Genomic DNA, 60,948 nt, shown 5'->3' with positions numbered 1-60,948 from the left:
GCAGTACCGCTTTTTACACGCACGATCATCCTTAATCTGTGTTATAAGGCCACTTAAAAAAAATTGGTTCTCGTCCTTTTTTTTTGGAGGGGGTGGGTCTGGGGGGGGGGGGATTTATTATTATTATTATTATTATTTATTTATTTTTTTTTACAAATTTTGATTGACTGTTTGGACTTTCAAATATGTAAGAAAATACATATTTGAAAATACATACCGAAGAGAGCAGACCTACTTAGTACGCCTCCTCAGTTCTTCCAGTTTGTTGCGTTTCAAATATATTAAATGTAAGAAAATACAAGAATGTAAATTCCTTGATCCATGTGTATCTCATAAATGCCTTCCCAACTATTGATTTGGATACTTTATGCTGATGTTTCATTCGTGAATATAAAAATGATACTATTTGAAACCAATATTCTGTTTGTCATTCCCATTCTAAATGAACAACCAAGATTTTAAAATATATATCTAGAAAGAAAGTGTATTAGAACATGTTAAAACATGAGGAATTTACAAAATACAGGAACCTGAATGGTTGAACAAGGAAATGCAACTCTACAAACAAGTACTTAAGAACATGTACCACATCACTTCCCCAGATTTAAATCTTTGCACCAGCCCATCTCAGGTAGAGACAAATTTAGGTTCATGAAACCATTCCAAGACTAGGATTACACAATGTGGATCAATCGTCGATGTGGAATGCGCGGGAAATTCAAATTTCGTCATTCTTGGGCATTTTCCATGCGATTTTTACGAAATTAAAAAAATTCTGGTCAGAGGCATTTCGGCGGGTCGGGAGGGAACGAGAACCATTTTTTTAAGTGGCCTAACCGAATTACGGTTATTGTTACTAATAGATGTGGACCCCTTGTTAGTTTCCCATATGATAAATATTGTGTTCAATGTTATTATTTTGCACTGTTATTTGCATTGTTCATATCTTGTGATGAACATCTCTTGTGTTCATCTCTAGTGCAATGTACTGCGTGGCTGATGGGTTTAAGGCAGGGACAACTGTGGTGCGATTCAGGCAGGCAGGGTAACAGGAGCGGAGCACACACAGGCACTTTGGCCAGCTCGCGGGAGGGTCCACTGAGTGGAGTGCAAAGAGCGCATGCGTCATGCAGAGCACTCGACAAGGATCGCCGCATACAGTCCTGTTTAACAAGCGGGTTTTTGTGCTTGTGTTTCAGGTGAGCGAAACTGTTCAAAAGAAGGGGCAAAGTCAAACTTACTGTGTGATACTCACGTAACTGTTTTAGGATAAATGTAAATCGATCAGAACAGTTACGAATGAGTAATACAGAAATATTAATGAATATCAGTAAGGGAAAACCTGTAGCTACTCAGACCATACAGTTGTACGAGCTCGCCCGAACATTATCAGTGTGCGTATTGAGGAAAGTAAATTGTGGGATTATTGATTGTTTATATGTATAAGAACGAATGTGTTTATCTGTGTGTTAAGTTGTTTCGAAGCGAATGTAAATCGACATAAATGTTTAAAAGTAATTGTATGTGTAAAAATGGAATGAGCGCGAGTGGAGTGCAAAGAACGCATGCGTCATGCAGAACACTCGACAAGGATCGCCGCATACAGTCCTGTTTAACAAGCGGGTTTTTGTGCTTGTGTTTCAGTGTTTTTCCGGTGAAGTAAAAATCATCACATCATTGAAAAAGAACCCCATGCATGCCTGGAATTTATTCACCTTGTCCAATTGTGCAACATAGACACATAGATAATATCCCCCCAAAACCCTACGAAGTGCCGCTGAGTCCGTGTCCATTTTTTGCATGAGACGGAGCTGATCATTTCCTGCCTGTAAACGAAAGTGAAATTAAGTGTCGGGATTTTAAAGGCAGAGTCGCCATTTTATCAAGAAACATTTTATCAAGATTCTGGAATAATGTAAAGATATTCTATGTTTCAAGGTAAGATTAAATTAATAATAATAAAATTGATATGTTTAACACGGCCTACATATACAGCGGAATTTAAAAATTTCAATATAATTGAACATTAAATAAACGTCCGTACAGCACAGTAGGTTACTGTACGTGTATCAGAAGAGTTTTCAAATTAACATCAATAATATTTAATTACTTACGCTCAGCCATGAGTTGGCCTAATATGCTGTGCTGCGTAATTATGGACCGGGACGTAGGCTGTAATATTTTGAAGCTATATTAAGTTTTTCTTTTATTAAGTGTTGGGGATTAATGCCAGTGTGCCGAAACATCCGGGTTAAACTCAATGTTTAACATTTTATTAAATCAAAGGTTTTACTACGGATCTGTTCTGTGTTGTCCAATCTGAAATGTGCTGATCTTAATTGTAGTCATACTTTGCAGTCGTATTTAAACTCTTTAATGCAAATAGTACGCAAGTCTGATTTTAATAATCGGTAAAGAATAAGTCAAACGCAACCCACAGCGCAGCTGAATGACAGAAGGTGGTGTCACTTACTCCGCCAAACCGTGAGTAGTGGAGCCGACCAATCACAACAAATCATTAACAGTAATAAGATAGAAAGAGATCTCTCAATGGAGGAAATTGATGATTTTATATCGTCCAAGGTGTTTAGAGATTTTTCAATACCATCGATACGAGCCAAAATCCGGTCAGCACAGAATCGGCACCGCCCACGATAGAATGGGAGTCATCGTCTGCCTGACCAGCGGATACTTGTCGAGCTGATTAATTAATTTTTTTTCTTGTCAGTGTGAGAACGAGTTAAGGAAAAAATGGGAAAATCTTTGTGACTTCGACATGGTTAAAGTATATTCGGAACTATTGTAATAGCGATTTGGATTTGTCATACTTTTAGGTCCCTTGGAAATCAGTCTCAGAATCAGAATCGGGTTTATTGGCCAAGTATGTGAGCGAACACATACAAGGAATTAGATTCCGGTCGATGGTCTCAAGCACAACAGTGTAAAACCAACAACAATCTACAATATGAATATGTATTATGGATTTATATTTATACATATAAAGGTAAATGTAAAAAAATGTATAAAAGTGTTATTTGTATGTATATGTTTATACTGTTTATAAATGTAAATATATTTATGGATACTGTATATATATATATACATGTGTACATATATACATATATATATACACACACACACACATATACACAAAGTGTGTAAATGAACAATACGATATAGTAAGCAACGTAAATTTTATATACAGAAAAGATTACAGAAATATATATCACAGACTGTACATAAAGCGCAGTTGCAGTGCTGTAGGTGTTTAGCAGTGTGACAGATCAGCTGTTTAGGAGGGAGATGGCGAGGGGAGAGAAGCTGTTCCTGTGTCGGGTGTCCTGGTCTGCAGGCTTCTATATCGTCTGCCAGAGGGCAGCAGCTCAGAAAGTCTGTGTCCAGGGTGTGTGGGATCTGTGATGATTTTCCTGCCATTTTCCTGGATATTGAGAGAGACAGGTCCTGGATGGAGGGCAGGGGGGCACCAATGATCTTTCTGCTGTCCGTACGGTCCGCTGCAGTCTCTTCCTGTCCTGTTTGGTGGCTGCTCCATACCAGACTGTGATGGAGGGCAGGGGGCACCGATGATCTTTCTGCTGTCCGTACGGTCCGCTGCAATCTCTTCCTGTCCTGTTTGGTGGCTGCTCCATACCAGACTGTGATGGAGGGCAGGGGGCGCCGATGATCTTTTCTGCTGTCTGTACGGTCCGCTGCAGTCTCTTCCTGTCCTGTTTGGTGGCTGCTCCATACCAGACTGTGATGGAGGGCAGGGGGGCACCGATGATCTTTCTGCTGTCCGTACGGTCCGCTGCAGTCTCTTCCTGTCCTGTTTGGTGGCTGCTCCATACCAGACTGTGATGGAGGAGCAGAGGACAGACTCAGTGACTGCAGTGTAGAACTGGATCAGCAGCTCCTGTGGAAGACTGTACTTCCTCAGTTGTCTCAGGAAGTACATCCTCTGCTGGGCCTTTTTGAGGATGGAGGAGATGTTGGTCTCCCACTTCAGGTCCTGGGAGATGGTGGTAACCAGGAACTTGAAGAACTCCACAGTAGACACTGGGCTGTCTGATATGGTGAGGGGGAGCAGTGATGACGGACGTCTCCTGAAGTCCACTGTCATCTCTACAGTCTTGTGCGTGTTCAGCTCCAGGTTGTGCTGACTGCACCAGAGTACCAGCCGCTCAACTTCCTGCCGGTATGCAGACTCATCACCATCCTGAATGAGTCCAATGATGGTGTCGTCTGCAAACTCCAGGAGTTTTACAGCTGAGTTCCTGGAGGTGCAGTCATTGGTGTAGAGGGAAAAGCGCAGTGGGGAGAGGACACATCCTTCAGGGGCACCAATACTGAGGGACCGTGTTTCAGAAGTGACCCCCCCAGCCTTACTTGCTGCTTCCTGTCTGTCAGGAAGCTGGTGATCCACTGGCAGGTAGCTGGTGACACGTTGAGCTGGGAGAGTTTGGAGGAGAGGAGATTAGGCACAATGGTGTTGAAAGCCGAACTAAAGTCCACAAACAGGATCCTGGCATAAGTTCCTGGACCGTTGAGATGTTGCAGGATATAATGCCGCCCCATATTCACTGCATCATCCAGCGACCTGTTTGCCCGGTAGGCAAACTGCAGGGGATCCAGCTGGTGTCCTGTAATGTCCTTCAGATGGGCTAAAACCAGGCGTTCAAAGGATTCCATGACCACAGACGTCAAGGCGACAGGTCTGTAGTCATTCAGTCCTGTGATGGTGGGTTTCTTGGGGACCGGGATAATGGTGGAGCGTTTGAAGCAGGAGGGAACTTCACACAGCTCCAGGGATCTATTGAAGATGCGGGTGAAGATGGGAGCCAGCTGATCAGCACAGGTTCTGAGGCAGGAGGGGGAGACACCGTCTGGTCTGGGGGCTTCTTGGATTTCTGTTTCTGGAACAGCCGGCTCACATCCGCTTTGTGTATTCTGAGTTCCGGGGTGGGGGGGAGCGTAGGGGGGTGATATGTGTGATGGAGGTCGTGGTTTTTGTACTGTACTGTGTAGATGTAGTTTGTTTAAGTACATCTGCCCTCCCCTGGTCTGCTGGAATATCACTGCTGTATACATGCACCCACTGCAGTCACCGATCCGCCTGTCGATCTCCCGCTCCATCCTTCCCTCACTCATGAAGAAGACCTTGAGATACTTAAACTCCTCCACTTGGGGAAAGACCCCCTCCCTGACCCGGAGAGAACACTCCACCCTTTTCCGGCTGAGGACCATGGTCTCGGATTTGGAGGTGCTGATTCTCATCTCAGCCGCCTCACACTCGGCTGCGAACTGCTCCAGTGAGAGCCGAAGGTCACGGTCTGATGAGCCCAACAGAACCACATCATCTGCAAAAAGCAGAGACCCAATCCTGAGGTCACCAAACTGGACGCCCTCAATGCCCCGGCTGTGCCTAGAAATTCCATCCATAAAAGTCTAGTGACCCGCGTCCAGGGGAAGGAGAACGTGAATCCATGTTTTTACTCATCATAAGGGGTCAAATGAGCCGCAGTTCGTCTGGTTCCTCACCCAGGACCTGTTTGCCTTGGGTGACCCTACCAATGGCATAAAGCCCCGGGCAGCTTAGCTCCTGGGATCACTGGAACACGCAAACCCCTCCACCACGATAAGGTGTCATCTCCAGGAGAGGATGTTTATACATGTATTTATAAAAAATGTGGCAGTGAAATTTTGCACTAAACCTCTTTACTATGTGTAATTCTACACATGGAACATAACAGAATGGAGACACAATTCATCAGTTTGATGTAAAAATGCTGAGTCCTAGATATTGTGTATTTATCTATATATCTACTTACCCTTCATGTTCACAGAGGCCCCAGCAGGAATCATCTGGTCTGGATCAGCATAGAAATGGATGGATCTGCTTCTGAAATGTGCCCCCCTGTGGGGTGTAACAGAAAGAGCGCTGAGAGGTAACAGTGTTACAGCCCACTAGCATGCATGTCTCTCTGGGTCTATAGTCAGGCCATAACATAAAAGTAAACTGGGCTCCTAGCCAGGGCTGGTCAGTGGGCAGCACTTTAATATGTGTAGCTTAATAAAAAGACCTCGCCATCTTCTGTCTTCACCGTCTTCTTCCACAATTCTTCAGCCAGTTCTTTTATACTAGAGACGAGCAACAGACCATCCCTCCTATACAAAATGGCCACATAACAAAACTAAACAAACAAACAAAAACATATATAAACAGGTAAAAAGGAACATCAGTCAAGTCTAGTTGTGGAGGTTTTTAACAGTGATACTAAAAGTTTCATATAATATCTAAATTTTAGATGAGACAATTTCCTTAAACGCTGACAGTAAATAAGTCTGTTTACATCAAGAGCTACACAGCATATCAAAGTACATGAAGGCAGAGCAGAAGGCTAAACAGCAGTGTGATGTCGTCCCCATTGTATGAATTATATTTATACCATGAGGGTTTGTTTCCTCTCGCTGCCCACAGTGTCCTGATGAAGAGAGCAGACTCCCCTGTACCCAGCTGTGTTTCCCTGAAGAGTGACTGGTCAATGGACCCCCCACTCAACTTCAGAGAGGAACCTTTTCCTACAGATCAAAGGTAAATGTACATTTAAACAAACACTGTTAATGACATTCAGACTCTCAGTCAAATGGCACAGAGACACATACAAGCTATGAGGAAATAACATATTTATAATGGATGCACCAATTTGTACCTTTAACACATTCCATCACCTTGAGAATTTAAACAAAAGTTTTGTCTGTATTCTATATAAATAACATCTGAGGTAAATGGATGAGGATTACTGTAAAACCTGACTTTCTGCGAGCCGGAATTGGAAGTTATTTAATCGCAAAGTGGATTTTAAATTTCAGTCCTCAGCACAGAGCTGGAAAAAACTGGTTTGCCTGTTACCCCCCTGCATGTCCATTAAAGAATGACTCGACAATAGATTGTCGTCTCATGAGATGGATGTTTCTGTTTTGATAACAAATAATTTCACTCTCATGAATGCATTAGATCATACTCAGACTAAGGCTTCAGTTTAACATGTTTAATAAAACTGTGTGGCTTAAACAATAAACTACTATCATCAGACAAAAAAAAGTGAAAGACTATTGGTTTCTTTGCCAAAGGTGACGTTTAAATACTTGCTGATTCAGATCATAATTAATGTGACACTGTAGTGGTTCTCATCCCCTGAGTATAAAATAAGATGATTTGTTGATCCAAGAGGGGAAATTCTCTTGTGTTCAGCAGCAAAGTGTTATGTTATTTATATGATTAAAAACAGAGAGCAGCTTTTACCACATTAAAAATGGGACGTTAAGGCTGGCTGTGGGGGCTGCACATCGACAGCAGGCATTGTGGTGTCTAACGGCAGCAGGCAGGAAAGATCCCCAGTAGCGCTTCTTAGCTCACGGTGGGGGAATGAGCCGGTCGCTGAAGGTGCTCCAAGATAGCGCCCCCTGGAGCCTCGGCTGGGTTATGAACTGGGCCAGTGGGACCAGTTCCCTGGGGCCTCAGGACATTAGAAGCTGTGAGTCGCAACATTTATAGAGTAAGCCATGAAATGCGCCCCCCTGTGGGGTGTAAGAGAAAGAGTCCTGAGAGGTAACAGTGTTACAGCCCACTAGCATGCATGTCTCTCTGGGTCTATAGTCAGACCATAGGGCACTTGGGACACGCCAGCCACCTGGGGCACTTGGCAGACGCCACTTGGCACACGCCAGCCGCCTGGGGCATTTGGTACACGCCAGCCGCCTGGGGCATTTGGTACACGCCAGCCGCCTGGGGCACTTGGTACACGCCAGCCGCCTGGGGCACTTGGCACACGCCGACTGCCTGGGGCATTTGGTACACGCCAGCCGCCTGGGGCACTTGGTACACGCCAGCCGCCTGGGGCATTTGGTACACGCCAGCCGCCTGGGGCATTTGGTACACGCCAGCCGCCTGGGGCACTTGGTACACGCCAGCCGCCTGGGGCACTTGGCACACGCCGACTGCCTGGGGCATTTGGTACACGCCAGCCGCCTGGGACACTTGGCACATGCCAGCTGCCTGGGGCACTTCGCACGGTTTTTAGAAAGTCTTGCTGGATGTGTTGTCATAGCAGCACATCCAAATCCTCAAACCTGCACGGAGCCGGTTTGTTCTGCGTAAACTAGGATTAGCTCACAGACTTAATCAGTGTCCGTGCATGGAAATGGGTTCAGTCATGGCCTCGCCATTCATATACGTAAAATCAACAAACACATACATACACACACAAACTCATACATACAAACATATATATATATATATATATATATATGAATGAAATGTTGTGTTTGTACTTCACTTTAACTTGTTCCCATGTCCTGCATGATTGTGCGTGTATTTTATCTGTAATTATGACAATAAAATAATAATGAAACACTGGAAACGTAATACTACATTCAAGTGATAAATACAATAACTAAAAATGACATTTAATTTGTCGGACACTTTTTGCCAGCCATCTTTTCTGGTTTGGATTGCTTTTGATGTGTTTCCTTTAGTAGATACTAAATCTTTGAATCCATCATACTCCTCTGTAGCATTCCCCTCGGATTGATGGCCGAAAGACTTGACTGATGGTTCACGATTTATTTAAAATAAATTAATTACCAAAAAAAAAACGCTTCGCTTAGCTTAACAATGTTCTGGTAACCAAAAAAAATGGAAGTCCCTCAAAAAAAGGGGTCCCACTAAATAAAACTACATAAGCATAAATGAATGTATACAAATGAATACAGAATACAAACGTATATTAAAAAATATGCAATACGCAACTCAATAAGTTTTGTAACATTAATTAGTCTCATGTCAAACCTTGGGGTTATTTACACTCCCACCAAAATTACATGTGTTCCAAACACTAATTAATTTTCAAATCTGTATCATTTGGAAAATAAAGCATAAACATCAGTGAAATGTACTTAAGTAGCTTCTCATAACAAGACTAACCTCTGCACTGGACGTTCTAGCACTGACAGCTTACCAAGGCGTTCCCCTTTCTCGCTAAGTCTCTTATCTCCTATACATATTTTACCCTTTCTTACCAGTCCATCTTCATCAGTGACAGTCTCTAAAATCCGTCCCAGTTTCCATTCACATCTGGGTAACAAGTCATCCACAAGCATCACTGTATCTCCCGCTTGTACATTTCTCTTCGGTGTGTGCCAACGCTGTCTTGCAATAATAATGTGGAGATACTCCCTTTCCAGCGACTCCAAAATTGTTCCGGCAGATACTGTACTCTGCACCATCTCCTTTGTCCATAATCGTCCTCCCTAACACACTTCCCTGGTGGAGGTAGAGCCATGTTGGACTTCATTGTAAGTAGATGATTGGCTGTGAGTGGTTCCATACTATCAGGGTTGCACAGGTTGTCCACAGTAAGTGGGAGACTGTTGACTATAGCCATGACTTCATAAAACAACGTTCGCAGAGAAGTATCATTGAGTCTGCAAGAGGCCAATGATAATGTGGAGTTCAACACACTCCTTATGGTCCTTGTCTGGCACTCCCACACACCTCCGACGTGACAGGAGTGAGGTGCGTTGAAAACAAAATCACAATGGTTTTCGGATAGAAAGGTGGTGAGTCCGGGAGTGTCAAGTTCTTGTAAAGCTTTGTTCAATTCGTTCTTTGCCCCCACAAAGTTGGTGCCTTGATCACATTAGATTTGTCGAACAGCACCACGAACTGCAATGAAACATCTCAGACCATTTATAAAGGCATCAGTGGACACATCCTCTAACATTTCACTATGGATCGCTCGTGAGCAGAAGCAAGTGAAAAGCAAACCATATCTTTTATGCTGCTTTCATCCCTCTTTAGTGGTAAAGGGACCAAACAGTCCATGCCACACTATGAGGAAGGTCACTCATCCTTTGACCTTCTGGAGGTCTTCTGAGTCTCTGGCAAGTGACACACTGCCGGATAAAAGATGCAACTGCTCTGCTTATTCCAGGAGTCCAATAGCCATTGGATCTGATTTCATTGATGGTAAAGCCCTCGCCTTGATGTTTTACTCTTTCATGATAATGACTAATTATCAGCTTAGTCAGATGATGGTTTTTTGATAAGATCACTGGGTGTCTGAGTAAGTTGGAGAAGGATGATCGACTGAGCCTTCCTCCCCCCCTGATTCTGCCATCTGCATCTAAAAAGGCATCTACTGTAGGTGCTGCACCTTGGGATGATCTGGCAGCCGACCTCCCTTCTTCAGTAACTTTATTTCTTGTTTGTACACCTGCTTTTGGAGGTGTTTGACCATGACACGCCCTGCACTTTCCAATGCACTTACATTAGCGGGGCCATTTATTTTTCCTTTAACTCCTCGCAAAAGGCATGAAATGGCCTTAGTAGCCTGCAACCATGATGAGAACTCGGACAAGCGGTCAGCAGCACTACACCCCTGTATGCAGTGTTCCAGTTCTTCTCACCTCTGGATCACCTATGAGAGGTTCCAATACTACATCTGTTATTATCGGTGTTTCCTGTTTCCAGAGGAACACAGAAGCACTAAACCAATTTGAGGAAAACAACTCATTTATGGTTTTCCCTCTAGAGGCAGTGTCTAATGGATTCTCTTCTGTTGAGACATAAAGCCATTGTTGAGGATTTGTACTGTGGCGAATTGTCTGAACCCTATTGGCTACAAACGTGTGAAAGAGTCATGCATCATTATTTATATTGCCCAGAACTACTTTTGAGTAGTTTGGAGTCTGCCACATTCGAATAGCTAAGCTCTTCTCTAAGCATATTGCTGACTGTAACCGAGACTACTGCCGCTGATAATGCTAGCCTTGGTATGGTGGCCGCCTTTGTGGGAGCTACATATGAATTTGGCAAAGTCTTGGAAAGATGGGAATTCGCCACCTTCCATGAGGGCTACCGTAACCCGACGATTCCAGCGCAATGCTACCCAGTCAGGTAGCTTCTGAATTAATGTTTGATTTTCCTCACAGTCACTCAGTATGTCTAGGCCCTTTACATGAGGCATAGCTTGCAAACAGGCATTTAAAAAAATCTGAAAATGTTCGTAGAACCTTCAGCATCTTTGGACCGTATTTGTGGCCATTTTGAGAGCCTCTCCAGAAATGCCCTTTGGATGATGAATGGCTGACCGTGTGGCTGACCTTGTGGCTGACCGTATCACTGACCGTATGGCTGACCGTATCACTGACCGTATCACTGACCGTGTGGCTGACCGTATGGCTGACCGTATCGCTGACCGTATGGCTGACCGTATCACTGACCGTATGGCTGACCGTGTGGCTGACCTTATCGCTGACCGTATGGCTGACCGTATCGCTGACCATATGGCTGACCATATCGCTGACCGTATTACTGACCGTATGGCTGACCGTATCGCTGACCATATGGCTGACCGTATGGCTGACCGTATCACTGACCGTATGGCTGACCGTATCACTGACCGTATGGCTGACTGTATGGCTGACCATATGGCTGACCGTATGGCTGACCGTATCACTGACCATATGGCTGACCGTATCGCTGACCGTATGGCTGACCGTATCACTGACCGTATGGCTGACCGTATGGCTGACCGTATCACTGACCGTATGGCTGACCGTATCGCTGACCGTATGGCTGACCGTATCACTGACCATATGGCTGACCGTATCGCTGACCGTATCGCTGACCGTATGGCTGACCATATCACTGACCGTATGGCTGACCGTATGGCTGACCGTATCACTGACCGTATCGCTGACCAAGCTTATTCCAAGCATCTTTTTATGCCTCATCATCACTTCCGTAGAATGTGCCCTCAAGACATTTATGAACATTTATTACGACCACTGATATATTTCTTAAGGTAATACAGCTTATCTGCTGAAGAGATACCTGTACTCTGAATGAGTACATAAAGGATGCCTTCCATTCAATAAAATGAATTGGATCCCCGTTAAACACAGCAGGCTCTGGCATTGGGAGCCTGTTAACGGCTTTGCTGTTCTGAATAGCTTGAGCCAGGTAAGACACATCAGTGAGGGATGGTGTTGTGACATCATGTGAAGGTTAACGTCTATTATAGGTGCTTTGTGTGTTGCAGTCAAACTTAAAGGTCTGGCCATCCATTTCATGTTTAATTTCTCTGTCATAGGCTTGTAATCTGGCACGAGCAACCTCTATATGCCTTTCAGCATGCAGATTTTCTAATTCAGATCTCTGGCCTTCTAATTCTTTTCTGTGTTGCTCCTCTAGTATTCTTATCTTTTCTTGTTGCTTTCTTTCTGCTTGGGCTATTTTATACTCTGCCTCCTTTGCTGCAAGCTCTGCAGCTGCTTCTGCCCTTATCGCAGATATACTAGAGTACTCTGAGTGGTGACTGGCGACTGACTGGGAGGCAGCGCCATATACTGAGTGAGCATAGTCAGACACTGACAGTTGATGCAGACGACGACCTTCAAGATCGGCCTCAAAATCTCCATCTACTGCAGTCAACCTTTCGTACACAATTTTAATTATGTCATTAGTTACAGCTTCACATGCGTGAATCTTGATAATTCATTAGTCGGTGTGATACATTCCCTTATTTCTCCATAAACTTTCATAAGATCATTCTTTTCCCTTTCAAGGATATCTGCTATATTGGCCAGATTAGTTTCTGATATGTTTTCTTTTAATTCTTCCCTTGATTTACGTAACAGAATTTTCCAATGTTTATATAAGCTAAGCAACTTTTTTTTCTTTTTTACACAATTCCTCCCTTTGCTAAGCATGCATTTTCTCCATTATAACCTTTGGACGTTCAGAATGCCGAGGCAATTCCTCAGCTTCCCTTTTTTTACACGTAAATTCAGCCATTATTTTCTCTTTACTTTTAATTCTTTTTATTAATTCCAGTCTTGCAGTACCTTCTACTTCCTTTTCGAGTAATAAGCTTTTACATTCCTGGATTTCCTTCCCTATATTTTGTATTTGTTCTTGAATATTTTCCATATTAATATGATTTTATTCCTTACCGAATTCTCTGACCATCACGCCGTCCGCATCTCACTGCTCCTTAAGCAGTCACCCCGTGAAATCCGTCAGCAGCGCACTGTGGCGGGCGAAGGTAAAGCTCTTACTGCAGCATTCCCCTCCGGATTTATGGCCGAAAGACATGACTGATGTATTTAAAATAAATTAATTACCAAAAAAAAACGTAGCCAACGTAAGAGCTTGTGCCTTTACCAGGGGGGGGGGGTGGGGCTTAAACCATTTACAAAATATCATAAAGCAAAAGACAAACACGTTCTCCGCTTAGCTTAGCTTAACGATGTTCTGGTAACCGAAAAAAACGGAAGTCCCTCAAAAAAAGGGGTCCCACTAAATAAAACTACATAAGTATAAATGAATGCATACAAATGAATACAGAATACAAACGTATATAAAAAAATATGCAATACGCACCTCGATATGTTTTGTAACATTAATTAGTCTTGTGTCAAACCTTGGGGTTATTTACATCCTCTAATAAAAGGTCCTGCTCGGATTGCATGAAAAATTGCGGCCTGTTTTTTGATGTTTTGCAGAACCCAATGAGAGACTTGCCGATGAAGGTGTCTATTCTCGATGTATATGGGTTTTTCAAGCAGCGCAGGCGCGCAGAATCATCTCGGACGAATGGATCCAGCGAGACTAATCTACTACACAGCGTTTGAAAAACTGACTTATCCCAGATGAGTCTCACTGGCATTAACTCATCCAGGATGAGGCATCTGATCTCGGATGATTTAAGCGACGTACGGAAAATACCCCATGGGCCTCAAGGGGGTATTTCATGAAAGTAGCTAAATAAAGCCAGACTTTCCCGAAAAAGTCAGACTCAAACTAGCTCCATCTCTAAATGTAGCCTCATGTCGTTCCACTAACGCAGTTCAGCTTTAATTAATCAAAGCTCATACAAGACAGACTTGCATAGTCTCACTTAGTGCATATACCCGAGATATTTAAGAAACTGAATGAATGGATGAACCAATTCAGTTGGAAAGTGTGTAAAACGAGAGCGGTGTTTCTTTCCGCTGCAGAACAAATGCTGCTGATGGAGCTGTATGAAAAATACAACGATGTAGTCGCTAAAAAAGGCAATACTGTGGCCATAAACACAGCCAGGGAGTTGGCTTGGCAATGAATTGCAGACAGACTAAATGTGTAAGTTATGTAAATGTTACAAGTGTCCAGTACAGTGGCATGGTGGTACAGTGGTTTATCCTGTCGCCTTACTCCGCGAAAGTTCCTGGCTCGATCCCCATAGTCAACGGGGAACCTTCTGGGTTGAGTTCATGTGTCATTCTTACTTGATAATGTTATTCTGCATTTTTTAATCTCCATAAAATACTTTCAGTCGCATAAGTGTGAAATGTTGTGTACAAATAACCGTATATTGTCTTTGCTATTTTACTAATAAACTTTCAAATCAGACAGTGACTAAACAAAATATAAAAATATCTTCCTGTTCATATTATTTTAACATTTTTTTTCAGTTTGAGTTATTGCATTTCATGTTTGACCTTTCTAACATGGGTACGCTTTTACTTGAATTATTTTGGAATTAATTGGAATGTTGAGTTTTGGAATGTGATTTTTTTAATAGGCTTTATTATATTTGTTACACAACATTAGTAGTGAGATCGCGGAATTTCGCCCGACGGTACAATGTTTTGGGAATCTGGTCCTACACGTTGGACATTCTTTGAGACAACGCTTAACTAAGCAGTCAGTTAACCTGGTCTGGATCAACCTTGTTCACTCACCTACTATAAGTTGCCATGGTAGCTCAGCAGGGATTAATTTAAGACACGTTGATGGAAAGGAATTCCCACTTAAATGAGCCAGACTTGTCGAAATAAGTCAGATTTTCCCTTAATCCTGCTTCGTGTGACACCCCCCAGAAGGCTTGGCCCACAGCGTTATGGCCAGGGAGAGTGACCCAGAGTGTTCCGGCTTAGGCTGTGCTGACGTTCACTACCATCCGGTCCGATTAAGCAGATGGAGGGGGCTGCATGAGTCGGAACTCCTAAAGCACGTAGCCCCACCAGGCCCTGTCAGCTCTCAAGCTGCCTGCCCTGCATGCACAGCTGGGCCAGTTAAGGTTTGAGGCAGCATCACCAGCACTTGAGTTCATGGACAGCTGGGTGGTGTAAGCTGAGAGGCCTGCCTCCACTCATACTGCTCGCTCCCCTTCCCACCCACTCTCACGCTTCCCCCTGTCCCCGGTCAGCACATCCCCATCACATCCTAATGGGATAAGAACGTTCTGAAGGTTTGAGGCAGCATCACCAGCACTTGAGTTCATGGACAGCTGTGTGTATGTTTTCCCTCACTGCTGCTGGCTGACAGACAAACGATGATCCCTGAAGCGGTTAGTATTCTGTAATACAGTAGGGCATTGTAAAGGGAGTGGCGCACGCTGATGACATCATTCACATTATGTCCACTGGGATGGAGAACAGATGCAGGATGATGATGTTTAATTTTTCATCATAATTAGGCAACAATATCGCCGCAGCTAGTGGGGATTCACTGTTTGCTGGTTGCATAGGAAGAAGTGTGCTCACTCTGGGGGGGGGGGGGGGGGGGGTGGTAACCCTGTAGGTGCTGAAGGACAGATTCGGCCCAGTAGCCCTGTAGGTGCTGAATTTAACCAACAAGCTATTTAACCAGTTTCTTGACTGAGGATTGTGAATCAAATGCTGGTATTTAGCTCTGCTAATCAAGTGAATCACTCTAAATGTCACTGGGCACAAAGGGCTGCATAGAAAACTGTCCTTCCTGCCTGCTGTGTCTCTGTGTGCTGGAGCCTGATGTCACTGGTTCTCTTCTGCTGTCATGAGAGAATCAGGAAGCCGCCCCAGTGAATAAAGCTTAACATGGCAGATACATCTTTCCAAACTACAACCCCAATTCCAAAAATGGTGGGACGTTCTGCAAATTGTAAATAAAAACATAATGCAGTGATATGGAAATCTGATGAACCTGTATTTTATTCATAACAGAACAGAAAACACATCAAATGTTCAAACTGAGAAAATGCATCATCGTAAGGAAAAATTTTGAATGTCGCAGCAGCAACACATCTCACAAAAGTTGGGACAAGGCCATGTTTACCACTGTGTGGCATCTCCTCTTCTTTTAACAACAGTCTGTAAATGTCTGAGGACTGAGGAGATCAGTTGTCTGAGTTTTGGGAGAGGAATGTTGTCTCATTCTTGTCTGATACAGGATTCTAGTTGCTCAACTGTCCTAGATCTTCTGTGTCATATTTTTAATTTTATGATGCACCAAATGTTCTCAATGGCTGGAAGATCTGGACCGCTGGCAGGCCAGTTCAGTACCCGGACCCTTCTTCTACGAATCCATCATGTTGTAATTGATGCAGTGTGTGGTTTGGCATTGTCATGTGGGAAAATGCAAGGTCTTCACTGAAAGAGACGTCGTCTGGATGGGAGCATCTGTTGCTCTAGGACCTGGATATACCTTTCAGCATTGATGGTGCCTTTCCAGATATGCAGGCTGCCCCTGCCATATGTACTAATGCACCCCCACACCATCAGAGATGCTGGCTGCCCCTGCCATATGTACTAATGCACCCCCACACCATCAGAGATGCTGGCTTTTGAACTGAGTGCTGATAACACGCTGGGTGGTCCTTCTCCTCTTTAGTCCGGATGACATGGTGTCCCTGGTTTCCAAAAAGAATTTAAAATTTAGATTCGACTGACCACAGAACAGTTTTCCACTCAGCCGCAGTCCATTTTAAATGAGCTTTGGCCCAGAGACGACGTCGTGATTCTGGATCATCTTCATATACGGCTTCTTCTTTGGATGATAGAGTTTTAACTGGCATCTGTGCATGGCAGCGCGAATTGTGTTCACTGACAATGTTTGTGGGAAATATTCCTGAGCCTATTTAGTGATTCCATTACAGAATCATGCCTGTTTGTGATGCAGTGCTGCCTAAGGGCCAAAATATCACAGGCATCTAGTCTGGTTTTTCACAGAGATTTCTCCAGATTCTCAGAATCATTTGATTGCATTATGTGCTGTAGATGATGAAATATTCAACCTCTTTGCAGTTTTATACTGAGGAACTTCTTTCTGAAATTGCTCCACTATTTGTCAGTGCAGTATTAGGGATATTGTGACCCTCTGCCCATCTTTACTTCAGAGAGACACTGCAACTCTAAGATGCTCTTTTTATACCCAGTCATGTTACTCACCTGTTGCCAATTGACCTAATTATTTGCAAATTGTTCCTCCAGCTGTTGGGTTTTTGTACCACAAACTTTTCCAGCCTCCTATTGCCTCCATCCCAACTTTTTTGAGATGTGTTGCTGTCATGAAATTCAAAATGAGCCAATATTTTTCATGAAATAGCAAAATGTCTCAGTTTAAACATCTGATATGTTTTCTATGCTTTGTTGTGAATATAATACGGGTTTATGAGATTTCCATATCATTGCATTCTGTTTTTATTTACAATTTGCACAATGTCCAACTTTTTGGAATTGGTGTTGTAATATACCACAATGTTATTCTTTATCTGCAGTAACAGCAATTTTAATGGGGAACTTTTCAGTCTTTCTGTTACATTTGTGTCTTTATGTTTCTGCCTAATTCACAGAGACCAAATGGAAGATTGCAGTTCAGATCTACATGATAAATCGGGTTTATCATCCATATTGAAGGTTTGTATTTATTGCTGATATATATTTTCTTGGCTGTTATGTTAATTAGCTTATATTTTATACAGCTGTACAATAAGAAATTCATCATCTTAAAGAAAATATGTTTTAATCTATGATTCACAAGTGAAACTCTGAAAAGGTTTGGTGTAAGTAGCAATAATTAACTCTGACTGTTTATTTTAGTCACTAGAGGAAAAAGCCATGAAGTTCCTAAAGGAGGAACTGAAGACATTTGTGAGGTACCTAGATCAGAATTACCCAGAATGCTCTGAGCCTCAGCTGGAGGAGGACAATGACCTGGACAGTGATGGTCAGATGCAGAAGACCAGTGTTAGAGAGGTAGCTCTGAAGATAACACTGTACATCCTGAGGACCATGAAGCAAGATGATCTTGCTGACCTGCTGGACAAGAGTAAGAACTTTATAACATTATGTACATGTACAATATTGTCTAAAAGTCTTAGGCAGCCAAAGAAAAGGATGTTTAAATGGTCTTCATGTTGGTGTAGAACTACTATAATATGTATGTCAAAGTGTGTTTGCCATTTCAGAACCTCTCCCAACATCAGCCTAATATTTCATGCAGTATATCCATGTATTTTTTTACTTGACCACTAACACAGCTTATGTGGCTGATCAATATCTCCTTGAGTTTTAAATTAATTTAATTAATTCATGAAGTGAGCTGGTGGTGAAATTTAACAAATACATGGACTGGCTGTGGTGCCCCTGAGGAGAGGTTTGGGAAATGAAAAGGGGTTTTGTGTTTTTTTTTGGTTCTGAGCAGATATACACTTACTACCCAGATAAATGGCTTTAAACATTTCCTTTGGCTGCCTAAGGCTTATTCACGGTCCTGTATGCGGTGTTCCAGTAAAATACGCATGATAAAACTTTCAGTTTCACATTCACAGTCACAGGGAAATATCTGGATATGTATGTTTGAAGAAGTGTGTTTTTGGAAAATATTCTTCCTCATACTGGTCAGGATCATGGTGAGAATTAGTGCATTTTCCTCTCATTTCTTTTCAGGACAGCTCATGCTACAGGAAATCAAAGCTAAACTTAAGAAGCAATTTGAGTGTGTATTTGAAGGGAAAGCTAAGGAAGGACAGCCAACACTTCTCAGTGAGATTTACACAGAACTCTACATAACTGAAGGTGGGACTGGAGCAGTGAATGATGAACATGAAGTGAGACAGATTGAAACAGCATCCAAGAAAAGGCGAACAGAAGATACTACAGTCAAGTGCAATGATATATTTAAACCCTTATGTGGGCGTGAGACACCTATCAGAACTGTACTCACTAAAGGGGTGGCAGGTATCGGGAAAACAGTCTCTGTGCAGAAATTTATTCTCGACTGGGCAGAAGGAAAAGCAAACCAGGATGTTCACTTCATATTTGCTCTTCCTTTCCGGGACCTGAATTTGATTAAGAGTGAATACAGTCTGATTGAACTGCTTCACCACTTTGTCCCAGAACTGAAATCATTTCAATCCACTGACCTGTTTAGCTCCAAAGTCTTGTTCATCTTTGATGGTCTGGATGAGTGTCGCCTTCCTCTGGATTTTCAGAACAATGAGAGCTGGTTTGATGTAACAAAGAAAATGTCACTGGATGTGCTGTTGACTAACCTCATTAAGGGGAATCTGCTCCCATCCGCTCTCCTCTGGATAACCTCCCGGCCAGCAGCAGCCAATCAGATACCTGCTAAGTGTGTCCACCAGGTGACAGAGATACGAGGGTTCAGTGATGCCCAGAAGGATGAGTATTTCAGGAGGAGATTTAATGATGAGAGCCTGGCCAGCAGGATTATCACACATGTGAAATCATCAAGGAGCCTCTTCATCATGTGCCACATACCTGTGTTCTGCTGGATTTCAGCCACTGTGCTTAAGAGGCTTTTTAGTGAGATTGACAGGGGAGAAATTCCAAGGACTCTGACTGAAATGTACACTCACTTCCTGATCTTTCAGACAAGTTTAAAAAATGACAAGTATATGAAAAACCAAGAAACTAAGCCTAAAGAATACAGCAAGGAATTCCTTTTAAAACTTGGTAAACTGGCTTTTGACAACCTGGAGAAAGGAAATCTTATATTTTATGAGCAAGATCTGTCAGAGAATGGCATTGATGTCACTGAAACTTCAGTTTACTCTGGAGTGTGCACAGAAGTCTTTAAAGAGGAGTATGGGTTGTACCAGGAGAAGGTGTACTGCTTTGTGCATCTGAGCATCCAGGAGTATCTCGCTGCTTTATATGTGTTTCTGTCAAACTCATCAGCTGACCTGCTGAAGACTGCAGTGAATCAGGCATTAGAGAGCAAGAATGGACACTTGGACCTCTACCTCCGCTTCCTCCTGGGCCTCTCAACAGACTCCAGTAAGACTCTGTTACAAAGGCTACTGGGGCCGACAAGAATCAGCTCACATACCATTATGGAAACAGTCCAATACATCAAGGAGAAAATACAGGAGAATTTATCTCCAGAAAGGATCATCAACCTGTTCCACTGTCTGACTGAGCTGGGTGACAATTCTCTAGTAGAGGAAGTACAAAGATACCTGAATTCAGGAAACATTTCAGTAGATGGCCTCTCACCTGCACAATACTCAGCTCTGGCCTTTGTGATGCTGATGTCAGATGAGGAGCTGGATGTGTTTGATCTGAAGAAATACATCAGACGAGATAAAGAGCACTGCAGGCTGCTGCCTGTGGTCAAGAACTCCAGGACGGCTCTGTAAGTGACGTGGGGATGGGAAATCATGTCTGGTCTGGCAGTAATGCATGAATATTGTTTGAAATGTGTAATATATATTATATATTTCTCCTCATGGATTAACTGGGTTTTATTTTGATAATCACAGCTATAGCTGTTTGTACAGCAGTAGCTAATCTTGACCACAGACTTTATAATGACTGAAGGTAGTGATGTCACTTTTTGTTTGTTACTACGTTTCCATTCCCATCCAGTTTGCCTCCTGATCACAGCACAGCATCCTAACCTGCTATAGAAACAGTGAGGGCTCTTTATCCACAGGGTGTATCAGTGGTATGTGAGTGTTATTGTCAGCAGGCGTGTTCATGTGATGGAGCCCAGAGCTGGGAGCTTCCGTATGACTGCTGTCTCTGGCTGCTCACTGGCGCCCTCTGCTGGCCTCAGCTGCACCTGGCTGAGGATGTGATGGCACATCTAGTCCGGCAGAGATAGATAAACATTGTTAAAAATATTAAATTAATAATATATAGGGGCGGCATGGTGGTGCAGTGGTTAGCACTGTCGCCTCATACCTCTGGGACCTGGGTTCGAGTCTCCGCCTGGGTTACATGTGTGTGGAGTTTGCATGTTCTCCCCATGTTGTCGTGGGGTTTCCTCCGGGTACTCCGGTTTCCCCCCACAGTCCAAAAACATGCTGAGGCTAATTGGAGTTGCTGAATTGCCCATAGGTGTGCATGTGTGAGTGAATGGTGTGTGAGTGTGCCCTGCGATGGGCTGGCCCCCCATCCTGGGTTGTTCCCTGCCTCGTGCCCATTGATTCCGGGATAGGCTCCGGACCCCCCGCGACCCAATAGGATAAGCGGTTTGGAAAATGGATGGATGGATGGATATATATATATATATATATATATATATATATATATATATATATATATATATATATATATATAAAAAATTTATTTCCCCTCTTTTAACAACAAGGTTCCTTTTTAATCTGGTTTATATTAACTGAAGGTAGTGATGTAGTAAAAACAAAAAAGACAAGATTTCCACGACCATCCTTTGTGTAACAAATAACTAAAGATACAGCATCATACAGAATGGTCCAGTTTTCATTAATAGTGGGAAAACCACTCATATTCGTTTCAGTTCTGGATGCTGTAGGAAGCATTTCTGTAAATACTGGGTGTGGTGCGTGACTCTTTGGGCTCGGACTCTGTGTCCATGAGCGGAAGGTTGCTGGTTCAGATCTCATTTTGAGTCCCCCCCCCCACCAAACACTGAATGCAATTTCAGTTCAGTACAGTTTTATTTGTATAGTGTGTTTTCACAACATTACATCATCTCAAAGCACTTTACAGCATCCCTGCCCAAAGCCCCCAGTGAGCAAGTCAGAGATGACAGTGGCAAGGAAAAGCTCCCTAGAAAGAAGAATCCTTGGGAGGGACCAGACTGAAAGGGGGGGCCCGTCCTCCAGGGGGCAGCAGTGGAAGCCCTAACCCTAACCAGACTCAAAGGGGGAGCCCGTCCTCCAGGGGGCAGCAGAGGAAGTCAAATGATCAAGATGGCAAAGTCCTAATTCACATTATCCCAATCTTAACATTTCAGTCACAAAGTGGGGGGCAGGGAGGTGATGACAGCAAGTGCTGGAGCTGCTTCAGATGGGGGGGTGAACAGTAGTACGGCAGCAGGGTAAACAGGGACGATGTCACAGGCAGAAGGGTGAGCAGGCCGGAAGGACATCACAGGTAGTGGAGACGTCGCAGGCAGCAGGGTAGACAGGATATCTTGAAAATGTGGGGTCTCCAGGCAGCACAGCCCAGGGGGAGTAGGGGAAATAAAATGTGCAGTTAGCCAAAGTAGGGGAGACTAGAGGCAGTGCAAACAGTTAGGAGAGTGCAGTATGTAAGCTCCGGCAGATATGGCTATGGCAGCATAAGTAGGAGGGAGAGGCAGGTGGGAACGCAGGCATGGGGAGTCCCTGAATGTCAGCACTCCAATTCCACAAGGGGGTGTGAAGCTAAAGTGACAGACTGACAGTTCAGTTTATCCAAAGCCAATGGCACCGATCCCCACCCAGCTCTACACCTCACACTATAGGTCTGACTGGGAGTGAGCAGTTAGCTAGAGCTAGAACTAGAGTCCCTATAAGCTAAACTAAACAGGAGTGTTTTTAGTCTAGACTTGAATATTGAGAGTCAGCCTGAATCCCACACATCCGCTGGAAGACTATTCCACAGCTGAAGAGCTCTATAAGAGAAAGCTCTGCAGCCTGCCGTAGCTCTTTCTACCCTGGGTACTAACAGATATCCTGCTCCTTGAGATGGAAGAAAGCAGGGTTGTATAAGGCCAGCAGGTTACTAAGGTATTCTGGTGCAAGGCTATTCAGTGTTTTATAAGTCAATAGCAGTATTTTGTAGTTAATCCGAGACTTAACTGGAAGCCAGTGAAGGGAGCATAGAACAGGGCTAACATAATCACATTTATTAGTGTTTGTAAGAACTCTGGCTGCTGCATTTTGTACCAGCTGAAGTTTATGTGAGGATCCAGATGGGCACCCAGAAAGGAAGGCATTACAGTATCCAGCCTGGAAGTTATAAAGGTGTTAGTGTTTCCGCTTCATGACAGGAGAGCATCTTCCGAAGCTTGGCGAGGTTCCGTACATGATAGAACACAGCTTTGGTGATGCTTTTTATATGAGCATCGAAACATAGATCTGAATCAACCAGAACACCAAGATCTCTGACCACTGTGTCAGGTTGGGTAGGAAGACCACCAAGGTTGAGGTTGTCAGACTTATTTTGAGTCGCCTTCGGACCAGTTAACAGTACTTCTGTTTTTCTGTGTTTAACATAAAGAAATTATTTGCCATCCAGCACCGGATATCTAGTCGACAGTCTTCTAAACGAGAGCTGTGATGCATCATCCGGCGTAACAGATATATATAACTGTGTATCATCAGCAAAACAATGAAACCCAACACCATGATTTCTGATAATGTGACCAATATATACAGTGTACAGAAGCGGCCCATCACTGATCCCTGTGGGACACCATTGTAGGAATATTTAGCTCAGGTAAATGTTAATATCTCCACCAATATGTTTTGAAATTAATTACATTTTAATCTATTATTTAATTATGTTTATTAACTAATTGTTATGCTGAATGGTTGGTTGTTCCAAACTCAATTGCAAATCCCCGTGAGTCGGTTAATGTGAGAATCACATGGGATTCACTAGTTACCAGTATCGCTTAGAAACCTGGGTTAGAAGGCTCGTCCAGCGAGCTGCATCACCAGGTAATGTAAATGATCGGTAGCGAAGCTCCCATCATGGCCGTTGAGAGAGAGTCTCGCAATATTTCAGGCGAGTTTGAGGTTTCAGAGCTTAGTAGCCAGATCACATAGAGGCAGGACTATTGTGAGCACTCAATGAATGGAGGCTGAAGTGGTGTAAAAGACATGCATTTATTCCTAACTAACACTACAACTAACATAAGACAGACATTACGCTTAACACAAACAACAAACACAAAATAACGGAATAGAACCAAACAGAATGTAACATGAAAATGCAGTGACCAGATTTAAAATGGGTTACCTTAAATGGGAAATACTGTTCTGCAAAGCAAGCACAGTTTGTGGAAACACGACCCTAAAGTCATAAAGCAGGCTAACAGAACCGCTTAGGTAGTTAGAATGAAAGGAAGCTGGTTTACTTGTTGGCAGAGTGGAGGGGGTCTTGGCAGTAGGTCGCAGAGGTGATGAGCTGAGGGAATGGTAGCACCCAAGGAGGCGCGGCGTCTGGAGCGGTTGTTGGAGTGGAGCCCCTTGGGTTCTCTCTCCTTGTGAAGCTTTAAGGTGAAAGGCTCTGTCTTGGTTGCAGTTCTCTGTTGGGTAGCAGGCCTTCACCGGCAGGCTTCAGGAGGGCTTCTCATGGGCTGCTCTTCTCCCGGGGCTTCTCTTCTCCTCCCTCTGCGGGGCTGATGTTCTCCTCTGCTCCTCTCTCTTCTTCCACCTGCTCTATTCTGAGGTGTCATGTTTTATGGTCTAAATTCATGAATAGGGATGACCAGGAATTCGACACCTGAAGCAATGGCTGATCATCTAGTTGGCGGGCTTTCGGAGGGGTGTCTGTGGTAGTCATGGTAACCACTGACAGATCTGGAGTCAGGAGTGATTTTCCATCAGTTTGACACCAAACATGCCATACCAGCCTGGCTGTTCACACCTCATACCATCTGTATTAATTAATTAACAATTTATGATATTATGCATGTTAATAAATCACATCCATATACATCAACAGAGGTTGCTACTTTGGATCATTTGTACAGACATTACATGACATATTCACATTTAAATAGCACATCTTACCCTTAGATAGGCGTGGCCGTTAGATTGTGGAAATACCAATTTAAATTGCACATCTGGGAACTACATATTTTGGTTGGTGTGGCTTATGGAGCATTCAATTATCTCTCGGAACTCGGAAATTCCGAGTTGAGTGATATCACATCCGACAATCTCCCAAGTTATGACAATACTTATATTTTAGCAGTTTTGGAGTAAGATTATTATTTCAGAGAGACAAACAAAGAAGAAACACGAATTAGTCAAACCACATTAAAAGCTTAATAAAGTATTTCAGTACATTCATAGCGATATTCTTTTTTCGAGAGGCAAACAAACTACAAACCACCATGTTGAAATTACATCACAGGGGCAACTCGGACAAGAAAATTCTGTCCGACATCAACATCATAAAGGAGGTGTGTTTGCGACGGAAAGTGACATTTTTTGCTGATGTTTCGTGACGTTTTCATCCGAGTTCTGAGTTGGAGAGAAATAATCGAATTATCCCAATGACCTGCTCTCCAGAATTGATAATATGGACATTAATTCAGTCTTTTAATGCAGAATAGTAGAGGACAAAGAAGTGCTAACGGACCACAAAGATCAGATAAGGGCCACAGAGGAATGTGGAAAAGGGGGGGTTGTTAAACAAAGAAATAAGGAACCTCTGATAGTTAGGAGCCACACTAAGATACCTGGTTACATTATTTAATTCTCAAGATTCCTCTGGGATAATCATGAGAGCATGTATGCAGGGGTAGCTAAATACTAAGATTGTCTAAGGACACACAAACATAACCTGTCTGGGTATCGAGACTAGTAGTCATGAGTAAATCAATATATAGGGAATACAAAGGCCGAACTTAAAAGTAAGGCAGGATGTAGCAGGGGGGGGGGGGTTGCGTGTCAAGTTGAGGGTCCCTTGAGGTCCACTCTGCTGTCCGTAGGTCCCTAAATCTTTGAGCTATAAAAGATGGAATGCTGCCCTCCATTATTATCTGTGTGTATCTGTGTGTGTGTGTGTGTGTATCTGTGTGTGTGTGTGGGGTCACTGACCCCCCTTTTGTACCCAGGCCAGCGAGTACCTCTCATAGTAGACTAGGCCTTATCTCAGGCAGCCTGGAATCTCAGCCCTGTCGTATGTGTGTGTGTGTGATACTACACCATATTTGACTTTAGTGATCTTGGAAGATTCATTGTTCACGTTGACAAACTGATGATGATCAGTTAAATAGGAGCCAAACCAAGAGAGGGCTGCCTCCTTAATGCCAACCACAGATTCCAGCCGGTCCAAGAGGATATTATGGTCCACAGTATCGAATGCTGCAGTTAAGTCTAGTAATACCAACACAGACATACAGCCACTGTCAGAAGCCATAAGCAAATCATTCTTTGACTGAAGCTGTTTCTGTGCTGTGGTTTGGTGTAAAGCAAGACTGATATAATTCATTAGCATTATTTTTCTGTAGGAAAGAAGACAGCTGGCGAGCAACAGCTTTTCCAGGATCTTTGAAATGAGCGGAAGATTTGAGATTGATTTATAATTTCCTAAATCACTAGGTTCAAGATTTTCAAGGTTTCTTTAGAACAGGTCTAATAACAGGTAGTTTAAAAGGTTTTGGATCATATCCAAGCTTAAGAGACGAGTCTAACACATTTAACAGGGTGGTGCTAATCTGTGGTCGAATCTCCTTCAGGAATTTTGTAGGAATTGGGTCTACGAGGCTAGTAGAGGATTTGCAGGAGGAAACTAAGCTCAAAAGTTCTGATTGTTTTATAAGAAGGAAAGATTCAAAAGTGTCATTATCAGTACGCATAGGACTAGCAGGAGGCTGGCAGCTGTATGTAGCTACAGACGTGCACTGGATGGTCTGTCTAATCTTTATTTTACCATTACCAATGTAATAAAGTCATCACTCATAAAAGCTTGTGAGACTTATGAGTTTAATGTTGAAGAATTCTTTGTTAACCTAGACAGAGATTCAAATAGGAATTTAGGATTATTTTTGTTCTCTTCAATGAGTCTGGAGAGGTACACAGACCTCGCAGTCTGTACTTAGAGAGGCTCCTTCCAGGTAGATCTGAAAACTTCTAGTTTAGTTGAGCCCCATTTGTGCTCTAGCTTGCGTGAAGCCTGTTTACGTTACGCGTATGATCAGAGCACCAGGGGGCAGGTTTCTTATCTCTATGCTTTATCTTCTTAAGTGGAGCTACAAGATCTAGGTGCTGTGAAGCATTTTCTCCATTTGCACAGTTACCCATTCAAGTTCATTTTCACATGGGGCTTCAGATGTAAGGCTGAAGGACTGTGGAAGTCGGTTGAGAAACGCCGTTGTAGTTAATGAGGCAATGGAACGTCTGATACTGTACTTTGGACCTGGAGCCGAAGGGAGGCTATACTGTATATCAAACGTTAACAAGTAATGATATGAAAGTAGAGGATTCTGAGGTATAATAGATATATGTTCCACCAGGACACCATGGCTAAGAATCAAATCCAGGGTGTGGTTACAGGCATGAGTAGCCCGACTACATTCTGACAAACACCTACAGAGTCTAGCATAGCAGAAAACGTTGTTGTTAAAGGATCACTGTTGTTCTCCATGTGAATATTAATTTCATGGCTTTGTCAGTAGTGATCACCAGGATTGTTGAAAAATCTGCAAACTCCAGGGACCAGGCAGTCTATACACAATAACAATTGTGATTGGAGGTTAGGGACCAGGCAGTCTATACACAATAACAATGGTGATTGGAGGTTAGGGACCATGCAGTCTATACACAATAACAATGGTGATTGGAGGTTAGGGACCAGGCATTTTCTACACAATAACCATGGTGATTGGAGGTTAGGATCCAGGCAGTCTATACACAATAACAATTGTGATTGGAGGTTAGGGACCAGGCAGTCTATACACAATAACAATGGTGATTGGAGGTTAGGAACCAGGCGGTCTATACACAATAAGAATGGTGATTGGAGGTTAGGGACCAGGCAATTTCTACGCAATAACCATGGTGATTGGAGGTTAGGAACCAGGTGGTCTATACACAATAAGAATGGTGATTGGAGGTTAGGGACCAGGCAATTTCTACACAATAACCATGGTGATTGGAGGTTAGGAACCAGGCGGTCTATACACAATAAGAATGGTGATTGGAGGTTAGGGACCAGGCAATTTCTACACAATAACCATGGTGATTGGAGGTTAGGAACCAGGCGGTCTATACACAATAAGAATGGTGATTGGAGGTTAGGGACCAGGCAGTCTATGCACAATTACAATGGTGATTGGAGGTTAGGAACCAGGCAGTCTATACACAATAAGAATGGTGATTGGAGGTTAGGGACCAGGCAGTCTATGCACAATTACAATGGTGATTGGAGGTTAGGAACCAGGCGGTCTATACACAATAAGAATGGTGATTGGAGGTTAGGGACCAGGCGGTCTATACACAATAACAATGGTGATTGGAGGTGAAGAACTACAAAGAGATCATCCCGCAAGACTAAGAAGAAGAATTTCAAAAGTGCTAAAGCTATAAGCACTTTGCTCAGACACTCCTAGGTAGGCCTGTCACGATAACAAATTTTGCTGAACGATTAATTGTCCCACGAATTATTGCGATAAACGATAATATTGCCGTTGTGAGACCATTTTCAACTGATGTAATAATAATGACATATTAATGCAAGTACACCCTTTCAACGATCAATGAACTTTAATTTCTAAAGAACATTTAACTGTGGCACTGGAAGACATTTTTAATTTCCAAAATAAATAAACAAAATGTCCTTCCCGGCTCGTCCGATCCTCGTGTGTGCCACGCCCCCTGATTATCCACGTGTGCTTCCCTGATCTTGCACAGCTGTGTCCGATTATTTTTGCCCAGTCTTGTCTATTTCAGTCCGTGTCTTGCTTTGGTTTTCATCCATCATTGAAGTTAGTTGATGTCAGTACCCGTGGTCTGTCCCGGTTTTTCCGATCCCCTATTAAATCCCAGTTTTCACCGTATTTCGCCTCCTTGCCTGCTTCCTGCCTGCTTGCCTGCCCGTGCGCTCACCCGCTTACCCCGCACTCCTGACACAAAACAACCAAAAACAATAAATAAAATTGACTCTCAGTCTCTGTTAACAAAAAATGCAGTTGAATAAAAACCAAACAGAACCAAAAACAATAAATAAAATGTATTATGAAGTCTCTGTAAACAAAATCGCCCTTAAAATATTAAACTTTAGTCTCAGACAGGGAAAACGGGCAAAACTGCCAGTTAGGAATTTTGTAAACAAAAAGTGCGAACTAACAACAAAACACTCCATATGAATAAAAGCAGGTGCCTCAACAGCCCGTATGCAAATCCGTAGCTAGTTTAGTCTGGAAATTTCCGAGCAAGAAATATAATTTATTGCATGTAATTGTAAGGAGCCGCCCACTGGCCCATGGTACCTTTCATCAGCATGTGTTGACCTCAGAGGTTACGTCGGCCCGTAACTGAGCGTGTGCGAACTCCAGAGGTGTGGTTTTGGTATCCACCAAACTTAACTTGGGCAGTCGAGTTTGGGATCTGAATAAAGGGGATTTAACCCAGAGGCTGCAAGAGAGTATTTACCACTTTGGTCCTAATCAGGATAGAAATCAAATCTGTAAAGTTTTTAATGAAGTTAGCAAATCAGACAGTCATAAAGTAATCAAAACAACATTTATTAAATATACTACAATGTACAATCATTGACATGTGGCCACATACTCGTAAATACATTTCCATTAGGACAAATACAATATTAAACAATCACATTCCTCAGCTGATAGTGCACAAAGTTCTGTGGAAAGTATCTGACTACAGATGGACTTTCACCCAGTTCTCTGCGGGAGCTCTGATTACAGAGTGACTCCCTGCCTTCTTCTGAGGCCCTTCCTTAAGTATCCAAACCAGGTGATGGCATGTCTCTGAAGACTGACCAATTTCGGTCAATGGTTAATTTAAGGGGAATTCCTGACCTTGATTCTCTGGTCCCCAGCCAATCAGATCACTTTATGGGGCGGTCATAATTCCCTTGTTCTACCATGTGAGAGGGTCTCTCATTGTGGTGGGTTTAGCCGAATGTTCTATATTTCTCTTAGGGAAAGTTATACTGCCTTAAATCTGTGAGTATGATACTCGTCGTCTCATATCCATGAAGATGAGACCAAACATGAGTGTAACGTCTATGTGTGGAGAGTTATCCTGTTTATAGTGTTTATATGTTTATATGTCATTGATCATAAGTTTGGGAAAGTCCTGCAAGCGGCATGTAATTTTCCACAGACCGGAAATGAGCGAGCCGCATTTCCATGAATACGGAAGCTGACGTGCAAAGAGTCCCCTGACATGAAAGTTCACGCCTCATTACTAGTGATGTGTCGTTCGCAAACAAGACGGCTCTTTGCGCCGACTCTTTAGTGAACGATGGGAGCCGGCTGCTGTTCAAGAGCCGTTTTATTAATGATTATAGAATTGTCCAGGTTTTTGAGCTGCCTAAACATTAAGGATGACAGTGGCCAGAACATGTTGTCTTCTGAAAAAGCCCGCTCACGAGACGGCGCCTTATTTTTAACAAGCTTAAATCAGGTCACGCTAATCAGCATCAGGTTAAACGAAGAGAGGGCGGGTTTTTTTAAAAAGAGCTGTTTAGAAGCGACTTAAACAAATGACCTGAGCCAAATGAGCTGGTTTGCTAAAAAGAGCCGATATTCCCATTTGGCAGAGAAAAACAAACAAGCATACAAAAGAAAATTATTGCAGCCGGAAAAATTATCAACCTCATTTTAATCGGCAATTAATTGATTTAATTGAAGGCCTACTCCTAGGTCAGACTGAAATATTGCAGCAGCACCAGCACCTTTGCCATCTGTTCGAGGGTTATGCTGTAATCAGCTGGAGTAGATTCATTTAGTGCCATGAATTCATTCGGTTTAAGTCAGGTCTGTGTAAGCCATAAGGACCAAGACTAAAATCAGTAATCATTTCATTTATTAGTAGTGCCTTAGGAGCCAGTGATCTTACATTCAAAAGTCCAAGTTTTAGCCTTGCATTACACCTATTATCTAATAATGAATTTGGTTTAATTATTATTAAATTACAGAACGATTTTGCCCAGAGGAACAGCGGTTCATGTTGTGATTGGCTGGTTGGAAGTTAGGCTGTGATTGGTCAATTGGTTGTCAGGCAACTGTGACAATCCAATAGCGAAACAGCTGGCGCTTTGTTTATAATAATAATAATAATGATACATCATGCTTAATGTATTATCATTATTATTATGCTTAAAAAATGGAGGTTACACACCACAATGGACAAGCTTTTAAAACTGATTAATAGTCAGGCAGAATTCATTTAAAAACTGTTAACGGAGGAGCCGCAGCAGGGGAACCCACAGGCGACCAACGTGGAGTCGGAGGCGGGAGTGAGGCAGGGTGACGAGGCTTCAGAGGGGGAACCGCCGGTGATGGCCAACCTGGAGTCCCAGGACCAGTAGGCGCCCCCGAGCCCTAGCCAAGTCGAACAAGGGCGGGCCAGGGGGCAGGGCAGGTGGGACCCCAGCCCTGCGTCTGTGTCCTCTCCCCTTACGGGACACAGACATGCGGGGTCTTGGCCGGGGTCGACCTCGCCGGGGCGAGGGCAGGGAAGTCACCAGAAGGATCCCGAGGGGTCCCATTCAAGCTCCTCCACCTCCAAGGAGGGAGGAGCGGTGGTCGGACTGTCCGGGACCTCCTTGGGGACTTGGGCAGGAGGGACAGAAGCTGGAGGGACTGGAGTGGGGTCAGGAACAAGTGTCACCGGCAGAGGGATTGCAGTCACAGGTAGAGACGGAGGGAGCGCCTCGGGCGTAGCTGCAGGCGGAGGTGGCAGAGGCGGAGGGAGAGCCTCGGGCGTAGCTGCAGGCAAAGGCGGCTTGGGCGTAGCTGCAGGTGGAGGCGGCAGAGGCAGAGGGAGAGCCTCAGGCGTAGCTGCAGGCGGAGGCGGCAGAGGTGGAGGGAGAGCCTCGGGCGTAGCTGCAGGCAAAGGCGGCTGCTCGGGCGCGAGAGCTGCAGGCAGAGGCGGCTGCTCGGGCTGCGCAGGAGCTGCAGGAGCCGGGGCTCTCAGTAATAGGAGAAGCCTCCTTAGGTCCTCCGCTATCCTCTCCAAGTCGCCCTGAGGAGAGGCGGGAGTGAATGCAGCGAAGTCACGCCGCAGCTGCTCTGCGAGCTGTTCCACCTCTGGAGAGTCCTGTGCGGCCAGTTCCTCCAGTAAAGCCCTTGGAGGGTAAAGAACTGATCCACGAACCTGATCAGACGTAGCTGTCGCAGGCGGCGGGACTGGCAGAACCCGCGCAGTCAAGACGGGCGTGGCCCCTTTAAGAGTCCGGGGTACCCACGGGATGGAGTCTCCCCAAAATTGATAATATGGACATTAATTCAGTCTTTTAATGCAGAATAGTAGAGGACAAAGAAGTGCTAATGGACCACAAAGATCAGATAAGGGCCACAGAGGAATGTGGAAAAGGGGGGGTTGTTAAACAAAGAAATAAGGAACCTCTGATAGTTAGGAGCCACACTAAGATACCTGGTTACATTATTTAATTCTCAAGATTCCTCTGCGATAATCATGAGAGCATGTATGCAGGGGTAGCTAAACACTAAGACTGTCTAAGGACTCACACAAACAAAACCTATCTGGGTATCGAGACTAGTAGTCATGAGTAAATCAATATATAGGGAATACAAAGGCTGAACCTTTAATAGAAACTTTCTTTAGGGTGTTGGGTGAATCTGTGGTATGTAAGGCAGGATGTATGGGGAGGGGGTTGCGTGCCAAGTTGAGGGGCCCCTATCCTTGAGATCCACTCTGCTGTCCGTAGGTCCCTAAATCTTTGGGCCATAAAAGATGGAATGCTGGCCTCCCTTGTTATCTGTGTGTGTGTATGTGTGAGTATGTGTGAGTGTGTGTGTGTGTGTGTGTGATACTACACCTTATTTGACTTTAGTGATCTTGGAAGATTCATTGTTCACGTGGACAAACTGATAATGATCAGTTAAATAGGAGCCAAACCAAGAGAGGGCTGTCTCCTTAATGCCAACCACAGATTCTAGCCGGTCCAAGAGGATATTATGGTCCACAGTATCGAATGCTGCAGTTAAGTCTAGTAATACCAACACAGATATACAGCCACTGTCAGAAGCCATAAGAAAATCATTCACTACTTTGACTGAAGCTGTTTCTGTGCTGCGGTTTGGTCTAAAGCCAGACTGATATAATTCATTCGCATTATTTCTCTGTAGGAAAGAAGACAGCTGGTGAGCAACAGCTTTTCCAGGATCTTTGAAATGAATGGAGATTAACCTATAATTTCCTAAATCACTAGGTTCAAGATTTGGTTTCTTTAGTTCAGGTCTAATAACAGCTAGTTAAAAGGTTTTGGATCATATCCAAGCCTAAGAGACGAGTCTAACACATTTAACAGGGTGGTGCTAATCAGTGGTCGAATCTCCTTCAGGAATTTTGTAGGAATTTGGTCTACGAGGCTAGTAGAGGATTTTCAGGAGGAAACTAAGCTCAAAAGTTCTGATTGTTTCATAAGAAGGAAAGATTCAAAGGTGTCATTATCAGTAGGCATAGGACTAGCAGGAGGCTGGCAGCTGTATGTAGCTACAGACGTGCACTGGATGGTCTGTCTAATCTTTATTTTACCATTACAAATGTAATAAAGTCATCACTCATAAAAGCTTGTGAGACTTGTGAGTTTAATGTTGAAGAATTCTGTGTTAACCTAGACAGAGATTCAAACAGGAATTTAGGATTATTTTTGTTCTCTTCCATGAGTCTGGAGAGGTACACAGACCTCGCAGTCTGTACTTAGAGAGGCTCCTTCCAGGTAGATCTGAAAACTTCTAGTTTAGTTAAGCCCCATTTGCGCTCTAGCTTGTGTGAAGCCTGTTTAAGTTACGCGTATGATCAGAGCACCAGGGGACAGGTTTCTTATCTCTATGCTTTATCTTCTTAAGCGGAGATACAAGATCTAGGTGCTGTGAAGCGATTTCTCCATGTGCACAGTTACCCGTTCAAGTTCATTTTCACACAGGGCTTCAGATGTAAGGGTGAAGGACTGTGGAAGTTGGTTGAGAAACACTGTTGTAGTTAATGAGGCAATGGAACGTCTGATACTGTACTTTGGACCTGAAGCAGTAGGTGTCTAAGTAGGTGTTGGGGTGTAATGTCGGTTCCTTCACTATGAAACTTGCCAAAGGGGGGGGTGACCTATAATATATTTTGCCGAGCTCAGGGGTAGGAACGGACAACGGACAAGCTTTTAAAGCTAATTAATAGTCAGGCTGAGTTCATTTAAAAACTGTTAATGGTTTTTTATATTTTAACTCGGGCTGGGATTCATAGCTGGATTATCAAGGCTGTCTGCAATTTTCTTACTTTGTACAGAAATTAACATTCGTAAGTGCTTGTCTTGTTCGTCCCTCCACATAAGTTATGGGGTCTGCTGTTATATGCTGGCTGGCGAAAAATAATACCTGCTTTTGTTTCTAGTAGAATAGATTGTCTGTTTCACATCTACTACGAATTTTAATCTATGATTTAATCTATGATAATCTATGATTTTAAAGGTCATTTGCTAATTTTAAATATTTACAGGGTTTAGCTCTGTCCTGCCTCAGTAACATGACTGTAAGGTATGTCCCAGGCAGATCAGTCAGATCATCCGGTAGTAATTTACTGATTATTCCTAAAACCCGGCTGGGGAGGGAGGGGGCAGCTTTTAGTCACTATGGGCCCAAACTCTGGAACTCTCTCCCAGAAAACCGGAGAGCTACTGAATGTCTCAGTACTTTCTAAACTAGGCAAAAAATGGGAAGCTCAGAATTCCCATCAGAAAGCTGCACTTGAATGACTGACATTCTGGCTGCTGACTCAGAGATAGAAGTTGGTGATGTGACAATACTGAACTTACAAGAATGGCGAATGCATGGTTACTGCAAGGGACAATGCTTGTGAAATTCTGTGCAATGTTTCTTTTTAACTGCCTCAGAATCTTAGGTTAGAAAGCTGAACTGAAAGCAAATCATGAATCCTTCTGTTATCTTGCTTTGTATGTAGCCTAAGCGAGTTTCTCCAGCAAAGACGATAATCGCCGGTTAGTCACTGTCAGATATCGACACCGGGATACTTGTCTGATTACGCTCATTACCGATAATATCGTCATATCACCCAGACGTAATTGGTGATTTGACATGTTCCCAGGTATAACAATACAGGGAGAAAAAGGATTTTACTCATGGGATCAGGAATCCAAGTGCCAGTTGCTGCTGCATTAGCTGCTGGGAATGTTCACATCTCCTCCTTTCAGTGATATGTCTCGAGTGTAGGGACACCTGGCAGAAAAATGGCTAAGGACTGCACTGGAAGCACTGGTCTGACTGTTATGGGAGGGTTCACGTCTTGTTGTTGTGTTCCTATATATTCCTGTATATTCTGTGATTTTTGGCTGTAGCTTGTACTTAATGTTTTTACCTCTAGTTTTGAGCAAAGATGCACTGACTCACAATTAGTGATCATATGACTGCAGCAGATTGTCAGGACGCACAGAACACTCTGCAGACTATAATTCATTTTGAAGTGTAAGCTGTGCTGCTAATTACATTGAAAATAAATGCTTATTGTAATGCTTTGTATTTTACTAATGTGTAGGATGTGTATATGTCTGTGTCTTAAAGTGTTTTCTGTTTCAGGCTGAACAGCTGTGATCTCATAGATAAACACTGTGAAGTGCTGTCTTCAGCTCTAAGATCAAACTCTTCCCCCCTGAGAGAGCTGGACCTGAGTGATAATAACCTGAAAGATTCAGGAATGAAGCTGCTCTCTGCTGCACTGGAAGATTTACACTGTAAACTGGAGATATTGAGGTCAGTATTACTGGGTATTCTACACTCTAAACTGGAGATACTGAGGCCAGTACTGCTGGGTATTCCACACTGTAAACTAGAGATACTGAGGTCAGTACTACTAGATATTCCACACTGTAAACTGGGGATACTGAGGCCAGTATTACTGGATATTCTACACTGTAAACTGGGGATACTGAGGTCAGTATTGTGTGGTGGCTGCTCTCTGCTGTACTGTAGGATCTCAGCTGTAAACTGGAGAAGCTGCAGTGAGTACAGAATATGCATTTTGCACAAAAGTAACTGGACAGCAAGAAAACCCACAATGCCTTTCAGCAGTTACATAATAAACAAACACAAACCGCTTCTGTTTTCTTCTCCTACTTCCTTATATCCCACAATCTTATCAGCCCTCGATCCATGCTAGAAATAATTAAGCAGTGAAGCAGGAAACATCCATTCAACCATATAATCCATGCAAAACATTTGTGTTGGTTAGCAAAGTTAACGGCACTGTTACAGATAAACATGTTGACTTTAACGTGTTATGGACAAAAAAATAATGGACACCAAACAGAATCGGAATGATTGTTAAAATGATTTTTAATAATTTAATTGTTTTCTGAAAATCCATTATGTCATGGTCCCTATTCTCCTCATTTGAATACAGTGCTGCAGTGTAAAAAGTGGATTTAAAAGTGTTTAATCTTTTTAAGGGTGGGCCGGTGTGAACTCACAGAGAAATGCTGTGAGGCACTGGCTTCAGCTCTCAGATCAAACTCCTCACCCCTGAGAGAGCTGGACCTGAGTAACAATGACCTGCAGGACTCAGGAGTGAAGCTGCTCTCTGTTGGACTGGAGGACTTACACTGTAAACTGGAGATACTGAGGTCAGTCTGACTGGGTATTTCAAACTGTAAACTGGAGATACTGAGGTCAGTCTGACTGGGTATTCCACATTGTAAACTGGAGTTACTGAGGTCAGTCTTACTGGGTATTCCACACTGTAAACTGTGGGTAGTGAGGTGAGTATTACTGGGTATTTCACACTGTACGCTGGAGATAAAAAGGCGGAACATAGCTAGTGATTTCAAAATAAAGCAGGAGTATCAAAGTCTGCAGGTTGACTTAAAAAATAACATTAGACTCGCTACAGTAAGTGGAATGTCGAAAGGAAGATTGCATTGGAGGTTAAGGATGACATTAAAACTTTCTACCAATATTTTAACTCCAAAAGAGCTCTAAAAGCTGAAATCACTCATCTGCAGGATAGTAAGAGCCTTATAATTGAAAATGAAAATTTATATAGTAAATGAGTTTAATGATTATTTTACACGGGTGTTCACAGTAGAGGACATGCTTAACTTACCACCATTTAGTTCAAATACAGTGTCGTATATAAACAATATACAGTCCCTCCACAATTATTGGCCCCCTTGTAAAGATTTGTAAAAAGGGTTAGAAAAAAATCCACCTTTTGGTGAAGCAGCTTCATCTCACACTGAAAAAAAATTGAAAAATCCAACCTTTCATTGAAATAAATTTATTCAAAGAAAAACAAATCCTTCATCAAGAAATAATTATTTTCAACAAAAACACATGCCACGATTATTGGCAGCCCTGCTTTTAATATTCTGTTCAGCCTCCCTTTGCCAGTATGACAGCACTGAGTCTCCTATGACATTTTATAAGGTTGGAGAATACAGAGCAGGGCATCTGAGACCATTCCTCTTTACAGAATCTCTCCAGATCACCCAGGGTCCTCAGCCCTCTCTTGTACACTCTCCTCTTCAGCTCAGCCCACAGGTTTTCAGTGGGGTTCAGGTCAGGGGACTGAGATGGCCATGGCAGAAGCTTGATTCTGCGGTCAGCTGACCATTTTAATGTTTATTTGGACATGTGCTTAGGATCACCGTCCTGCTGGAAGATCCAACGAAGGCCCAGTTTTTGTTTCCTGGCAGCAGCAGCCAAATTTTGATATAAAATGTCCTGGTATTTCATGGACCCCATAGTACCATGTACCCTAACGAGGTTTCCAGGGTTTTTGGAGGAACAGCTCCACAACATCACAGAACCTCCACCATATTTTACAGTTGGGATAAGGTTAATTTCATTCTAACCATCCTTCTTTTTACACCAAACCACCCTTGAATGTTTATTGCCAAAAAGCATTTTTGTTTCATCAGATAGTTGAATTTGATTCCAGTCAAAGTTGTATAATGTTTTGAAAACTCCTGGCACTAACATTTTAAGTAACTGACAGAAAAAGCTTCTTTCTGTCATACCTTTCAAAACGTCCATACCTCAATCCCCTCATAAGTATGTCTGCTAGGTGGAGTCGAAGGTGCAGCATAATCATGTTATAATGGACTCGCTTATAACGGAATATCGTCTATAACAAACGAGGACTGCCGGTTGTGCACCTTTAATTACATACAGAAAAAGCATCGGATATAGCGGACTCGCATATAATGGAGTGTGTGTGAGAGTGTCTGTGACAGTGTTCGTGTGTGTGAGAGTGTCTGTGACAGGGTACGCGTGTGTGAGAGTGTCTGTGGCAGGGTACGCGTGTGTGAGAGTGTCTGTGACAGGGTACGCGTGTGTGAGAGTGTCTGTGGCAGGGTACGTGTGTGTGAGAGTGTCTGCGACAGGGTACGCGTGTGTGAGAGTGTCTGTGACAGGGTACGCGTGTGTGAGAGTGTCTGTGGCAGGGTACGCGTGTGTGAAAGTGTCTGTGGCAGGGTACGTGTGTGTGAGAGTGTCTGCGACAGGGTACGTGTGTGTGAGAGTGTCTGTGACAGGGTACGCGTGTGTGAGAGTGTCTGCGGCAGGGTACGCGTGTGTGAGAGTGTCTGTGGCAGGGTACGCGTGTGTGAGAGTGTCTGTGACAGGGTACGTGTGTGTAAGAGTGTCTGCCGCAGGGTACGCGTGTGTGAGAGTGTCTGTGACATGGTTCGCATCTGTGAGAGTGTCTGCGACAGGGTACGCGTATGTGAGAGTGTGTGACAGGGTACGTGTGTGTGAGAGTGTCTGTGACAGGGTACGCGTGTGTGAGATTGTCTGCCGCAGGGTACGTGTGTGTGAGAGTGTCTGCCACAGGGTACGTGTGTGTGAGAGTGTCCCAGAAGTGTTCTATTGGATTTAGGTCAGGCGAGCGTGCGGGGCAGTCAACGCTATCAATTCCTTCATCCTCCAGGAACTGCCTACATGCTCTTGCCACATGAGGCCGGGCATTGTCGTGCACCAGGAGGAACCCAGGACTCACTGCACCAGCATAGGGTCTGACAATGGGTTCAAGAATTTCATCCTGATATCTAATGGCAGTCAAGGTGCCGTTGTCTAGTCTGTAGAAGACTGTGCGTCCCTCCATGGATATGCCTCCCCAGACAATCACTGACCCACCACCAAACCGGTCATGCTGAACAATGCTGCAGGCAGCATAACGTTCTCCATGGCTTCTCCAGACCCTTTCATGTCTGTCACATGTGCTCATGGTGAACCTGCTCTCATCTGTGAAAAGCACAGGGTGCCAGTGGCCGACCTGCAAATTCTGGTATTCTATGGCAAATGCCAATCGAGCTCCATGGTGCTGGGCAATGAGCACAGGGCCCACTAGAGGTCATTGGGTCCTCAGGGCACCCTTATGATGTCTGTTTCTGATTGTTTGCTGAGAGACATTCACACCAGTGGCCTGATGGAGGTCATTTTGTAGGGCTCCAGCAGTGTTCATCCTCTTCCTCCTTGCACAAAGGAGCAGATACCGGTCCTGCTGATGGGTTAAGGACCTTCTACGGCCCTGTCCAGTTCTCCTTGAATAACTGCCTGTCTCCTGGAATCTCCTCCATGCCCTTGAGATTGTGCTGGGAGACACAGCAAACCTTCTGGCAATGGCACGTATTGATGCGCCATCCTGGAGGAGTTGGACTACCTGTGCAACCTCTGTAGGGTCCAGGTATCGCCTCATGCTACCAGTAGTGACACTGACCGTCACCAAATGCAAAACTAGTGAAAAAACTGTCAGAAAAGATGAGGAGGGAAAAATGCCAGTGGCCTCCACCTGTTAAACCATTCCTGGTTTGGGGGTCGTCTCATTGTTGCCCCTCTAGTTCACCTGTTGATAATTTCATTAACACTAAAGCGGCTGAAACTGATTAACAACCCCCTCCGCTACTTAACTGACCTGATCAATATCCCAGAATTTTAATAGACTTGATGCTATACTCTGATTAAAAAGTGTTCCTTCAATTTTTTTGAGCAGTGTATATTAATACATAGATATGAATGTCCATACATTCACGGACACACTTTCATACATATCTGTAATGACTGAAACATACAATACATGAATCAAACAGTAATAATAATAATTAATAAAAATAACAGCAAAAAAGTAGGGGGGCGATGGGCATTGAGATAGCTTTTATTCACAAAATAGTTTGCTGCAAACATACATCCATCCATCCATTTTCCAAACCGCTTATCCTACTGGGTCGCTGGGGGTCCGGAGCCTATCCCGGAAGCAATAGGCAAAAGGTAGGGAACAACCCAGGATGGGGGGCCAACCCATCGCAGGGCACATTCACATACCAGTCGGGCAATTTAGCAACTCCAATTAGCCTCAGCATGTTTTTGGACTGTGGGGGAAACCGGAGTACCTGGAGAAAATCCCACGACGACATGGGGAGAACATGCAAACTCCACACACATGTGACCCAGGCGGAGACTTGAACCCGGGTCCCAGAGGTGTGAGGCAATAGTGCTAACCACTGCACCACCTTGCCACTCCCAGCAAACATATAAACAACCAGAATTCTAGAAAAGTTCTTTATATTTGAATGAAATAACAAATTAAGCACTTTCAAATCACATGAGCCTATATTTTATTCACAACAGAACATAGATAATATTACAAATGTTCAAAGGCCGAAGACCTGTATTGGATGCCCGTGGTCTTCGGGCCCTCAGACGACTCTGCATCACTCATCGGCATGATTGTGTCAATGACATTACTAAATGGGCCCAGGAATACTTCCAGAAAGCACAGTCGGTAAACACAATCCGCCGTGCCATCTGCAGATGCCAGCTAAAGCTCTATCATGCAAAAAGGAAGCCATATCTGAACATGGTCCAGAAGCGCCGTCGTGTCCTGTGGGCCAAGACTCATTTGAAATGGACTGTTTCAAAGTGGGAAAGTGTTCTATGGTCAGACGAGTCCAAATCCGACATTCTTGTTGGTAATGAAGGGCGCCGTGTCCTCCGGGCTAAAGAGGAGGGAGACCTTCCAGCGTGTTATCAGCGTTCAGTTCAAAAGCCAGCATCTCTGATGGTATGGGGGTGCATAAGTGCATACGGTATGGGCAGCTTGCATGTTTTGGAAGGAACTATGAATGCTGAAAGGTATATAAAGGTTTTAGAATAACACATGCTCCCCTCCAGAGGACGTCTGTTTCAGGGAAGGCCTTGTGTATTTCAGCAGGACAATGCAAAACCACATACTGCAGCTATTACAACCACATGGCTTCGTCGGAGAAGAGCCCGGGTGCTGAATTGGCCTGTCTGCAGTCCAGATCTTTCACCTATAGAGAACATACAGTAATTACCTGTGACACCCATGGTGCACTGTGAGCAGGTATACAGGCCAACAGAGCATGCAGATAATTACCTGTGACACCCATGGTGCACTGTGAGCAGGTATACAGGCCCACAGAACATGCAGATAATTATCTGTGACACCCATGGTGCACTGTGAGCAGGTATACAGGCCCACAGAGCAGGGGCGCCGCTAAGGGGGGGAAAGTTGGGACAATTCTAAGGGCCCACGCCCTTTAGGGGCCCCCAGAGATCTGAATGGGTGTGGTAGGGGGGCCCAACCTCATATTTTGTCATAGGGCCCAAAATTGCTAGCGGCGCCCCTGCCACAGAGCATGCAGATAATTATCTGTGACACCCACTGTACACTGTGAGCAGGTATACAGGCCAACAGAGCATGCAGATAATTATCTGTGACACCCATGGTGCACTGTGAGCAGGTATACAGGCCAACAGAGCATGCAGATAATTATCTGTGACACCCCTTGTACACTGTGAGCAGGTATCAGTACTGACTACTTTTTATATTGAGTCACATGTTTTATGTGAATTACTTTGTACTGAACTGAAGGCCAGTATTTGTCACTGTGAATATGTTGTTGCAGACGTCCATCCAGAAATCAGAGCTGGGGGAAAAGATAAGGTCCTTATTCCAATTAATTTTTGGTACAAATATTAATGTGTCTGTCGCAGATGGAGGATTATATATTCTAGAGGTTTCTTTTTATTTTTAAGTTGCAGAATGTTGTCTCATCTGAGGAGGATTCAGTGTATTATGTGTGAGGTTCATTTTGGTTTTGATGCTGGATTCAGTTAGTGAATATTAGAAAAATTGCTTATTCTCAACTCGTATTTATGGATTAAGTCTTCGAATGTCATGAAATGACTGTTACTGAAAAGGAGGTGGAGATGTGTAATCCCTTTCTGTCCCTGTGAGTGATAGTGAATAGTGATATTGTGAAGTAGGAAGTCCAGATCATTCCAGATTGGCGTGTATTTACAGGGTCTGAGAGTACAGTTAGTGATTTTACTGGCTTTACACTGGGCTGTCAGTGCTGTGGAAATGGCAGCACTGTGTTGTTAAAGCAGTTTTGTTTCTTTAATGAAATTTTGAGTAAGTCTGCATGTCTGAGATTTTTACAGTACAGCTGCTCCTGCTGTAACCATGAGCTGCTGTTACTGCTGTAGTGTGACCATTTAGTTAAGTCTTGCAGTTGATTTGCTAAGTAATAATTAAGAAAAATGAGCTTGTAATCCAACTTGAGATTTACTTTTCTGTAATGTTTGATTTTGAGTTTTTGTTTTTCCAGCAAAAATGTGACATTAATGAGTTTGAAAGAATTTTTCTGAATTTATTCTGGACGAGTAATTTTATTTTTATTGATTTAAGTGGGAGACTCATCTATTGTTTTGAATAAGGGGGCATAGTTGAGGGTAACCAAGTCAGACAGCCTGTGGGAGATTTCCAGTGTGAAATGGACCATCCTGATCAGCTGAATCCCAGGCATCGTCAGACAGTGAGAATATTATGTGTTTTTTTCCAGTTTATTGTGTAGTTTGATAGATTTGAAAAGGTATTAATAAAATTAAAATTTCATATTTTGAGGGTTTCATAAAAACAGCAAGATATCATCTGCATAGAGATTAATTTTGTGTTGTTATTAGTATGAATTCCATTTATTTCACTGTTCTGTCGTATTGCTGCCACAATTGTTTCTATGAAGATGGCAAACAGTGAAGGAGAGAGTGGGCATGCAGGCCGTCTTCCCCGTCGGAGTGTGAATGCAGGTGATGTGATCCCATCTGTGACACTGTAGCTTTGGCTGAGGTGTACAGTATTTTAACCCAGTGGGTGAACGACTCTCCGAAGCCAAATCTATGCAATGTATTAAAGAGGAATGTCCAACTGACTGTCAGATGCCGTTTCTGCATCTAATGATGTAATCATGGTTTTAGTATGGGTATGCTGAGCAGTACTGACTAAATTAAATAATCTATGGATGTTGTCCGAGGCATGTCTTGTCTTGAAAATCATTACAAAAGCTCTCGCCACTCAGTTACAGACAGTCATTCCTACTATAATCCATCCTGATCAGACAGATTTCATCAAGTTATTCATTAATGAGAGTGGCGGGTAACTGGAGGGTTGTGTTGGGTCTTTATCAGGTTTCAATAACACTGTAATGGCCTATACATTTCTGCAGGGTAACCATCCGGTCTGGCGATTGGTTGTTAGGCATTTGGTTGAGGACCTTATGGAGTTCTTTTGATGTTAATGGTGCATCAAGCAGAGGTAGAGATTTCAGGTCCAGGGAGTACAAATCCAGACCAAGATTTTGTTTCAACAAACCAGTTGAGTCTCTGTGACTGTGACTCTTTATATTCATCTGGTTGGTTGAAACAAAATCTTGGTCTGGATTTGTACTCTCTGGACCTGAAATCTCCACCTCTGGCATCAAGGGCATTTGCTGTTTCATTGGTTAATATGGGTAAGTCTAGATTATTTTTAAATGATTCTATATCAACTGGATCTGGTTCTGAGAAGTATAGGTTCTTATAAAATGTTCAAAAGATGTTAATTTTGCGTGATTATTGAAATATTTATTAGAGGAGTCACTTTTGCTTAAAAGTAATGCTTGTAATGGTCAGGTGATCTTATTTATTGTAGATTTTTTTCCCATCTTTCTGCAGACTGTCAGGCTGTAGAGTCACAGAAGAAGGCTGTTCTTCCCTGGCTTCAGCTCTGAGGTCAAACCCCTCACACCTGAGAGAGCTGGATCTGAGCTACAATCACCCAGGAGACTCAGGAGTGAAGCTGCTCTCTGCTGTACTGGAGGATCCCAGCTGTAAACTGGAGAAGCTGAAGTGAGTACAGAGTGTGTGTCTGACACGCTACAGATACTTATGCATGTATGTGAAGAAGAGGCACCAATAAATAAATGGATACAGCAGTACTATGTCATTCTGCTTCTCCTATAGTGTGGATCACGGTGGAGAGTGCAGGACCAGACCAGGCTTACAGAAATGTAAGTGTCTTTGCATGTTTTTATTAATAATACCATGAATACTACTGTATGTTTTGGTTGTATTCACACAATTGTTGTGATGAGTGGCTTTTTGCACTGTGTGTAGATGGATTTCCATGTTTGTGTTTAGGTGAGTTTCATGTCATTTTAGACAAAAATCCAAACGCGAAACTTAAAATCAAAATCATCACCAAAACACTATCAATTAATTTAATCGGTTTTTAAAATATTTTTTGCAAATGCTTTATTTGCAAAGCTGCTTGTATTATCTTCGTGTTTGTGTGGGAGTGTAGGATGGTTAAATATATTCTGAATTAGTTATACATATTTAATTTCACAAAAAAAGAATCCTTTGCATTTGTTCTTTTTGCGGATGCCGTGAGTGTATGTGTTTTCTGTGAGAGATTCGTTAGTATTGTCCTAAGGAGGCACCTGTAGGCAGAGAGACCGGACTCTCTCCTCAAGTGCAAAATGTGAATTTGCATTTTTACAGGGTGGTTCTGGAACATTCCTTAAAATTCATGAGAGAATATTACTGATTGGTCACTGAATCCCTTAAACCAGGGGAGCCCAAATCCAGTCCTGCACATTTTTGCGTTTCCCCTCATTTAACACACCTGATTCATCTCCTTGTGCTAATAACCACACAGCTCTTGAGCTGAATTATTTATGGTGGAACAGGGAAAGAACTTTGCTACACAGGGCACCGGCCCCCCAGGACTGGATTTGGACACCCCTGCTTTAGGTAGAAGAAACAGGCAGCACAAGTCGATGTTAACTGGCCAATGAGGTAGTACCCCTCTCATAAATATTAATCAGCCAGCCAATCGTGTAGGGCTTCACTCATGAATTAAAAAGTTCTGCTGATCCACGGTGCTAAAAGAAATTAGCGCCCAGGACACACTGGATGTGCGGCGGAAAATATCAAATTTCATTTCGGCGCCCATGTTAACAGATTAGAGCGGCCGCGTGCGTGCGCGAGATGCGGGGCTCACGCCTCGCGGCAGCGGCGCAGCATCTACAGTCACGCGCGCGGTAAGCGGTTCTCTATGGAAGCGTATTGCATTCATCTGGGGGAAATTAATTCTGTTTTTCCGAATTAATGAGATAATAATCCCGTTTTTCAGAGCAATATTTTTCTGAATTAATGAAAACCTTCCTGTTTTTTATGATGCGCGCACGATCTGTGCCGGAATTATCGTTTATATCAGAATCCAGATCCAAATGTTTATTAAATATCACTTTAAACGTGTAATAATATTACTTAAATATTCTGTTATTGATGGCCATTTTCGAGCCGGATGCGCCGGAATTAGCGGTTTGAAGGAAAGACACTGACTTTAGTATTGATCTCTGGTGCCGTTTTGTGGTAAATATGCTTGTGATGAATATGTCTGATGAATGTCGCTGCTTTGTCATTTTTTAATTAAATTAATTAAGCTGTTAGTTTAGCTCGTGCCCATTTTGGCGGCTCTTCCCGCCGCCGTCGCGCGCCCACTTTATGTTTCATAAACTTCAGTTCCCGCTTCGTTAGGGGAAGCTGTGCTGTTTTTATATCGTACAGAAACATAAAGTACAGGCGGCCTGATGGGATTAATAATTCTTCCTCCTGCCTACAGACTCCTGCCAGCTGACGCTGGACCCCAACACAGCAAACAGACGCCTGTCTCTGTCAGGGGGGAACAGGAAGGTGACAGGGGGGGCAGAGCAGCCATATCCTGATCATCCAGAGAGATTTGACAGCTGCCCCCAAGTTCTGTGCAGAGAGAGTCCGACTGGCCGCTGTTACTGGGAGGCTGAGTGGGATGGAGATGCTGCCTGCATAGGAGTGACTTATAAAGGGATCAGGAGGAAAGGAGGGAGTTATGACTGTGGGCTTGGATACAATGACAAGTCATGGAGTCTGCGCTGTAATACTATCAGTTACTCTGTCTGGCACAATAATAAACAGACTCTCATACCCATAGAGCCCTCAGGCTCCCGCAGAGTAGGGGTGTTTCTGGACTGGGGGGCTGGTGCTCTGTCCTTCTACAGAGTCTCCTCTGATGGACTGACCCCCCTGCACAGATTCACCTCCTCATTCACTGAGTCCCTCTATCCAGGGTTTCGGGTTTTTAACTCCTCAGTGTCACTGTGACGTGTTGCTGGTTCTCCTGCAAAAAGGTAAAATCTCTGCTTTTTAACCTTTATAATCCTTTTTACTCTGAAATGTACAGAACTGTGCAAAAGTCTTAGGCAGGCAAAGAAAATGATGTTTAGATTATCCTCCTGTTGGTGTAAAACTATGATATGATGCCTGTCAAAGTGTGTCAGCTTCGCCATTTCAGAACCTCTGCTAAAATCATCCCAGTATTTGCAGTGACCGTCCAGTGCAGCCATGTATTTTTTGACTTGACCACTAACACACCTCATACAGCTAGTCAGTCTCTCACTGACTTTTTAAACTGATATATTTAATTATTTAATTGAGCTGTTGGTGAAATTTAACAAGATCATGGAACGACTGAGGTGCCCCTGAGGAGAAGTTTGGGAACTGAAGCGGTGTTCATCTAGCCATCCAACTAGATATCAGTAACTTTTTAGGAAACAGAAGAAATTATTACTAGTTTTTATTGTGTTACTCTTAATTTGTTCTAATGTTAAATTGTGTATTTTGTTCTAAGCCAAAGTACACTTGCAACCCAGATAAACAGCTTTAAACATTTCTTTGGACTGCCTAAGACTTTTGTGTTTGACAAAAAATAAATGACTGTCTTCAGTGAGCTGAATAACATGAAAAATATAGTTTTTTATACGTTTTCTCTCTGACTAAAATGTAATTAAATGTAATCCTGATTCGGGGGGGCTATCCCCTTCTCTTGTATATGTACATTTTATATATTTATGTCCATTTACTGTATTCCCTCCCTCTACAATGACAATAAAGGCTTTCTGTTCTGTCCTATTAATGTCCTGCTTCAGCGTCACCCAAAGCACAACTGAGTAACATAATGAAACCACAGTCTGCTGGATTAAGTTAAATTCACTGTATTACTGCAGCTGAACAAAGCTGACACAATGACTGTCAATCAGTGTATAAAATAATCATCTAACTAGAGACATAACAGACTGAAAAAACCTGGAAAATATAATTATGTCCTGGTTCAGTGAATTAAAGTAAATAAAATTATTATTAATATATTTAAATAAATAAAGAAATTTGATTTGTTAAATAATTAACACCCTTGCCACCCCACCCAACTGTAAAAGGTCTGATTACTCCCCCGTAGGATAGAAGGGGCAGGTGCCCAGGCAACCTTGCCACCCCCACCCCACTGTGAAAGGTCTGGTTATGCCCCCGTCAGACAACGGGCAGGTGCCCAGGATCCCTTACCCCCCCCCCACCACAATGTAAAAGAACTGGGTACTCCCCGTCAGACAAAAAAGGCATGTGCCCAGGCACCCTTGCCACCCCCACCTCACTGTAATAGGTCTGCTTACTCCCCCGTAGGACAGAAGGGGCAGGTGCCCAGGCACCCTTGCCAGCCCCACCCACCTGTAAAAGGTCTGGTTAAAGCCCCGTCAGACAAGACGGGCAGTTTCCCAGGCAACCTTGCCACCCCCTCCCCACTGAATAAGGTCTGGTTTTCCCCCATCGTGCAAAAGGCGCAGCTAATCAGACACCCTTGCCACCCCCACCCCACTGTAAAAGGTCTGGTTATGCCCCCGTCAGACACAACGGGCAGGTGCCCAGGCACCCTTGCCACCCCCACCCCACTGTAAAACGTCTGATTACTCCCACATCGGACAGAACGGGCAGGTACCCAGGCAACCTTGCCACCCCCACCCCACTGTAAATGGTCCGATTACTGCCCGTCGGACAGAACGGGCAGGTTCTCAGGCAGCCTTGCCACCCCCACCCCACTGTAAAAGGTCTGGTTGCTCCCCCGTCGGACAGAATGGGCAGGTGCCCAGGCAGCCTTGCCACCCCCATCCACTGTAAATGGTCTGGTTGCTCCCCCGTCGGACAGAACGGGCAGGTGCCCAGGCAGCCTTGCCACCCCCACCCCACTGTAAAACGTCTGATTACTCCCACATCGGACAGAACGGGCAGGTACCCAGGAAACCTTGCCACCCCCACCCCACTGTAAAAGGTCTGATTATTCCACCGTCGGAAAGAACAGGCAGGTGCCCAGGCAGCCTTGCCACCCCCACCCCACTGTGAAAGGTCTTTTTGCTTCCCCGTCGTATATAACAGGCAGGTGCCCAGGCAGCCTTGCCACCCCCACCCACTGTAATAGGTCTGGTTATGCCCCCGTCATACAGAAAGGCCAGGTGCCCAGGCAGCCTTGCCACCCCCACCCACTGTAAATGGTCTGGTTGCTCCCCCGTCGGACAGAACGGGCAGGTGCCCAGGCAGCCTTGCCACCCCCACCCCACTGTAAATGGTCCGATTACTCCCCGTCGGACAGAACGGGCAGGTTCTCAGGCAGCCTTGCCACCCCCACCCCACTGTAATAGGTCTGGTTGCTCCCCCGTCGGACAGAACGGGCAGGTGCCCAGGCAACTTTGCCACACCCACCCCACTGTAAAAGGTCTGGTTGCACCCCCGTCGGACAGAACGGGCAGGTGCCCAGGCAGCCTTGCCACCCCCACCCCACATTAAAAGGTTTGCTTACTCCCCTGTTGGACAGAACGGGCAGGTACCCAGGCAACCTTGCCACCCCCACCCCACTGTAAATGGTCCGATTACTGCCCGTCGGACAGAACGGGCAGGTTCTCAGGCAGCCTTGCCACCCCCATCCACTGTAAATGGTCTGGTTGCTCCCCCGTCGGACAGAACGGGCAGGTGCCCAGGCAGCCTTGCCACCCCCACCCCACTGTAAAACGTCTGATTACTCCCACATCGGACAGAACGGGCAGGTACCCAGGAAACCTTGCCACCCCCACCCCACTGTAAAAGGTCTGATTATTCCACCGTCGGAAAGAACAGGCAGGTGCCCAGGCAGCCTTGCCACCCCTACCCCACTGTGAAAGGTCTTTTTGCTTCCCCGTCGTATATAACAGGCAGGTGCCCAGGCAACCTTGCCACCCCCACCCACTGTAATAGGTCTGGTTATGCCCCCGTCATACAGAAAGGCCAGGTGCCCAGGCAGCCTTGCCACCCCCACCCATTGTAAATGGTCTGGTTGCTCCCCCGTCGGACAGAACGGGCAGGTGCCCAGGCAGCCTTGCCACCCCCACCCCACTGTAAAAGGTCTGGTTACTCCCCGTCAGACAGAACAGGCAGGTTCCCAGGCAGCCTTGCCACCCCCACCCACTGTAAAAGGTCTGGTTGCCCCCCCGTCGGACAAAACGGGCAGGTGCCCAGGCAGCCTTGCCACCCCCACCCCACTGTAAAAGGTCTGATTATTCCACGGTCGGAAAGAACAAGCAGGTGCCCAGGCAGCCTTGCCACCCCCACCCCACTGTAAATGGTCTGGTTGCTCCCCCGTCGGACAGAACGGGCAGGTGCCCAGGCAGCCTTGCCACCCCCACCCCACTGTAAAAGGTCTGGTTGCTCCCCCGTCGGACAGAACGGGCAGGTGCCCAGGCAGCCTTGCCACCCCCACCCCACTGTAAATGGTCTGGTTGCCCCCCCGTCGGACAGAACGGGAAGGTGCCCAGGCAGCCTTGCCACCCCCACCCACTGTAAAAGGTCTGATTACTCCCCCATCGGACAGAACGGGCAGGTACCCAGGCAGCCTTGCCACCCCCACCCCACTGTAAAAGGTCTGATTACTCCCCCATCGGACAGAACGGGCAGGTTCCCAGGCAGCCTTGCCACCCCCACCCCACTGTAAAAGGTCTGGTTACTCCCCCATCGGACAGAACGGGCAGGTACCCAGGCAGCCTTGCCACCCCCACCCCACTGTAAAAGGTTTGGTTACTCCCCTTCGGACAGAACGGACAGGTGCCCAGGCAGCCTTGCCACCCCCACCCCACTGTAAATGGTCTGGTTGCTCCCCCGTCGGACAGAACGGGCAGGTGCCCAGGCAGCCTTGCCACCCCCACCCCACTGTAAAAGGTCTGGTTGCACCCCCGTCGGACAGAACGGGCAGGTGCCCAGGCAGCCTTGCCACCCCCACCCCACATTAAAAGGTTTGCTTACTCCCCTGTTGGACAGAACGGGCAGGTACCCAGGCAACCTTGCCACCCCCACCCCACTGTAAATGGTCCGATTACTCCCCGTCGGACAGAACGGGCAGGTTCTCAGGCAGCCTTGCCACCCCCACCCCACTGTAAAAGGTCTGGTTGCTCCCCCGTCGGACAGAATGGGCAGGTGCCCAGGCAGCCTTGCCACCCCCATCCACTGTAAATGGTCTGGTTGCTCCCCCGTCGGACAGAACGGGCAGGTGCCCAGGAAACCTTGCCACCCCCACCCCACTGTAAAAGGTCTGATTATTCCACCGTCGGAAAGAACAGGCAGGTGCCCAGGCAGCCTTGCCACCCCCACCCCACTGTGAAAGGTCTTTTTGCTTCCCCGTCGTATATAACAGGCAGGTGCCCAGGCAGCCTTGCCACCCCCACCCACTGTAATAGGTCTGGTTATGCCCCCGTCATACAGAAAGGCCAGGTGCCCAGGCAGCCTTGCCACCCCCACCCCACAGTAAAAGGTCTGGTTGCTCCCCCGTCGGACAGAACGGGCAGGTGCCCAGGCAGCCTTGCCACCCCCACCCCACTGTAAAAGGGCTGATTACTCCCCCGTCGGACAGAACGGGCAGGTGCCCAGGAATCCTTGCCACCCCCACTGCAATGTAAAAGGTCTGGATACTCCCCCGTCGGAAAGAACAGGCAGGTGTCCAGGCAACCTTGGCACCCCAACCCCACTGTAAAACGTCTGATTACTCCCACATCGGACAGAACGGGCAGGTACCCAGGAAACCTTGCCACCCCCACCCCACTGTAAAAGGTCTGATTATTCCACCGTCGGAAAGAACAGGCAGGTGCCCAGGCAGCCTTGCCACCCCCACCCCACTGTGAAAGGTCTTTTTGCTTCCCCGTCGTATATAACAGGCAGGTGCCCAGGCAGCCTTGCCACCCCCACCCCACATTAAAAGGTTTGCTTACTCCCCTGTTGGACAGAACGGGCAGGTACCCAGGCAACCTTGCCACCCCCACCCCACTGTAAATGGTCCGATTACTGCCCGTCGGACAGAACGGGCAGGTTCTCAGGCAGCCTTGCCACCCCCACCCCACTGTAAAAGGTCTGGTTGCTCCCCCGTCGGACAGAATGGGCAGGTGCCCAGGCAGCCTTGCCACCCCCATCCACTGTAAATGGTCTGGTTGCTCCCCCGTCGGACAGAACGGGCAGGTGCCCAGGCAGCCTTGCCACCCCCACCCCACTGTAAAACGTCTGATTACTCCCACATCGGACAGAACGGGCAGGTACCCAGGAAACCTTGCCACCCCCACCCCACTGTAAAAGGTCTGATTATTCCACCGTCGGAAAGAACAGGCAGGTGCCCAGGCAGCCTTGCCACCCCCACCCCACTGTGAAAGGTCTTTTTGCTTCCCCGTCGTATATAACAGGCAGGTGCCCAGGCAACCTTGCCACTCCCACCCACTGTAATAGGTCTGGTTATGCCCCCGTCATACAGAAAGGCCAGGTGCCCAGGCAGCCTTGCCACCCCCACCCACTGTAAATGGTCTGGTTGCTCCCCCGTCGGACAGAACGGGCAGGTGCCCAGGCAGCCTTGCCACCCCCACCCCACTGTAAAAGGTCTGGTTACTCCCCGTCAGACAGAACAGGCAGGTTCCCAGGCAGCCTTGCCACCCCCACCCACTGTAAAAGGTCTGGTTGCTCCCCCGTCGGACAAAACGGGCAGGTGCCCAGGCAGCCTTGCCACCCCCCACCCCACTGTAAAAGGTCTGATTACTCCCCATCGGACAGAACGGGCAGGTACCCAGGCAGCCTTGCCACCCCCACCCCACTGTAAAAGGTCTGATTATTCCACGGTCGGAAAGAACAAGCAGGTGCCCAGGCAGCCTTGCCACCCCCACCCCACTGTAAATGGTCTGGTTGCTCCCCCGTCGGACAGAACGGGCAGGTGCCCAGGCAGCCTTGCCACCCCCCACCCCACTGTAAAAGGTCTGGTTGCTCCCCCGTCGGACAGAACGGGCAGGTGCCCAGGCAGCCTTGCCACCCCCACCCCACTGTAAATGGTCTGGTTGCCCCCCCGTCGGACAGAACGGGCAGGTGCCCAGGCAGCCTTGCCACCCCCACCCACTGTAAAAGGTCTGATTACTCCCCCATCGGACAGAACGGGCAGGTGCCCAGGCAGCCTTGCCACCCCCACCCACTGTTAAAGGTCTGGTTACTCCCCCATCGGACAGAACGGGCAGGTACCCAGGCAGCCTTGCCACCCCCACCCCACTGTAAAAGGTCTGATTACTCCCCCATCGGACAGAACGGGCAGGTTCCCAGGCAGCCTTGCCACCCCCCACCCCACTGTAAAAGGTCTGGTTACTCCCCCATCGGACAGAACGGGCAGGTACCCAGGCAGCCTTGCCACCCCCACCCCACTGTAAAAGGTTTGGTTACTCCCCTTCGGACAGAACGGACAGGTGCCCAGGCAGCCTTGCCACCCCCACCCCACTGTAAATGGTCTGGTTGCTCCCCCGTCGGACAGAACGGGCAGGTGCCCAGGCAGCCTTGCCACCCCCACCCCACTGTAAAAGGTCTGGTTGCACCCCCGTCGGACAGAACGGGCAGGTGCCCAGGCAGCCTTGCCACCCCCACCCCACATTAAAAGGTTTGCTTACTCCCCTGTTGGACAGAACGGGCAGGTACCCAGGCAACCTTGCCACCCCCACCCCACTGTAAATGGTCCGATTACTCCCCGTCGGACAGAACGGGCAGGTTCTCAGGCAGCCTTGCCACCCCCCACCCCACTGTAAAAGGTCTGGTTGCTCCCCCGTCGGACAGAATTGGCAGGTGCCCAGGCAGCCTTGCCACCCCCATCCACTGTAAATGGTCTGGTTGCTCCCCCGTCAGACACAACGGGCAGGTGCCCAGGCACCCTTGCCACCCCCACCCCACTGTAAAACGTCTGATTACTCCCACATCGGACAGAACGGGCAGGTACCCAGGAAACCTTGCCACCCCCACCCCACTGTTAAAGGTCTGATTATTCCACCGTCGGAAAGAACAGGCAGGTGCCCAGGCAGCCTTGCCACCCCCACCCCACTGTGAAAGGTCTTTTTGCTTCCCCGTCGTATATAACAGGCAGGTGCCCAGGCAGCCTTGCCACCCCCACCCACTGTAATAGGTCTGGTTATGCCCCCGTCATACAGAAAGGCCAGGTGCCCAGGCAGCCTTGCCACCCCCACCCACTGTAAATGGTCTGGTTGCTCCCCCGTCGGACAGAACGGGCAGGTGCCCAGGCAGCCTTGGCACCCCCACCCCACTGTAAAAGGTCTGGTTGCTCCCCCGTCGGACAGAACGGGCAGGTACCCAGGAAACCTTGCCACCCCCACCCCACTGTAAAAGGTCTGATTATTCCACCGTCGGAAAGAACAGGCAGGTGCCCAGGCAGCCTTGCCACCCCCACCCCACTGTGAAAGGCCTGGTTGCTCCCTCTTCGGACAGAAAGGGCAGGTACCCAGGAAACCTTGCCACCCCCACCCCACTGTAAAAGGTCTGATTATTCCACCGTCGGAAAGAACGGGAAGGTGCCCAGGCAGCCTTGCCACCCCCACCCCACAGTAAAAGGTCTGGTTGCTCCCCCGTCGGACAGAACGGGAAGGTGCCCAGGCAGCCTTGCCACCCCCACCCCACTGTAAAAGGTCTGGTTGCTCCCCCGTCGGACAGAACGGGAAGGTGCCCAGGCAGCCTTGCCTCCCCCACCCCACTGTAAAAGGTCTGGTTGCTCCCCCGTCGGACAGAACGGGAAGGTGCCCAGGCAGCCTTGCCACCCCCACCCCACAGTAAAAGGTCTGGTTGCTCCCCCGTCGGACAGAACGGGCAGGTGCCCAGGCAGCCTTGCCACCCCCACCCCACTGTAAAAGGGCTGATTACTCCCCCGTCGGACAGAACGGGCAGGTGCCCAGGAATCCTTGCCACCCCCACTGCAATGTAAAAGGTCTGGATACTCCCCCGTCGGAAAGAACAGGCAGGTGTCCAGGCAACCTTGGCACCCCAACCCCACTGTAAAACGTCTGATTACTCCCACATCGGACAGAACGGGCAGGTACCCAGGAAACCTTGCCACCCCCCACCCCACTGTAAAAGGTCTGATTATTCCACCGTCGGAAAGAACAGGCAGGTGCCCAGGCAGCCTTGCCACCCCCACCCCACTGTGAAAGGTCTTTTTGCTTCCCCGTCGTATATAACAGGCAGGTGCCCAGGCAGCCTTGCCACCCCCACCCCACATTAAAAGGTTTGCTTACTCCCCTGTTGGACAGAACGGGCAGGTACCCAGGCAACCTTGCCACCCCCACCCCACTGTAAATGGTCCGATTACTGCCCGTCGGACAGAACGGGCAGGTTCTCAGGCAGCCTTGCCACCCCCACCCCACTGTAAAAGGTCTGGTTGCTCCCCCGTCGGACAGAATGGGCAGGTGCCCAGGCAGCCTTGCCACCCCCATCCACTGTAAATGGTCTGGTTGCTCCCCCGTCGGACAGAACGGGCAGGTGCCCAGGCAGCCTTGCCACCCCCACCCCACTGTAAAACGTCTGATTACTCCCACATCGGACAGAACGGGCAGGTACCCAGGAAACCTTGCCACCCCCACCCCACTGTAAAAGGTCTGATTATTCCACCGTCGGAAAGAACAGGCAGGTGCCCAGGCAGCCTTGCCACCCCCACCCCACTGTGAAAGGTCTTTTTGCTTCCCCGTCGTATATAACAGGCAGGTGCCCAGGCAACCTTGCCACTCCCACCCACTGTAATAGGTCTGGTTATGCCCCCGTCATACAGAAAGGCCAGGTGCCCAGGCAGCCTTGCCACCCCCACCCACTGTAAATGGTCTGGTTGCTCCCCCGTCGGACAGAACGGGCAGGTGCCCAGGCAGCCTTGCCACCCCCACCCCACTGTAAAAGGTCTGGTTACTCCCCGTCAGACAGAACAGGCAGGTTCCCAGGCAGCCTTGCCACCCCCACCCACTGTAAAAGGTCTGGTTGCTCCCCCGTCGGACAAAACGGGCAGGTGCCCAGGCAGCCTTGCCACCCCCACCCCACTGTAAAAGGTCTGATTACTCCCCATCGGACAGAACGGGCAGGTACCCAGGCAGCCTTGCCACCCCCACCCCACTGTAAAAGGTCTGATTATTCCACGGTCGGAAAGAACAAGCAGGTGCCCAGGCAGCCTTGCCACCCCCACCCCACTGTAAATGGTCTGGTTGCTCCCCCGTCGGACAGAACGGGCAGGTGCCCAGGCAGCCTTGCCACCCCCACCCCACTGTAAAAGGTCTGGTTGCTCCCCCGTCGGACAGAACGGGCAGGTGCCCAGGCAGCCTTGCCACCCCCACCCCACTGTAAATGGTCTGGTTGCCCCCCCGTCGGACAGAACGGGCAGGTGCCCAGGCAGCCTTGCCACCCCCACCCACTGTAAAAGGTCTGATTACTCCCCCATCGGACAGAACGGGCAGGTGCCCAGGCAGCCTTGCCACCCCCACCCACTGTTAAAGGTCTGGTTACTCCCCCATCGGACAGAACGGGCAGGTACCCAGGCAGCCTTGCCACCCCCACCCCACTGTAAAAGGTCTGATTACTCCCCCATCGGACAGAACGGGCAGGTTCCCAGGCAGCCTTGCCACCCCCACCCCACTGTAAAAGGTCTGGTTACTCCCCCATCGGACAGAACGGGCAGGTACCCAGGCAGCCTTGCCACCCCCACCCCACTGTAAAAGGTTTGGTTACTCCCCTTCGGACAGAACGGACAGGTGCCCAGGCAGCCTTGCCACCCCCACCCCACTGTAAATGGTCTGGTTGCTCCCCCGTCGGACAGAACGGGCAGGTGCCCAGGCAGCCTTGCCACCCCCACCCCACTGTAAAAGGTCTGGTTGCACCCCCGTCGGACAGAACGGGCAGGTGCCCAGGCAGCCTTGCCACCCCCACCCCACATTAAAAGGTTTGCTTACTCCCCTGTTGGACAGAACGGGCAGGTACCCAGGCAACCTTGCCACCCCCACCCCACTGTAAATGGTCCGATTACTCCCCGTCGGACAGAACGGGCAGGTTCTCAGGCAGCCTTGCCACCCCCACCCCACTGTAAAAGGTCTGGTTGCTCCCCCGTCGGACAGAATTGGCAGGTGCCCAGGCAGCCTTGCCACCCCCATCCACTGTAAATGGTCTGGTTGCTCCCCCGTCAGACACAACGGGCAGGTGCCCAGGCACCCTTGCCACCCCCACCCCACTGTAAAACGTCTGATTACTCCCACATCGGACAGAACGGGCAGGTACCCAGGAAACCTTGCCACCCCCACCCCACTGTTAAAGGTCTGATTATTCCACCGTCGGAAAGAACAGGCAGGTGCCCAGGCAGCCTTGCCACCCCCACCCCACTGTGAAAGGTCTTTTTGCTTCCCCGTCGTATATAACAGGCAGGTGCCCAGGCAGCCTTGCCACCCCCACCCACTGTAATAGGTCTGGTTATGCCCCCGTCATACAGAAAGGCCAGGTGCCCAGGCAGCCTTGCCACCCCCACCCACTGTAAATGGTCTGGTTGCTCCCCCGTCGGACAGAACGGGCAGGTGCCCAGGCAGCCTTGGCACCCCCACCCCACTGTAAAAGGTCTGGTTGCTCCCCCGTCGGACAGAACGGGCAGGTACCCAGGAAACCTTGCCACCCCCACCCCACTGTAAAAGGTCTGATTATTCCACCGTCGGAAAGAACAGGCAGGTGCCCAGGCAGCCTTGCCACCCCCACCCCACTGTGAAAGGCCTGGTTGCTCCCTCTTCGGACAGAAAGGGCAGGTACCCAGGAAACCTTGCCACCCCCCACCCCACTGTAAAAGGTCTGATTATTCCACCGTCGGAAAGAACGGGAAGGTGCCCAGGCAGCCTTGCCACCCCCCACCCCACAGTAAAAGGTCTGGTTGCTCCCCCGTCGGACAGAACGGGAAGGTGCCCAGGCAGCCTTGCCACCCCCCACCCCACTGTAAAAGGTCTGGTTGCTCCCCCGTCGGACAGAACGGGAAGGTGCCCAGGCAGCCTTGCCTCCCCCACCCCACTGTAAAAGGTCTGGTTGCTCCCCCGTCGGACAGAACGGGAAGGTGCCCAGGCAGCCTTGCCACCCCCACCCCACAGTAAAAGGTCTGGTTGCTCCCCCGTCGGACAGAACGGGAAGGTGCCCAGGCAGCCTTGCCACCCCCACCCCACAGTAAAAGGTCTGATTACTCCCCCGTCGGACAGAACGGGCAGGTACCCAGGAAACCTTGCCACCCCCACCCCACTGTAAAAGGTCTGATTATTCCACCGTCGGAAAGAACAGGCAGGTGCCCAGGCAGCCTTGCCACCCCCACCCCACTGTGAAAGGCCTGGTTGCTCCCTCTTCGGACAGAAAGGGCAGGTGCCCAGGCAGCCTTGCCACCCCCACCCCACAGTAAAAGGTCTGGTTGCTCCCCCGTCGGACAGAACGGGCAGGTGCCCAGGCAGCCTTGCCACCCCCCACCCCACAGTAAAAGGTCTGGTTGCTCCCCCGTCGGACAGAACGGGCAGGTGCCCAGGCAGCCTTGCCACCCCCACCCCACTGTAAAAGGTCTGATTACTCCCCCGTCGGACAGAACGGGCAGGTGCCCAGGAATCCTTGCCACCCCCCACTGCAATGTAAAAGGTCTGGATACTCCCCCCGTCGGAAAGAACAGGCAGGTGTCCAGGCAACCTTGGCACCCCAACCCCACTGTAAAAGGTCTTTTTACTTCCCCGTCGTATATAACGGGCAGGTGCCCAGGCTGCCTTGCCACCCTCACCCCACAGTAAAAAGGTCTGGTTACTCCCCCATCGGACAGAACGGGCAGGTACCCAGGAAACCTTGCCACCCCCACCCCACTGTAAAAGGTCTGATTATTCCACCGTCGGAAAGAACAGGCAGGTGCCCAGGCAGCCTTGCCACCCCCCACCCCACTGTAAATGGTCTGGTTACTCCCCTGTTGGACAGAACAGGCGGGTGCCGAGGCAGCCTTGCCACCCCCACCCCACTGTGAAAGGCCTGGTTGTTCCCTCTTCGGACAGAAAGGGCAGGTGCCCAGGCAGCCTTGCCACCCCCACCCAACAGTAAAAGGTTTGGTTACTCCCTGTCGGACAGAAAGGGCAGGTGCCCAGGCAGCCTTGCCACCCCCCCCCCCCCCCTCCACTGTAAAATGTCTGATTACTCCCCCGTCGGACAGAACGGGCAGGTGCCCAGGAATCCTTGCCACCCCCACTGCAATGTAAAAGGTCTGGATACTCCCCCGTCGGAAAGAACAGGCAGGTGTCCAGGCAACCTTGGCACCCCAACCCCACTGTAAAAGGTCTTTTTACTTCCCCGTCGTATATAACGGGCAGGTGCCCAGGCTGCCTTGCCACCCTCACCCCACAGTAAAAGGTCTGGTTACTCCCCTGTTGGACAGAACGGGCAGGTGCCCAGGAATCCTTGCCTCCCCCACTGCTATTCATGCTATAAATCATATGACTCATGTCGTAGTTACGTTAGTCCTTCATTAGTTCTTGATTAATACACGTCTTAGCTCATCATTATTTCATAGTCAAGAAATTACTAATTCACGTATTAGTACATGCTAATTCATGTACTGTTATTGTAAAGTGTTACCATCCAGAGACCGTTGTACACAACGTGAGTAAGGAACACTACAAGTACAAACACTGAGAATGTCTTACACATAATATCACAAGAACTTTCATATATAAACAATCATCTCACAACAGAAATAATCATTTCTAAGTGAGTGTACAAATATAAGTAAATTAATTACTCTTCAAGTTCACTTTCACTAAGCATTACAATGTCAGCATCTTTAGGCCAGCCAAGTATACTTTGGTCTGTGCTTTTTTTTGCTGGCTAAGAACCAGCACTTTACACTGGGCTCAGGGTCAAAAAGTTCAAGTGTAGGGCCCTCTGTACTGATCCTTACCAAGGCTTCCAGAGTTTTCTACACTTAGGAAGTTGCGCACTTTTGATTTTATTCTGTTTTGTGCTGAAAATCCTCACTCGCACTGAGCTGCAGATATTGGAAGCACCAGCATTATTTTGACTAAGTGAAGTAAATTTTTTAAATCTGTACAGAACGGCTCCTTGCACAGCATCACTGTCCATAGGTCACCATATGTCTTATCCATAAACTGACCCTTCACTAATATTTTCAACAATAGCCATTCCTTCTGCACAGCTGTAACATCACAGCCGTTGTTTGATAAGAGCTCCCTGTACCATATAACAAGTGTGTCTATCTCACACTTGCCATAACTATCAATGTCCTCTGGCCATGCATCATGACAAAACACTGAAAATGATTTCTGATGCCTTTGAATGTCCGTGCTGTGCAACACTTGACATCATGTTTGCAAACCTGATCTCCAATTCTTTAACAGTAAATGTCAACTGTTTTTTTGAGTTGCAGCCTTTAGATTACTTCTGAATGTGGCCTGATTTCGGGGGGCCTTCCAATTTAACATTTTGGAGGGTTAAAACCTGCCTGCAGCCCTCTCACTCCTGCTTGTTGATGGCCCTTCCTGTTGCACTGAACCTTCAGACTGAGAACCTATGTGCTGTAAGAATTCCTGCAGCTTCCCTTCTGTCAAAGCATTTTCCTTCAATCCTTTAATTGTTACCACACAGCCTACAATTGCAGCAACTGCCTGAGGAAGTATAAGAGAATTTTTTTTTAAATGTAAGGCTCAGCATTGAGACCTCTGAAAAAAGGTCATGTAAAAAGTGACAGAAGGCAACGAAAGACAGGCTTTCCATTTGCTGAACAATGTGTTTGGCTCTTCTCTTTATGTCTATGTTTTTGCACATGTTTGCAATGTTCTCCATATGATGATGCACAGCAGTGTACTGCCCCTGACCTGCTGCATAGTTTTAATGGAGAAAAACTGAGAGTGCCCGACAAATGTGTGGCAACCAGGACTGAGTTTTTTACTGCTGATGGGTTTCGTACTGTGCATCCTAACTCTGCCCCTATTGCCTTCAGCTCCCGCTTGCTTTTGGCACTGAAATGATACGTTTTCCACACTATTTGTAGAAGGTCATAAACTTTTTCAATCATTGGCACTGACCTTTGTGTGTTTAGCATTGCACATGGGGTAGACAGTGGAAAGACAGAGCATGTTCACCTATCTCTTTTCTGCAAAGTGCCCCTATTCCCCCTGTTGCATCCATGGTCACGCTTGTACCATCTGCTCCCAAAGCACTCACTTTATGTAACCATCAATTTGGGTTGGTTGGGTCAGCATTCTGAAGCAGTGATTTAATTGTGTTTTGAATCCTTTCTGCATGGCCATAATCTCAGCCAAACCTACTAGATGAATCTTAGGCGTTCCATCAGATACATACCTGCAGTATGTGATAACATTGTCTTTCCCTGAGACATGCAATGCAACCCACAAAAACTGCACATGCTGTATCATTATCATATGTCTATCCTATTCTATCCTATCCAG

At 46.5% G+C, this 60,948-nt stretch overlaps 1 protein-coding gene across 3 annotated transcripts; it reads left to right on the top strand.

The window, feature by feature from the left end:
- Window positions 1-1,217: 1,217 nt before the first annotated feature.
- LOC125727174 (NACHT, LRR and PYD domains-containing protein 3-like) lies at window positions 1,218-47,259 on the top strand. 3 transcript variants are annotated; one of them, XM_049003884.1, is made up of 11 exons: window positions 1,218-1,938; window positions 5,844-5,945; window positions 6,479-6,592; window positions 17,661-17,724; window positions 17,908-18,136; window positions 18,757-20,467; window positions 35,561-35,734; window positions 36,430-36,603; window positions 43,994-44,167; window positions 44,282-44,328; window positions 45,948-47,256. In XM_049003884.1, the coding sequence occupies exons 2-11, from the start codon at window positions 5,884-5,886 to the stop codon at window positions 46,463-46,465; spliced, it is 3,267 nt and encodes a 1,088-aa protein (XP_048859841.1). In that variant the 5' UTR covers window positions 1,218-1,938; window positions 5,844-5,883; the 3' UTR covers window positions 46,466-47,256. The 3 variants fall into 3 exon arrangements, with proteins under 3 accessions (XP_048859841.1, XP_048859842.1, XP_048859843.1); XM_049003885.1 differs by lacking the exon at window positions 36,430-36,603 and having other exon boundaries at window positions 45,948-47,259; XM_049003886.1 differs by lacking the exons at window positions 1,218-1,938; window positions 5,844-5,945; window positions 6,479-6,592 and adding an exon at window positions 13,577-14,188.
- The last annotated feature ends 13,689 nt before the right edge of the window (window positions 47,260-60,948 follow it).

The sequence above is a fragment of the Brienomyrus brachyistius genome, unplaced genomic scaffold, assembly GCF_023856365.1.
Source record: "Brienomyrus brachyistius isolate T26 unplaced genomic scaffold, BBRACH_0.4 scaffold90, whole genome shotgun sequence".
NCBI classification, from domain to species: domain Eukaryota; kingdom Metazoa; phylum Chordata; class Actinopteri; order Osteoglossiformes; family Mormyridae; genus Brienomyrus; species Brienomyrus brachyistius.
The sequence above is the reverse complement of the archived record's forward strand: the minus strand, read 5'-3'. Positions and strand labels throughout refer to the sequence as shown.

Excerpts from the sequence above, each read along its gene's own strand:
- LOC125727174 (XM_049003884.1), top strand. The coding sequence starts at position 5,884 with ATGGATGGATCTGCTTCTGAAATGTGCCCCCCTGTGGGGTGTAACAGA. Across the intron at positions 5,946-6,478 it reads AACAGAAAGAGCGCTGAGAG|TGTCCTGATGAAGAGAGCAG; the intron begins GTAACAGTGTTA and ends CGCTGCCCACAG. Across the intron at positions 36,604-43,993 it reads TGTAAACTGGAGATACTGAG|ACTGTCAGGCTGTAGAGTCA; the intron begins GTCAGTCTGACT and ends ATCTTTCTGCAG.